Genomic DNA, 71,926 nt, shown 5'->3' on the forward strand with positions numbered 1-71,926 from the left:
TTATAGATGGTCCCCCTCTATGTGCGCTCCCAGTACCGGAAGTCAGGGCCCCAGGCGTACAGGGAGCTGTGTGATGCGCGCGCTGCCGGGGAGAGGACGGGACACCCCCGGCAGCCACGCATCAGCCGGAGACTCTTGTGACCGCAAGCGAAACAATGCTTGCGGTCACAAGAGTGCAGTGGCGAGGGGAAGGGGACCTCCCGGGCGGCATTATAATGTGGGCGGCGTGGCATGGGCCCCCGCCCAAACCGCCTACATTATAATCCGCCATTGGGGGGACCATAGGGATGTGGGACGGATGGAGGTTTATTACTATACAGGAAGGGGTGGATAGAGGTTTGACTATATGGGGGTTTATAGGGATAGGTGTGTATGACTATATGGGGGGCTTATAGAGATAGGGGGATAGGGGTGTATAACTATACGGGAGGGGGGGGGATTCTAGGGATAGGGGTGTATGACTATACAGGGGTGGGCACATAGGTATGGGGATGTATTACTATATGGGCCCAGCACACAGTATATGAGCACTCCAGCTCAGGCAGAGACCTGCGGCAGGCTGGGGGCACACAGCAGCTCCAGCACCTTAGCACTCAGAAGGAGAAGAGGATCTGCAGGCGCTGGCAGCTGCTTCCTTCCTCCAGCCTCCGGAGCAGGTACAGCAGCTCCTTCCTGCGAGGTAGTAACAGCTCCCGGTCACAGGGAGGGGGGGCTGGGCACTCTGACACGACGAATCGGGCACGGGAAGGCTGGGGGGGGCACTCTGACGTGACGGACCGGGCGCAAGGGTCTGGGGTCACTGTGACGGGCCGGACGCGGGGGGGCGCTCTGACAGGACGCGACTGGGACAGGTGTGGGTGGTTGTTGTGCTCTGCCGGGCTGTTCAGACAGGGAGTTACAAATATACCGCAGATAACCGTCCTGGCAAAGTTGAGGTTGGTTAACCGGCGCCAAAGACGGTATCAGTATTTTTGCGGTATATCGCCCAGCCCTATTAAGAGGTGAAAGCGAGTGGCAACGTGTTAGGTCAGTGCTCACTTCTCCCTTGTTCCCCGCTCGTTGTCTGTGTTATTACACGCACAGACAGTGAGCAGGAGAACCGCGGGCAGCTGCGGGAGGGGCAGCCCGGACTATTCTTACATTGCTCAGGCTGCCCATTTTAGACAGCAGCATTATCCTGATCTGGGTTTCTCAACCAGTTTGAAGACGACAATCAGCAATATCATGGATTATTACACCAAATGATTATCAGACGGAACGGCCAGGAATCATCAGAGTACAGCCAATAATCCTTTGGTGTAATAGGACCATTAGCTGTACCGGACTGGTGTGTGTGGGGGTCTGTATACAGGGAACAGGACTGGTGTGTGGGGTCTGTATACAGGGAGAGAGGACTGGTGTGTGGGGTCTGTATACAGGGGGAGAGGACTGGTGTGTGGGGTCTGTATACAGGGAACAGGACTGGTGTGTGTGGGGCTGTATACAGGGGGAGAGGACTGGTGTGTGGGGGGCTGTATACAGGGGGAGAGGACTGGTGTGTGGGGGGCTGTATACAGGGGGAGGGGACTGGTGTGTGGGGGGTCTGTATACAGGGGGAGAGGACTGGTGTGTATGGGGGTCTGTACGCAGGACACCAGGTGGACGCTTGGGTGTGTGGATCAGCCGGTGAGCTGAAGTGTACCGAGTATACTGCTAAAAATAAAACAGCAAATTGGATTGCAGCACCAGTGTATGGACTCTTTTCTACACGGGTATCCCGCTCAACTAGAGGTTCACTATCCTATGATACTCAGGTACCTTTGTTATATTTATATATTCTCACTAATTTTTTCTGACATTGATATTGGAGGGTCAGTGGAGACCCATTAGTGAGTGACTTAGCCTGAAGGCTTTCAGTGCAACTATCTCCCTTTTCGTATGGGGGTCTGTATACAGGAGGAGAAGACTGGTGTGGGGGGGGGAGAGGACTGGTGTGTGCGAGGTCTGTATACAGGGGGAGAGGACTGGTGTGTGTGGGGGGGTCTGTATACAGGGGGAGAGGACTGGTATGTGGGGTTTGTATACAGGGGGAGAGGACTGGTGTGTAGGGGGTCTGCAGGGCTCCAGACTAAAAAATTTACCTAGGAGCCATTGGCTCCTAACCTGAAAAATGTAGGCGCCAAATAGAATATTTGGTCGCCAACATTTTAAAACATGTAAAATGAATGTTATGTTAAATGGGACTTACTGTGTGCAGAGGCCACGGCAGCATCCTCCTTTAGATCCTTTCTTTTCTTAGTTTGAAAACGTTCAACATGGAAACTTGCAACTTGACAACCATATACCCCCCTGCTGCCGGTGTTTTCCCTCAGCCAGCTGCCATCTTACCGGCAATGATCTACTATATATATATATATATATATAGCCCCCGGCAGCCGATGACATATAGCCCCTGTGGCAATGTATATGGGAAGTGGTACTGTGCAGTGTATACAGGGCCGCTTTAACCAGAGGGCACATGGTGCACGTGCACCGGGCCCACTGGTTAAAGGGGCCCACCCTGAGCAGGGCCGGCCTTTGCTCTGTACGACCATTGCGGTCGCACAGGGCTCCGGCCACCAGCCTGCCAGGGGGGCGCCATCGGGATGGGTAAGTTACCCATCCATGGCGCCCCCTGCAGGGCCCCCCGCCTGCTGCTGCGCTCTGTACTGTAGCTATGAGCGCTCGTAACGAGCATTCATAGGTACAGGCAGCAGCAGCGGCACTGACAGGTCGGGAGCCATTGGCTCCCTCCCTGTCAGTTACCCCTGTGGCCGCAGGCAGTGCTTTGCCTGCGGTCACAGGAAGCCGCTCTTCCGTAGTGGTATCGGCGCTGAGTGACGTCACTCAGCGCCGACACCGCGAGAGGGGAGAGCGGCCTCTTGGGACCGCAGGCAATGCACTGCCTGTGGCCACAAGGGTGAAGTGATGAGAAGAGGAACGCGCAGACCCAGGTGAGTATAAAGTGTTTTTTTTTTATTTGCTATATGGGAGGGGGGGAGCACAAAGGGGGGCTATATAACGGGGGGCAGCACACAGCGGGGGTCTATACTACTAGTGGTGCCACAGGAGGGGCCTATACATTACTGGGGGGGGGGCACACAGGGGGTATAAATAACTGGGGGGGGGGCACACAGGGGGTATATATAACTGGGGGGGAGCGCACAGGGGGGTATATATAACGGGGAGCGCACAGGGGGGTATATATAACTCGGGGAGGGCACAGGGGGGCTATATACTACTGGGGGTGCATAGGGGGTATATATAACTTGGGGAGTGCACAGGGGGGCTATATACTACTGGGGGGTGCACAGTGGGGTATATATAACTGGGGGAGTGTACAGGGGGATATATATAACTGGGGGAGCGCACAGGGGGATATTTATAACTGGGGGAGCGCACAGGGGGTATATATATATATAACTGGGGGAGCACACGGGGGTATATATAACGGGGAGCGCACGGGGGGCATATATAACTGGGGGAGTGCACAGGGGGGTATATATAACGGAGCACAGAGGGGGGCTATATACTACTGGGGGGTGCACAGGGGGTATATATACTACTGGGAGCAGCACCTATTGGTCTATAGTATTGGGGGCAGCACACAGGTGTCTATATACTCCTGGGGGCAGCACACAGCTGTGGGGCAGCACAGAGGGGTGTAACTACTATATAGGGGTACATACGGGGGTAACTACTGTATAGGGGTACATAGGAGGGTAACTACTGTATAGGGGTACAGGGGACCTTACTACTGTATGTGTTGGAGCCTAAAATGTTTCTCTGGCAGATTCTGGAGAGAAGATTGACAGCCAGGAGAAGACTTCATGGTGGGCCATGCTGGATGGAGTGAAAGAAAAGGTGAAAGACTCTGATGAGCGAAGATGCCCCCTGTGAGTAAATGGATGTAACTGTTATAGGGCTTTAATGATAGTGGTCATGGTGTGGCGGTATTATATAATGGTATCATTGGTGATATCGTTATGAGGTAACTACCGTATGTATTGGGGCTCTTAATACAGTGTGGGGACATTTTCAGGGGATCATACTGTGTGTGGAGCTCCGATTCTGATAACGCTGGGTTGGGGGGGGGGGGGCACTCTTGAGGCCTGTGCACTGGGACCACCAATGTATTAAAACGGCCCTGAGTGTATACATACACACACACTAAGGGAAGTGGTACTGTGCAGTGTATATACATACAGACACTGAGGGAAGTGGTACTGTGCAGTCTATACATACACACTGAGGGAAGCGGTACTGTGCAGTCTATATATACAGACACTGAGGGAAGTGGTACTGTGCAGTCTATATATACAGACACTGAGGGAAGTGGTACTGTGCAGTCTATACATACACACTGAGGGAAATGGTACTGTGCAGTCTATACATACACACTGAGGGAAGTGGTACTGTGCAGTCTATACATACCCCCCCCCCCTGCACCCCACACGCACTGACTACCGCACCTGGCCGCCATCACAACAGACACACTACCAATCCCCTGCCCAGGCCGCGGTCCCCCCACACACATTACTGGCCGGCCGCCACCCCTGCCGTCCCTCCGGTTGTACTCACCCACTCACCCACAATCTAAGCTTGGTGCCGCTGGGGTGAACTTGAAGAACCGCCGGGTGAGGAGAGGCGGGAGAGAGGCGCTGGAGGAGTGTGGCGCCTCTGCGTCCGTCCGTCCAATGAATGACGGACGTGCTGGATGACGTCACTGGAGAAGCGTGTCCCCAGTGTGCGGGGACACGCTTCGGTGCAGCGTGCGGAAGGCGGTCATTGTCCTTAAAGAGACAGCGCGCCGCCGCCGAGGCCAGTCGCAAATGGCGCCCAGATTAATAAATCTGGGCGTCATTTGCAAGATGTCAGTCGCATTGGCGACCATTTTGGTCGCCATCTGGAGCCCTGGGTCTGTATACAGGGGGAGAGGACGTGTGTGTGGGGTCTGTATACAGGGGGAGAGGACTGGTGTGAGGTCTGTATACAGGGGGAGAGGACTGGTGTGTGAGGTCTGTATAAAGGGGGAGAGGACTGCTGTGTGTGAGGTCTGTATACAGGGGGAGAGGACTGGTGTGTGCGAGGTCTGTATACAGGGGGAGAGGACTGGTGTGTGTGTGTGTGTGGGGCTGTATACAGGGGAAGAGGACTGGTGTGTGTGGGGGGGTCTGTATACAGGGGAAAAGAATGGTGTGTGTGGGGGGTCTGTATACAGAGGGAGAGGACTGGTGTGTGGGGTCTGTATACAGGGGGAGAGGACTGGTGTGTGCGAGGTCTGTATACAGGGGGAGAGGACTGGTGTGTCTGTGGGGTCTGTATACAGGGGGAGAGGACTGGTGTGTGGGGCCTGTATACAGAGGGAGAGGACTGGTGTGTGGGGTCTGTATACAGGGGAGAGGACTGGTGTGTGGGGTCTGTATACAGGGGGAGAGGACTGGTGTGTGTGGGGTCTGTATACAGGGGGAGAGGACTGGTGTGTGTGGGGTCTGTATACAGGAGGAGAGGACTGGTGTGTGTAGGATCTGTATACAGGGGGAGAGGACTGGTGTGTGGGGGGACTGTATACAAGGGGAGAGGACTGGTGTGTGTGTGTGGGGTCTCTGTATACAGGGGGAAAGGACTGGTGTGTGTGTGGGGTCTCTGTATACAGGGGGAGAGGACTGGTGTGTGGGGGGTCTGTATACAGGGGGAGAGGACTGGTGTGTGGGGGGTCTGTATACAGGGGGAGAGAACTGGTGTGTGTGGGGGTCTGTATACAGGGGGAGAGGACTAGTGTGTGTGGGGGGGGTCTGTATACAAGGGGAGAGGACTGGTGTGTGTGGGGTCTCTGTATACAGGGGGAGAGGACTGGTGTGTGTGGGGGGTCTGTATACAGGGGGAGAGGACTGGTGTGTGGGGGGTCTGTATACAGGGGGAGAGGACTGGTGTGTGTGGGGTCTGTATACAGGGGGAGAGGACTGGTGTGTGTGTGTGGTCTGTATACAGGGGGAGAGGACTGGTGTGTGTGGGGGCTGTACACAGGGGAGAGGTCTTGTATGTGGGGGGCTTTATACAGGGGAGAGGACTGGTTTGTGGGGGGGGCTGTATACAGGGGAGAGGACTGGTTTGTGCGGGGGCTGTATACAGGGGAGAGAACTGGTATGTGGGGGGGCTGTATACAGGGGATAGGACTGGTATGTGGGGGGGGCTGTATACAGGGGGCGAGGACTGGTGTGTGCGGGGGCTGTATACAGGGGAGAGGACTGGTATGTGGGGGGGGGCTGTATAAAGGGCAGAGGACTGGTATGTGGGGTCCCACACTGGTCCCCTGTATACAGACCCCCCACACTGGTCCCCTCTCCCCCCGTATACAGACCCCACACACCAGTCCTCTCCCCCCGTATACAGACCCCACACACCAGTCCTCTCCCCCTGTATACAGACCCCACACACCAGTCCTCTCCCCCTGTATACAGACCCCACACACCAGTCCTCTCCCCCTGTATACAGACCCCACACACCAGTCCTCTCCCCCTGTATACAGACCCCACACACCAGTCCTCTCCCCCTGTATACAGACCCCACACACCAGTCCTCTCCCCCTGTATACAGACCCAACACACCAGTCCTCTCCCCCTGTATACAGACCCCCCACACCCCAGTCCTCTTCCCTGTATACAGACCCCACACACACCAGTCCTCTCCCCTTGTATACAGTCCCCTCACACCAGTCCTCTCCCCCCTGTATACAGACCCCCACATACACCAGTCCTCCCCCCCTGTATACAGACCCCACACACACCAGTCCTCTCCCCCTGTATACAGACCCCCCACACACCAGTCCTCTCCCCCTGTATACAGACCCCCCACACACCAGTCCTCTCCCCCTGTATACAGACCCCCCACACACCAGTCCTCTCCCCCTGTATACAGACCTTCCACACACCAGTCCTCTCTCCCTGTATACAGACCCCACACACCAGTCCTCTCCCCCTGTATACAGACCCCACACACACCAGTCCTCTCCCCTTGTATACAGTCCCCTCACACCAGTCCTCTCCCCTGTATACAGACCCCACACACCAGTCCTCTCCCCCTGTGCAATGAGAAAAGAAAACATTCTAGACCAGAGATGTCAGACTCAGGCCCTCCAGCAGTTGCAGAACTACAATTCCCACCATGTGTCTGGACAGGTAAGGCATGAAGGAAAATGTAGTTTGTAACAGCCGAGGGATGAAGTCTGACACCTGTGGTCTAGACCTTTCAAAACTGCACTTGCTAGAATGTATGCCTTTTCAGAGGAGAGGATACACCTGGTGGAGATGCCCTCTCAGAGGAGAGGATACACCTGGTGGAGATGCCCTCTCAGAGGAGAGCATACACCTGGTGGAGATGCCCTCTCAGAGGAGAGGATACACTCCAGACATTTCACTACTAAACATTCTAGAATGTATGCCCTCTCAGAGGAGAGGATACTCGATGGACTTTACATTACTAGGCTATGTTCACACAAAAAACACAGCACTCGGTTTTGCTTGAAGAAAGAATGACCGAAATACTATGTGTGAACATAGCCCTAAATATGCTAGGATATATACCCTGCAGTGAGAAACTCAGAGGAGAGGATACATTCTAGACACTTCAGTACTGAACATGCTAGAATGTATCCTCTCCTCTAAGTGTATCCTCTTTTCTGAGTTTCTCACTGCAGATGATACATTTAGCATGCTCAGTACTGAAATGGCTAGAATGTATCCTCTCCTCTGAGTGTATTCTCTTTTCTGAGTCTCTCACTGCAGGGGATACATTCTAGCATGTTCAGTAGTGAGAATGCTAGAATGTATCCTCTCCTCTGAGTATATCCTCTCCTCTGAGTCTCTCACTATAGGGGATTTATTCTAGCATGTTGAGTACTGAAATGCCTAGAATGTATCCTCTCCTCTGAGTATATCCTCTCCTCTGAGAAGGTATATATTCTAGACATTTCAATACTAAACATGCTAGAATGTATACCCTCAGAGGAGAGGATACATTCTAAATATTTCAATACTGAACATGCTATAATGTATACCCTATAGTGAGAGCCTCAAAGGAGAGGATAAACTCAGAGGAGAGGATACATTCTAGCCATTTCAGTACTGAACATGCTAGAATGTATACCCTATAGTGAGAGCCTCAAAGGAGAGGATACATTCTAGCGTTTTCACTACTGAAGATGCTAGAATGTATCCCCTACAGAGAGAAACTCAAAGGAGAGGATACATTCTAGGCTCTACCATGCTATTTCCAAGGGTAGTGTCTAAATCCCATACAGCAAAGGGACCTCACTGGGTGCGCGCACACAGCTCCCAGGCAAGCCCCGCCCCAGCCGGATTTCATTGGCTGCTCCACTCCGGGCTTCCTATCAGTTAAAATCAGACTCTGCCGGACCCCCGACTCTAATCCGAGCGTTTAGTATTAGGGTTAGGGTTGGGGGTCGGATTAGGGTTACGTCCCACTGATTCTCATGTCTAACCCTCCCCACAGCCCCAACCCTAACCCTAACCCAACCCTAACCCTAACCCGAGGGTTAGGGTTGTTGTGTGGGAAGGGGATAGTTAGATGATTTTAGTAACCCTAATCTGACCCACAACCATAACCCTAATACTAAACGCTCGGATTAGGGTCGGGGGTCCGGCAGGGTCTGATTTTAAAGAGTCACTGTTGTATTTTTTATTTTTTTTTGCAGAAATCAATAGTCCAGGCGATTTTAAGAAACTTTGTAATTGGGTTTATTAGCCAAATCTGCCATTATCTGCATGTAAAAAGCCTTTTCCCAGGTCCCCCCCTCCTTCCTCTTTTTCATCCACTCTGAAAAATCTGAAAATTGTGACTTGTTGCAGGAGTCGTCCCCTGTCTGCTCTAGGGAGAGGGGAGGGGGGAGGAGGAAGGAGGGAGTTAGCCGGCAGCAGAAAGCAGATAACAGAGGATTACAGGCACGGAGCTGGGTGACAGCTGTAATCCGAGCTCAGACAGGTCACTGGTGACTGTCACAGGAGATATCCCGTGAGGGATTTGTAGATTAACTCTTTGTTGTCCTGTTTTGGTCTTTTCTTTAGCTCTCTCCATAGGAGAACAATGAAGACAGGGGGGAGAGCTTCAAACTGCTTTTTCATGATAAAAATGCATTTTTCGGATAATAAACCCAATTACAAAGTTTCTTAAAATCGCCTGGACTATTGATTTCTGCAAAAAAAAAATTCACGACAGTGACACTTTAACTGATAGGAAGCCCGGAGTGGAGCAGCCAATGAAATCCGGCCGGGACGGGGCTTGCTTGGGAGCTATGTGCGCGCACCCAGTGAGGTCCCTTTGTGGTATGGGATTTAGTCACTACTCTAGCGGTAGTGAGGAAGCAGCCGGTCAGGGTCAGTCAGGACTGTGTTGCTGCAGGGTCTGTCTGTGTCCCGGGCTTTCTGTGAGGTAGAAGACGACAGTAATGGCCGTGTGAGGAGTTTCTGGACATTGGAATTGGTAAGCTTCTCTCTGGGGGACATTTTTTATGAAGTTTTGCAGGGTCAGGGGTCTGTAGTAACGTGTAATGCGATAGTCTGCAGCAGGGGCCTGTAGGAGTGATGGTCTGCAGGGCAGATGGGGGGCAGGGGCCTGTAGGAGTGATGGTCTGCAGGGCACATGGGGGGGCCTGTAGGAGTGATGGTCTGCAGGGCACATGGGGGGCCTGTAGAAGTGATGGTCTGCAGGGCACATGGGGGGCCTGTACGAGTGATGGTCTGCAGGGCACATGGGGGGGCCTGTAGGAGTGATGGTCTGCAGGGCACATGGGGGGGCCTGTAGGAGTGATGGTCAGCAGGGCACATGGGGGGGGGTCTGTAGGAGTGATGGTCTGCAGGGAACATGGGGGGATCTGTAGGAGTGATGGTCTGCAGGGCACATAGGGGGGTCTGTAGGAGTGATGGTCTGCAGGGCACGGGGGGGTGCCTGTAGGAGTGATGGTCTGCAGGGCACATGGGGAGGCCTGTAGGAGTGATGGTCTGCAGGGCACATGGGGGGGCCTGTAGGAGTGATGGTCTGCAGGGCACATGGGGGGCCTGTAGGAGTGATGGTCTGCAGGGCACATGGGGGGGCCTGTAGGAGTGATGGTCTGCAGGGCACATGGGGGGGCCTGTAGGAGTGATGGTCTGCAGGGCACATGGGGGGCCTGTAGGAGTGATGGTCTGCAGGGCACATGGGGGGCCTATAGGAGTGATGGTCTGCAGGGCACATGGGGGGCCTGTAGGAGTGGTGGTCTGCAGGGCACATCGGGGGGCCTGTAGGAGTGGTGGTCTGCAGGGCACATGGGGGGGCCTGTAGGAGTGGTGGTCTGCAGGGCACATGGGGGGGCCTGTAGGAGTGATGTGAGTCACCATCTGTGAGGGCCAGTGGCGTAGCTATAGGCCACAGCGGTCGCCAAGGCGACTAGGCCGGATGCCCCCTCACCACCTCCTATCACTCTCCAGTTCTCCTGAATCACCTGATGCTCTCTCCTCATTCTCCTCATCTTTCGGCGCAGGCCCTGTCCTTGTCCAACGCTGCCCGCACTGAAAGGAGAAGGAGGAGAGTGTGCAGAGGATGAAGGAGGTGCTGGGAGATGCGCAGAGGATGAAGTAGTTGCCGGGAGAGGAGAGCGCGTTGCCAGGGAGCAGGTGACAGGTGAGTTGAAGTTTTTTTGTTTTTTTTTAGAACAACTAATTGGGGACACAGAGGGACCAATAAAATATATCTGGCACAGAGGAGGGCATAAATCTGATTGGGGGGCACAGAGGGTTGGGCATAAAACAACTAATTGGGGGCATATATCTGGCACAAAGGAGGGCATAAATCTTGTTGGGGGGGGGGGCTAAAACTGATTGGGGGCGTCACAGAGGGTGTGTGTGCATAAAACAACTAATTGGGGGCACAAAGGAGGGCATAAATCTGATTGGGGGCACAGAGGGGGTGAGGCCATAAATCTGATTGGGGGGCACAGAGGAAGGCCTAAAACTGATTGGGGGCACGGGGGGGGGGGGGGTAAAATTGAGGGCATGTGGGGTCCTAAAACTGATTTGGTGCACAAAGGGGGGCCCTAAAATTGGGGGGGGGGCTAAAACTGATTGAGGGCATGGGGGGGTGGTGCTAAAACTGATGGGGGGGGGCTAAAACTGGGGCATGGGGGGCTAAAACTGATTGGGGTCACAGAGGGGGTGGGGGCTAAAACTGGGGGCATGGGGGGGCCTAAAACTGAGTGCACAAAGGGGGGCCCTAAAACAACTAATTGGGGGTACAGAGGGGCCAATAAATTATATCTGGCTTAAAGGAGGGCCTAAAACTGATTGGGGGCACAGAGGGGGAGGGCCTAAAACTGGGGGCACAGAGGGGGAGGGCCTAAAACAACTAATTGGGGGCACAGAGGGGCCAATAAAATATATATGGCACATAGGAGGGCATAAATCTGATTGGGGGCACAGAGGGGGAGGGCCTAAAACTGATTGGGGGCACAGAGGGGGAGGCCTAAAACTGATTGGGGGCACAGAGGGGGAGGGCCTAATACTGATTGGGGGCACAGAGGGGGAGGGCCTAAAACTGATTGGGGGCACAGAGGGGGAGGGCCTAAAACAACTAATTGGGGGCACAGAGGGGCCAATAAAATATATATGGCACAGAGGAGGGCATAAATCTGATTGGGGGGCACAGAGGGTTGGGCATAAAACAACTAATTGGGGGCATATATCTGGCACAGAGGAGGGCATAAATCTTGTTGGGGGGGGGGCTAAAACTGATTGGGGGCGTCACAGAGGGTGTGTGTGCATAAAACAACTAATTGGGGGCACAAAGGAGGGCATAAATCTGATTGGGGGCACAGAGGGGGTGAGGCCATAAATCTGATTGGGGGGCACAGAGGAAGGCCTAAAACTGATTGGGGGCACGGGGGGGGGGGGTAAAATTGGGGGCATGGGGGGTCCTAAAACTGATTTGGTGCACAAAGGGGGGGCCCTAAAATTGGGGGGGGGGCTAAAACTGATTGAGGGCATGGGGGGGTGGTGCTAAAACTGATGGGGGGGGCTAAAACTGGGGCATGGGGGGCTAAAACTGATTGGGGTCACAGAGGGGGTGGGGGCTAAAACTGGGGGCATGGGGGGGCCTAAAACTGAGTGCACAAAGGGGGGCCCTAAAACAACTAATTGGGGGTACAGAGGGGCCAATAAATTATATCTGGCTTAAAGGAGGGCCTAAAACTGATTGGGTGCACAGAGGGGGAGGGCCTAAAACTGATTGGGGGCACAGAGGGGGAGGGCCTAAAACAACTAATTAGGGGCACAGAGGGGCCAATAAAATATATATGGCACATAGGAGGGCATAAATCTGATTGGGGGCACAGAGGGGGAGGGCCTAAAACTGATTGGGGGCACAGAGGGGGAGGCCTAAAACTGATTGGGGGCACAGAGGGGGAGGGCTTATACTGATTGGGGGCACAGAGGGGGAGGGCCTAAAACTGATTGGGGGCACAGAGGGGGAGGGCCTAAAACAACTAATTGGGGGCACAGAGGGGCCAATAAAATATATATGGCACAGAGGAGGGCATAAATCTGATTGGGGCACAGAGGAAGACCTTAAACTTATTGGGGGTATGGGGGGGAGTAAAAGTGATTGGGGGCATGGAGGGGGGGGGGTAAAACTGGGGACACGGAGGGGGCAAATGAACAATATGGCGGGGCTACATGGCTCCGGGGGGGGGGGGGGTATATGGCTCCAAGGGGACTTGTAGATAACTAGACTAAAATATAAGGGGTGTAGTAGTTGTGATATCAGGAGTGGGAGGTAGTAGTAGCAGCAATGGCAGTGCAAGCAATAGAGCAGTATTGGGGGGAGTAGTAGACTAGTATTGGGGGGGGAGTAGTAGCCTAGTATTGGGGGGAGTAGTAGCCTAGTATTGGGGGGGAGTAGTAGTAGTAGTAGTAGTAGTAGACTAGTATTGGGGGGAATAGTATTGGGGGTAGCAGTAGAGCAGTATTGGGGGGAGTAGTAGACTAGTATTGGGTGAAATAGTATTGGGGGGAGTAGTAGAGCAGTATTGGGGGAAATAGTATTGGGGGTAGCAGTAGAGCAGTATTGGGGGGAGTAGTAGACTAGTATTGGGGGAATAGTAGAGCAGTATTAGGGGGGAGTAGTAGACTAGTATTGGGGGGAATAGTATTGGGGTAGCAGTAGAGCAGTATTGGGAGTAGTATGGGGGGTAGTAGACTAGTTTTGGGAGGAATAGTAGAGCAGTATTGGGGGGAATAGTATTGGGGGTAGCAGTAGAGCAGTATTGGGGGGAGTAGTAGAGCAGTATTGGGGGGGTAGTAGACTAGTATTGGGGGTAGCAGTAGAGCAGTATTGGGGGAGTAGTATGGGGAGTAGTAGACTAGTTTTGGGAGGAGTAGTAGAGCAGTATTGGGGGGAATAGTATTGGGGGTAGCAGTAGAGCAGTATTGGGGGGTAGTAGACTAGTATTGGGGGTAGTAGACTTGTATTGGGGGGAGTAGTAGAGCAGTATTGGGGGTAGCAGTAGAGCAGTATTGGGGGGAGTAGTAGACTAGTATTGGGGGGAATAGTATTGAGGGTAGCAGTAGAGCAGTATTGGGGGTAGCAGTAGAGCAGTATTGGGGGTAGCAGTAGACTAGTATTGGGGGGAGTAGTAGAGCAGTATTGGGGGGGTAGTAGACTAGTATTGGGGGGAATAGTATTGGGGGTAGCAGTAGAGCAGTATTGGGGGAGTAGTAAAGCAGTATTGGGGGAGTAGTAGACTAGTATTGGGGGTAGCAGTAGAGCAGTATTGGGGGGAGTAGTAGACTAGTATTGGGGGGAGTAATAGTATTGGGGGGAGTAGTAGACTAGTATTGGGGGGAGTAGTAGAGCAGTATTGGGGGGGTAGTAGACTAGTATTGGGGGGAATAGTATTGGGGGAGTAGTAGACTAGTATTGGGGGGGAGTAGTATTGGGGGTAGTAGCAGCAGCATGGGGGGGATCTGATCTGGGAATCCATAGCTGATGGAGCCTATGGCTCATTAAGGCAACTTTTTTTTATCAATTGCATCCTTGGGGGTACTCGGCTGGAGCATCTCATGAAATGGGGGTACATGACTTCAGTTGGGATGTAACGCATCCTCACTTAACCCCTTGCGTGCCTGTAAGCAGCTATCTGCACAGATGCTACATACTGTAAGGAGCAAAACACCTCTCAAAATGATGGGTGTTCTGCTTCTTTTTTCATATCTGTATATCCAGAGCATTCCGTATTCCGTGGACTAGATTAATGTTTTGGTTTAATAAAATGGTCAACCTGTTTTTATTTGAATAAAACATATTTTCACTTGTGTCTTGTCTTTTTGTGTTTACTTTACAGTAGGGCTGGGCGATAAACCAAATTCACCCAAAATTTGATAGATTTTTTTTTTTTTTAACTGATTTTCATGACTCCTAGTTACACCCCTGCCCCTCATCTATACCTGTACTATTACTACTACACCCCTCATCTTTTCCTGTACTACTACACCCCTCATCTGTTCCTGTACTATTACTACTACACCCCTCATCTGTTCCTGTACTATTACTACTACACCCCTCATCTGTTCCTGTATTATTGTTACTACACCCCTCATCTGTTCCTGTTTTACTACACCCCTCATCTGTTCCTGTACTATTGCTACTGCACCCCTCATCTGTTCCTGTACTATTGCTACTGCACCCCTCATCTGTTCCTGTACTACTACTCCCCTCATCTGTTCCTGTATTATTGTTACTACACCCCTCATCTGTTCCTGTATTATTACTACTGCACCCCTCATCTGTTCCTGTACTACTACACCCCTCATCCGTTCCTGTACTATTGCTTCTACATCCCTCATCCGTTCCTGTATTATTGTTACTACACCCCTCATCTGTTCCTGTATTACTACTACTACACCCCTCATCTGTTCCTGTACTATTACTACTACTGCACCCCTCATCTGTTCCTGTACTACTACACCCCTCATCCGTTCCTGTACTATTGCTACTGCACCCCTCATCTGTTCCTGTACTACTACACCCCTCATCCGTTCCTGTACTATTGCTACTACACACCTCATCTGTTCCTGTATTATTACTACTGCACCCCTCATCTGTTCCTGTACTACTACACCCCTCATCCGTTCCTGTACTATTGCTACTACATCCCTCATCCGTTCCTGTACTACTACACCCCTCATCTGTTCCTGTATTATTGTTACTACACCCCTCATCTGTTCCTGTATTATTACTACTACTACACCCCTCATCTGTTCCTGTATTATTACTACTACTGCACCCCTCATCTGTTCCTGTACTACTACACCCCTTATCCACTATACCTCCACTACTACACCCTACCTAGATGGAGGCACAAAGAAGATCTATATGATATGGGGCACAGAGGGGGCTTGTCTACTACATGGGGGCACAGGGCGAGCACTGTTACACTGAGAAGCAATACAGTTCTCACAAACGTCATTAAAATAGTATCTGCAAGGAGAAAAAGCGAGAATTTTCCCCAAAAAATTAAAAAATCGAGATTTTATTTTTTTGGTCCTACGTTTACAGGCTTAGAAGTGGAAGCCATCGCCCGTACCTGGTCCTGTGAAGAACCGGGTGCCAATAGTCCCAGAGAATAAAAAAAAAGGTGCTCCTGGACTGGCTGGTGCTATTAGGCTGGGAAGGGCCAAAACAGATGCACATTCCCACCCTGGTACAACTAGGCCGCTGCTTTTTTTTTTTTTTTTTTTTTTTTTTTAACCTGGCTGGTCATGGAAATGTGAGGGGGACCCTAAACTTTTCATTATAATAATTATAATAATAATAATTATAATAAAAAAGGTGTGTAGGGTCCCCCCATTTCCATAAGCAGCCAGTTAAAAAAAAAAAAACAGCAGCCACCTAACTACAGCATAGTGGTAGCTGAAAAAACATGGATGAACTATGGTAAATGCAAGGAACATTAGAAGACATGGGTCAGATAACATGCCCAAAATAAAATCTATACCAATCCTTACACACGGGCCCAGTCATTACACCCGCTATAGGGTGCTGTACAGGCCTAGTCATTACACCTGCTATAGGGTCCTGTACAGGCCCAGTCATTACACCCGCTATAGGGTCCTGTACAGGCCCAGTCATTACACCCGCCATAGGGTCCTGTACAGGCCCAGTCATTACACCCGCTATAGGGTCCTGTACAGGCCCAGTCATTACACCCGCTATAGGGTCCTGTACAGGCCCAGTCATTACACCCGCTATAAGGTCCTGTACAGGCCCAGTAACTACACCCGCTATAGGGTCCTGTACAGGCCCAGTCATTACACCCGCTATAGGGTCCTGTACAGGTCCAGTCATTACACCCGCTATAGGGTCCTGTACAGGCCCAGTCATTACACCCGCTATAGGGTCCTGTACAGGCCCTGTCATTACACCCACTATAGGGTCCTGTACAGGCTCAGTCATTACACCCGCTATAGGGTCCTGTACAGGCCCAGTCATCACACCCGCTATAGGGTCCTGTACAGGCCCAGTCATTACACCGCTATAAGGTGCTGTATTGGCCCAGTCATTACACCCACTATAAGGTGCTGTACAGGCCCAGTCATTACACCCGCTATAAGGTGCTGTACAGGCCCAGTCATTACACCTGCTATAGGGTGCTGTACAGGCCCAGTCATTATACCCGCTATAGGGTCCTGTACAGGACCAGTCATTTTACCCGCTATAGGGTCCTGTACAGGCCCAGTCATTACATTCACTGCAAGGTCCATTAACCCACTTGGATTTAGTATTATTTAAAGTGGGCTAATGTACTAGGTATATCTGCCCACTTTGGGCTTCATTAGCTAACTCAGATTTAGGGGGATGTATCAGTACTCCCAGGGAGGGAAACCGGGTAAGCTATTGGCTTGCCTTTATAAAAGGGAAAGATCCAAAGAGGATAGTAACAAAGATTAAAAATCAAGAAGGGATGATAGTGAGAGACCGTGATGGAATATTGGAAGTATTTGCTAAATTTTATGAGGGAGTGTATAGATCCAAATGGCAGAATGAAGTAGACTTGGATGAGTACTTTACCTCCCTGGAGATGCCAAGATTATTGGAAGATGTTGGTTAGATCACCCTATTGAAAGGGAAGAGTTGCTGCAGACCTTGAGAAGTATTATCACACTGAATAAGCTATTTCCAAGTTGATCTACGTACCTGGTGAATCTACGTACCCTGTCCATCCCCTCACTTGGAAATAGCTTATTCAGTGTGAATAGATGGACCAGGTACATAGATTCACTTGGATTTAGCACTCTCAGACTGAGTAAGCTATTTCCAAGAGAGCAGATGTACCAGGTACGTAGATTCACTTGGAAATAGCTTACTCAGTGTGAGGATGCTAAATCCAAGTGGATCTACGTACCTGGTACATCTGCTCTCTTGGAAAGTGGATCTATGTACCTTGTCCATCCCCTCCCTTGGAAATAGTGAGCAGATGTACCAGGTACGGAGATCCACTTTCCAAGAGAGCAGATGTACCGGGTATGTAGATCCACTTGGAAATAGCTTACTCAGTGTGAGGATGCTAAATCCAAGTGGATCTATGTACCTGGTACATAGATCCATTTTCCAAGAGAGAAGAAGTACCAGGTACGTAGATTCACTTGGAAATAGCTTACTCAGTGTGAGGATGCTAAATCCAAGTGGATCTATGTACCCGGTACATAGATCCATTTTCCAAGAGAGAAGAAGCACCAGGTACGTAGATTCACTTGGAAATAGCTTACTCAGTGTGAGGATGCTAAATCCAAGTGGATCTATGTACCCGGTACATAGATCCATTTTCCAAGAGAGAAGAAGTACCAGGTACGTAGATTCACTTGGAAATAGCTTACTCAGTGTGAGGATGCTAAATCCAAGTGGATCTACGTACCTGGTACATCTGCTCTCTTGGAAAGTGGATCTATGTACCTTGGCCATCCCCTCACTTGGAATTAGTGAGCAGATGTACCAGGTATGTAGATCCACTTTCCAAGAGAGCAGAAGTACCAGGTACGTAGATTCACTTGGAAATAGCTTACTCAGTGTGAGGATGCTAAATCCAAGTGAATCTATGTACCCGGTACATAGATCCACTTTCCAAGAGAGCAGAAGTACCGAGTACATAGATCCACTTAGATTTAGCATCCTCACACTGAGTAAGCTATTTCCAAGTGATTTAAAGGGGTTGTCCGGCGATAAAAAATTATTCACAGAATAACACACATTACAAAGTTATACAACTTTGTAATGTATGTTATGTCTGTGAATGGCCCCCTTCCCCGTGTCCCACCACCCCCACCCGTGTACCCGGAAGTGTGGTGCGCTATACATTACCTGTCGCGTGCCGACCACGGTCTCCGATCGTCAGCAGTGACGTCTTCTTCGGGAGCTTGGCGGATCTTCCCGAATGCCGGCCGCCCTCTGCAGCGTCATCCGAAGCTCAGCCGCGATTGGCTGAGCATAACTGTGCTCAGCCAATCGCGGCTGAGCAGCTGATGACGTGGCCGCGGCATCAGCCGCTCAGCCGCGATTGGCTGAGCACAGTTATGCTCAGCCAATCGCGGCTGAGCTTCGGATGACGCTGCAGAGGATGGCCGGCACTCGGGAAGATCCGCCAAGCTCCCGAAGAAGACGTCACTGCTGACGATCGGAGACCGTGGACGACACGATATGCGGTGAGTATAATGCACCACACTTCCGGGTCTAGCGTGGGTGGGGGGAAACACGGGGAAGGGGGCCATTCACAGACATAACATACATTACAAAGTTGTATAACTTTGTAATCTGTGTTATTCTGTGAATAATTTTTTATCGCCGGACAACCCCTTTAATGTACCAGGTACGTAGATTCACTTGGATTTAGCACACTCACACTGAATAGGCTATTTCCAAGTGATTTCATGTACCAGGTACGTAGATTCACTTGGATTTAGCACACTCACACTGAGTAAGCTATTTCCAAGTGAGGGAATGGACAGGGTACATAGATTCACTTGGATTTAGACGCGACCTGTATTCTGGTTTAGTCACTAAAGGACCTTTGATGATGTCATGATCATGTGATCAGTCACATGAGGGGTGGAGTAAAGCAGTGAAGTGTTTTCACTGTTCAGCACTTCCTATCATGTGACCTTATGGAAGGTCCTATAGTTGCTCATGTTTATAACATGTAAATGATCACATGACTGTGACATCACCAAAGGTCCTATAGGCACAAGGTTTTTACAGCTGCAGATCAGTTTATGGTCAGGTATGTGTGACTTGTCTTGTTTTCTCTTTTTGTATTTACACCCAGGCAGGGTTATTGGCTCGTCCTGGTTCAGTGAGTTTTAGGATTTTCGTTTATTATCATGTAGTATCTTGTTTCCAGAGCACAGTACATATGAAAAAGGTTTAACATACAGAATGTAACATAATATTGAGTATTAAAGACGCACAGGGTAAAGGGGCTACAGAGCTGCGACCCCAGGAGACCTAGAGCTTTACTGGGCAGGGGAAACATTGAAGGGGATATAGGAATACATTAAAGTGACTGTACCACCAGGCCCAGGCTGAAGCACTGGAGGCGGGCCGACCCACCCTTAGTGGGAAGAAACCCCAGCCCCCTCCATGACGTGAATCCATTAGAATTAATGGAACCCTTTCATAGAGGGGATAAGGTTTCCTCCCACTAAGGGTGGGTTGGCCGCCTCCAGTGCTTCAGCCTGGGCCTGGTGGTACAGTCACTTTAAAGGGAACCTGTCACCCCCTGTGTCGGGGTGACAGGCTCCCGGCCCCCCGTTAGAGCCCCCTATACTCACCAGATCCCGCCGGGTCCCGCTTCTGGATCCGGTCGGGTGACGGAGATCTCAGCCGCTGCAGCCCGGCGCGCGCGCTGACAGAGGAGTCCAACACCCATAGAGAATGACGGAGCGCTGGACTCTCCTGTCATTCTCTATGAGCGTTGGACTCCTCTCTCAGCGCGCGCGCCGGGCTGCAGCGGCTGAGATCTCCGTCACCCGACCGGATCCAGAAGCGGGACCCGGCGGGATCAGGTGAGTATAGGGGGCTCTAACGGGGGGTCGGGAGCCTGTCACCCCGGCACGGGGGGTGACAGGTTCCCTTTAAGAGCTTGTTCACATCATGTTCCAAAGTTTTCACCAGGGCTCTCGTCATGGTTAAATGTGTCTTATTTGTTTTCATCAGGTTTCCGACAGACAAATGGAAACTTCTTTATTTTTCTGACCGAAAAAAAATGGATTGAAAAAGATGGATCTGTTTATTGTACAATGCATGGTAATTCTGTTCAATCATCCTGCCAGAGTCACTGTCTAAGGGGCACTGAAAACTGGCTGCCATGGGGGACTCTATTTTTTTTCTTCTTTTCTAAAATCTAGCAAAGATTCTTTTCCCACATTCCCACTATGTGGTATTGAGGGCACAAGGCTGCAACATAACAAAATGTAAAAAAGGTGAAATGATCTGAAGACGTACAGAATGTATTGTATAGAATGTAATATATTGTGGTTTTGCTCTTAAAGTGTACCTGTCGTTATAACTTTCAATCTGTAAATCAACAGTAGATGTGATATAAAGCAAGTCTGCAATATACATTCATTATTTTTTTTAAATTATCATGCTGTAAAACACAGTTGAACTTACCAGAAATCCAGGTCCAGTCTCCTGAAGGCAGATTTTCTGACTTGTGCTAGTTAAAAAAACCAGACTAAATACAGGAATTCTGGCCAGTACAGAGAGTCACTGCTCAATGTGTCCATCAATCACATGACTGCTGTCTCTCTGTAAGCGCTCATATGGCCTGGGATACACAGGACTTCCTGTTTTCTGACTGTTTCCTGTTTTTTGAGGGGAAAAAAAAACAGTCAGAAACCAGGAAGTGCTGTGTTCTCCATGATAACTAAAAAAAAAAATAATGAATGTATATTGCGAACTTGCTTTATATCACATCTACTGTTGATTTAGATTTTGAAAGTTATAACAACAGTGACACTTTAAGCCAGTTTGTATTTCCTCTGGCTTCTTTAGGTCCAGGACTCTGAACTGAGTTTCCTTTTAAAGGACAATGGTCCTTTTCATTAGTGACCCACCAAGGATGGAAGAAGCCAAAAACCACATGGCTGCAAAAATATTAGACCTCACCATGGAGATAATCTACTGGATGACCGGAGAGGTGAGAGCTTCACATGATGTCACTCTTATCTCTATTAATAATACAGGGAAATGACTGGATGGATTCTTAGACTCTCCATAGTGATCAGTGTCTTACATACACAGGATTACACAGTTCTGAAAGAGTCATCTGGTGAGTGTGTGGCGCCCCGTGTGTCAGGAGAATGGAACAGCACCCAGAGCCCCATCACAGATCCTCCACCTCATTCACTGATACATGAGAAGAAAATACTAGAACTGACCTCCAGGATCACTGAGCTGCTGACTGGAGAGGTGAGTGCTGCTGGGACATTATACAGTAACACCAAGGGAGGTGTCTGGAGGATGACGCTATCATTGTGTGTTGTCAGGTTCATATAAGGTGTCAGGATGTTGCTATCTATTTCTCCATGGAGGAGAGGAAGTATATAGAAGGACACAAGGATCTCAAAGACACTTTAGACACATTAGACCTCATCCTGGAGATAATCAGTCTGATAACTGGAAAGGTGAGAACCTTAAATGACATCACTTATATCTTCTAATAGAACACATAAATGACTTGAAAGGTGATGGATTGTTAGACTCTCTGTAGTGATCAGTGTCTTACCATACACAGGTTTATAAAGTAATGAAAAAGTCATCTGGTGAGTGTGTGGCTCCCCGTGTGTCAGGAGGCTGGAACAGCACCCCAAGCTCCATTACAGATCCTCCACCTCATTCACTGATACATGAGAAGAAGATCCTAGAACTGACCTCTAGAATCACTGAGCTGCTGACTGGAGAGGTGAGCGTTGCTGGGGATGCTGGGACATCATACAATAACACCAAGGGAGGTGTCTGGAGGATGACGCTATCATTGTGTGTGTCAGGTTCCTATAAGGTGTCAGGATGTCACTGTCTATTTCTCCGTGGAGGAGTGGAAGTATATAGAAGGACACAGAGATTTGTACAAGGACGTCATGATGGAGGATCAGCATCCCTTCCCATCACCGGGTAAGAGGAGACTTTCCCTGATTGTAGAGGAGAGAAAAGATTAGCTGATCATCTGATATAGACAATGTATTCAGTCACTGTGTTTGCTTCCTATAGATGGATCCAGTCAAAGAAATCCACCAGAGAGATGTCCAAGTCCTCTGTATTCCCAGGATTGTCGAGAGGAGCAGCAGCATGTCCCCCTGGACCATCAGGTAGATGAAGCTGAGATTTTTGTAAATCCTCTTTAGATTGATAATATAAATATTTCTGCTAGAGATGAGTGCAACTGGAGCATGTTCGAGTCCGATTGTTCGGCAATACTGGTGGCTGAAGAAGTTGCATGCAGCCCTAGGGAGTCTGAGAAAACCAGGATATAGCCATGACCAGAGGATCAGACTCAAATATGGTCGAGTTGTGCTCATCTCTTCTTTCTACTAAATTAGCTGCTGAGTTTATCCATCAGCTTTATAACCACCTGCCTAATAGTGTGTAGGTTTCCCTTGTGCTACCAAAAAGCTCTGAACAAGGTCTGAACTCCACAAGCTCCCTATAGTTGTTCTATGGTATCTGACACCAAAACATTAGATCATGTGAGTAGACATGTGTGGCTTAGCGCAATGATTTACACAACAAGTGTAAAGTGACCTAGAGATCCTCAGTTATGAAGAAAGATTAAAAGTAACAGTTATCTGGTCATGAATAAGAGAAAAGTGGCTTCTCATAGTATTAGTCACCATTCTTTGGAGGATAGAAGTCTCCTTCTCCGGCAGTGGTGACAGGCTTCTTTTCTATAAAAGCTGTGTTGTTACTGAATAATCTAAGAGCTGGTTTTAGTGATGACATCATGTCATGTAGCGAGAGAACATTTCTGCTGACGGATGATGATCTTAGCTGGTCCTATTTTCTTGGCAAAGGTTTCTCTCACGCCTTAATTGTTGGATTATTGCAGGGAAATGATGGTGACACTATGAGTGGATTGGAAAGACCTGTATATGTGTCAGTGGATGGTAAGAGCTTTTAATAAATTTCTTTATCAATGTAATAAATGATAGAAAGTTAAATGCATGTTTGCGTTACAGCAGTCACATTGACATGGGAAACTGGATATGACTTTTATGAAAGAGAGTAGGGGGTTTGTTTACTCTGAAGGGAGGGTTAGTAAAGAGCTATAACCAATATTCATTGTCAGTGGACTGGTAAATGCTGTCCATGTATATAAGTAGACATGAGCTAATCGCTCACCTAAATGAAGTCAAGCAATTTGTTTAATCAGCGCTCCGCTCATCAAGTCTGCTGGCTATCAGCACTGCTCTTCTCGCTGCTGCTCCATCCTGGGTGCCGAGGAAAAGCTACATCTAATCCACGGAAACTGGGAGAAGTTACCATGATTGGATCCAGCTATTCCTGGCATCCTGAGAGGAGTGGCAGGGAGCAGTGCTGACAGCTAGCTGACTTGATGAGGGGAGCACAGATCAAACTAATCGCTTGACTTCGTCTAGATGAGCGATTTGCTAATCTCTATATATGATAGCTGTCAGCATGCATGTGTTCTTTATGGGGATAAAAATACAGCTGCCAGACTCTGGTGCAGCTTATCTCCTCAGGAACAAAAGGGTCAGACATGACCCATTCTTGTGTTTTGGCACCTAAAATTGTTTACTTATAAATATACTAACAAAAACTAAAAACTAAATAGACTTGCAGGTATGTGTTGCACTCTAGGGCCACTTTATGAGATATTTCCAAAAACTTTTAGCACCTTTTGTGTTACAGAAAAAAAATTATTAAAAATAAGTATGTAAAAACCTCTAGAACACCCTGTCACCGCATACACCTCCTGTGAAAAATTATAGTATGGTTGAATGTGAACATTTGATGATAAACTGGGTCACTGAGACATTACTTGTTAGTACAGATGACTGAACCTCAAGCACCTTTTTTCTTTAAACTGTGCATATAAACTTTGGGACATATACTATGTAGGCCGTATAGAATCACATGTTGCTATCTTTAAATTTTAAACCAATTATTGTGTTTAAAAAAACAACTCTGTTTTTGCCAGGTGAAGAAGACTCGATAAGCGACTCCCATGGACATCTCCTTTTACCGCCATATCATGAAGTAGAGGATAACAATACCACACAAACCAGTTCAATACCTTCTAATATACCTTTAGTACTTCACAGCAGCCATCTATCCGCTAGTCCTTTGTCCAATCCAATACTGATGGGCAAACAAAATCCCGAACATAGTCTGAAAAAAACACATTCATCTGGAAAACATCTTAAAAAGTATTCTAATCTTTCTTTGCAAGAAGGACCATTTATATGTTCAGAATGTGGGAAATCTTTCCCTATTGAATTTAATCTTAAGAGACATCTGAAAACTCACACAGGGGAGAAGCCATTTTCATGCTCGCAATGTGGGAGATGTTTTAGTAGAGCAGCAGGTCTTGCTGAACATCAGAGAACTCACACGGGAGAGAAACCGTTTTCATGTCCTGTATGTGGGAAGTTTATTAGCCATAAATCAGGTCTTAAAGAGCATCTAAGAACACATACAGGGGAGAAACCGTTTTCATGTTCAGACTGTGGAAAATGTTTTACCCATAAATCAGCTTTTGCTCGCCATATGAGAATTCACACAGGAGAGAAGCCGTTTTCTTGCTCAGAATGTGGGAAGAATTTTAACAAGAAAGCTTGTCTTATGGACCACCTAAGGAGTCACACGGGGGAGAAGCCATTTTCATGTTCAGATTGTGGGAAATGTTTTAGCGTGAAATCAAATCTTATGAAGCATCTAAGAATTCACACTGGAGAGAAGCCATATTCCTGCTCAGAATGTGGAGGTTGTTTTACCTATAAATCAGCCTTTGATTCTCATATGAGAACTCACACAAAGGAGAAGCCGTATTCATGTTCAGATTGTGGGAGATGTTTTAGCCAGACATCAACTCTTGCTAAACATCAAATAACTCATTCAGGGGAGAAGCCATTTTCTTGCTCAGAATGTGGGACATGCTTTACCCAGAGATCAAGTCTTGTGAAACATCAAAAAACTCATTTAAAGGATAAGCCATTTTGATATGGCAGGTGCAGCTTTATTGTAAAACCTTCTACCTGAAAATGCCTTTTTTTTTCTTCTATTGAACAATTATTTTTAGGAAAAAGGAATAAGATATTAGTCTAGACTGTGATAAACTTGCTATGTAGGCCATGACTGTAGTAGGGCTTGTCTATGTACCAAGAAAGGAAAAATGAATAAAACTGGACCCTGTATACTCTTTATACATTCTTGGTCTATATAAGGGATGTCAAACTCTGGCCGTGGGCATGGGTATATTTGGCCAGCTGAGGAAATATACTTATCCACTAGAGCTGGTCCACAGATACTACTAGGAGGGGGCATCAGATGGGTGTAATTTTTTTTCCGCCTTTTTTACACCCCCCCCCCCCCCCCCTTACAGCCTCTTTACCTATGTATGGGCTTATCTTCTATATATATATATATATATATATATATATATATGTATATTTTTTTTTTTATTTTTTTTTTTATCTTCCTCTCCCCTGCTTCTCTCACAAACAATATATACTCCTTCTCTATCTCCCCCTGTACTTATCCAGTTGTTTGACTATCTAATCTATGTGTTTTCCCTCTCTGCCTAACGTACACCTCCTTTCTCTCTGCTGTCTGGAAACACAATGAGGAACTGCAGCCAGGCTCAAACACTTCCTGTTCCTGGAGTGACGTCACACACCTTGATATTCACATAAAAACAGGATACAAAGGATTATAGGAGTAATAATCCATTGTATCCTGTTCTATTCTCTGATAAAAGTACAGTTTTGCGATGCCGTTGCAATTTTAACGAGGTTCGTAACAAACTTTCTCAAAGTTCGTAACGAATCTGGTTCGGTTTGCTCATCCCTAATTTCATGGAAAATAGCTATCCAAGGTGAAGCCGACATTAAGATGCTAGATTTCCTCCAGTTAGTTTGGAGTCTGGAGAAGTCTCTAAATTGTTTGTATATGTGGATAACCTGCTCCACTGAAAAAGAAACATCACCCCAAAAAAAGGATTATACCCTCTGCATATATGGATATCTGCATCATTCCCAAAAGTAAAAGCTCTTAGAGCCCCTTCACATGATGGCTGTTGCCTCTATGACATGTTAGAAGGTGTTTCCAACTTATCCATACACAGACAAGCATCAGCCCCAATAACTTTAGGGGCTCAAATGTAGTCAGCTAGTGTCTATGCTTCAGTCCTTTTCTAATTGTGATGAAAGCCCTACCTTAGCCTATGTTTACACCCAGTAAAATAATACCAAAATACGGTCATAAATATAAGTAAAAATCAAACAATGTGAGAACCATTAAAAAAAAAAAGTGTGAAATATAATGAGCAGGTTCATTGACTGCATATTTCCTTTGGCCAGTAATTTCATACACAGCGATATGGTACGTGTGAAGCAGTGTCGGACTGGGCCACCGGAGGATCCTCCGATAGGTCCCAGCCCCACACGCGCGCGGCACACTGTCTGTCGGGCTGCAGGGCGCCCAGACAGTGATGCACTGATGCCGCTCTATTAATGCTGTCATCTGACTGGGCCCTCACTTTCCCAGTCAGATGAGAGCAGCTCCCCTCAAGGACACAGGAACCTCTCCAGGATGTCGGCGCCCCCTAGCCCCTCCCTCCGCGCGTGCACACGCACACTCGCCGACCCCAGCGCACCATCCACCAATCAGGCACTCCCTGCGGCCTCCTCCTCCAGAGACCAGGGACATGTGCAGGGGCGTAGCTAAAGGCTGATGGGCCCTGGTGCAAAATTTCAGCTTGGGGCCCCCCCATCTCACCCGATCAGGCAAAGTCATATCTAACGTTATATCCAATTGCTCTAATGTGCCACCATGTTCTAATGAACTGCCACTGCCTCCACCTCATGTACTGCACTACTGCCCCCTATAATTAATGGACTGTACTGTGTCATTGTCTAATCATTGTATTCCAATCTTTGACTCTCCAGCTGAAAAACTACATCATGAACTGCCAGTTGGAAACGATGGGGGTTGTAGTGCTGCAACCTTAAGAGAGACATATGCTGCAAAACTACAACTTCCATAATAAACTGTCAGCAGGGCACGATGAAGTTTGAACTTCTGCAACCTGGATAAGTCACCTGATGTCACCTGCAGTCCTATGTAACACCACAGATAACACAGTGGTATCTCTGAGTACAGATAATGTAGATGTCACCTGCAGTCCTATGTAACAGCACAGATAACACAGTGATCTCTGAGTACAGATAATGCAGATGTCACCTGCAGTCCTATGTAACAGCACAGATAACAGTGGTATCTCTGAGTACAGATAATGTAGTAGTCACCTGCAGGCCTATGTAACAGCACAGATAACACAGTGATATCTCTGAGTACAGATAATGTAGTAGTCACCTGAAGTCCACTTCTCCTCTCCTCAGTGGTGTAAGTGGTTCCCGCAGGGTTGAGGCTCCTCCCCCACACCGGATCACAACAATGCTGTACTCTCTGATGTTACTTGCCGGCTGTACAGTGCAGTCATCTGACCTGGGGGAGGGGCCTCAACGCTGAGGAGAGGTGGATTACAGCACAAGCTGGAGCTCGACGCCGTAGAGGTACTGCCATAGGACACAGCTTGGGCCGCCAACGCAGATGTCTGGAGGAGGGGGCTCTGGTACTTGCGGTCATCTGATTAGGTAAGAGGCCCAATTAGATGAAAGCAAGCCTTCCAGATATGTTTCATCTCTTCAGAACCTGCAAGACAAACAATTTAGGCTCCGCACATTTCTAGCAACTTCCTTTCCTTTCTCCCTCCTGTAGGCTCCCATAGTAACTGCGTTGTTTGGTGTTATGTGCAGTAAAGCGAGTAGGAATGTGGGATGCCCCCTGTATGTAGGATCCCCTGCTGTGCCCCCATGAGCTAATACTACCCCAGAGGTGGCCCCAATGAGCTAATAATGCCCCCAGAGGTGCCCCCATGAGCTAATAATGCCCCCTGCTGTGCCCCCTTGAGCTAATAATGCACCCAGAGGTTCCCCCATGAACTAATAATGCCCCCAGAGGTTCCCCCATTAACTAATAATGCCCACAGAGGTTTCCCCATGAACTAATAATGCCCCCAGAGGTGCCCCCATGAGCTAATAATGCCCCGCAGAGGTGGCCCCCATGAACTAATAATGCCCCCAGAGGTGCCCCCATGAACTAATAATGCCCCCAGAGGTGCCCCCATGAGCTAATAAAGGCCCCAGAGGTTCCCTTATGAACTAATAATGCCCCCAGAGGTTCCCCCATGAACCAATAATGCCCCCAGAGGTGCCCCCATAAACTAATAAAGCCCCCAGAGGTTCCCCCCTATGAGCTAATAATGCCCCCAGAGGTGCCCCCATGAACTAATAAGGCCCTAGAGGTGGCCCCCATGAACTAATAATGCCCCCAGAGGTGCCCCCATGAGCTAATAATGCCCCCAGAGGTGCCCCCATGAACTAATAAAGCCCCCAGAGGTTCCCCCATGAACTAATAATGCCCCCATGAGCTAATAATGCCCCCAGAGGTTCCCTTATGAACTAATAATGCCCCCAGAGGTGCCCCCATGAACTAATAATGCCCCCAGAGGTGCCCCCATGAGCTAATAATGCCCCCAGAGGTGCCCCCATGAACTAATAAAGCCCCCAGAGGTGCCCCCATGAACTAATAATGCCCCCAGAGGTTTCCCCATGAACTAATAATGCCCCCAGAGGTGCCCACATAAGCTAATAATGCCCCCAGAGGTGCCCAAATGAGCTAATAATGCCCCCAGAGGTGCCCCCATGAACTAATAATGCCCCCAGAGGTTCCCCCATGAGCTAATAATGCCCCCAGAGGTGCCCCCATGAACTAATAAAGCCCCCAGAGGTTTCCCCATGAACTAATAATGCCCCCAGAGGTGCCCCCATGAGCTAATAATGCCCCCAGATGTTCCCTTATGAACTAATAAGGCCCCCAGAGGTGCCCCCATGAACTAATAATGCCCCCAGAGGTGCCCCCATGAGCTAATAATGCCCCCAGAGGTAGCCCCCATGAACTAATAATGCCCCCAGAGGAGCCTCATGAGCTAATAATGCCCCCAGAGGTGCCCCCATGAGCTAATAATGCCCCCAGAGGTGCCCCCATGAGCTAATAATGCCCCCAGAGGTGCCCCCATGAGCTAGCAATGCCCCCAGAGGTGCCCCTATGAACTAATAATGCCCCCAGAGGTTCCCCCATGAGCTAATAATGCCCCCAGAGGTGCCCCCATGAGCTAATAATGCCCCCAGAGGTGCCCCCATGAGCTAATAATGCCCCCAGAGGTGCCCCCATGAACTAATAATGCCCCCAGAGGTGCCCCCATGAGCTAATAATGCCCCAGAGGTACTCCCCATGAGCTAATAATGCCCCCAGAGGTGCCCCCATGAACTAATAATGCCCCCAGAAGTGCCCCTAAAAAAACAAACACATCCTACTCACCTAATCCACGCTGTGGCTGCAGGCAGAAGCTCTCCTCCTCTTCTGGCTCCATCTTACGAGCAGCAGGGATGGGACCTCCGGCAGGCGTGATGACGTCACATCATCACGCCTGCCGGAGAGGTCACGTCCCGGCCTCCCATAGGGTGCTGGTATGAAGTGCCGGCAGCCTATGGGAGGGAATGCAGGAGCAGGACACTGACAGGTCCTGCTTCTGCATTCTGCTCGCTTTAATGTTCCGCCCACTCACTGTGCGGGCGGAACATCAAAGCAATCTGTGCATCCCGAGAAACTGCGCGGCCGCAGCTTCTCAGGATGCTTAAAGAGACAAGTGGCAAAGGGGGCCGTGCGGGGGCCGACCCCTATAGCTACGCCACTGGACGTGTGCCAGAGCCTATGAGGGGGAGGGGTATCTGCTGAACCCTGCTCCAGCCACCCCAGCATCCCCAGTCATCACCAGCAGCCCCAGCAGCTTCAGTTATCACCCCCAGCTATCATCCCCAGCAGCCCCAGTTATCAACCCCAGCATCCCCAGCTATCACTCCCAGCATCCCCAGCTATCACTCCCAGCATCCCCAGCTATCACCCCCAGCATCCCCAGTCACCCCCAGTTATCACCCCCAGCATCCCCAGATATCACCCCCAGCATCACCAGCTATCACCCCCAGCAGCCCCAGTTATCACCCCCAGCAGCCCTAGTTATCACCCCCAGCATCCCCAACCACCCCAGCATCCCCAGCTATCACCCCCAGTATCCCCAGCTATCATCCTGAGCTATCATCCCCAGCTATCACCCCGAGCTATCACCCTCAGCTGTCATCCCCAGCTATCATCCCCAGTCACCCCCAACATCCCCAGCTATCACCCCAGCATCCCCAGCTATCAACCCAACCATCCCCAGTCACCCCCAGCATCCCCAGTCACCCCCTGCATCCCCAGCTATCACCCCTAGCCACCCCAGCAGCCCCAGTCATCCCCAGTCACCCACAGCATCCCCAGCTATCACCCCCAGCATCCCCAGTCACCCCCAGCCACCCACAGCAGCCCCAGCAGCCCAAGTCACCCACAGCAGCCCCAGTCACCCCCAGCTATCCCAAGCTGTCACCCCTAGCTATCCCCTGTGACCCCCAGCTGTCACCCCCAGCTATCCCCTGTTACCCCCAGCATCCCCAGTCACCCCCAGCTATCCCGTTACCCCAGCTGTCACCCCGAGCAGTCACAGTCACCCCCAGTTATCCCCTGTTACCCCCAGCTGTCACCCCCAGCAGCCCCAGTCATCCCCAGCATCCCCAGTCACCACCAGCAGTCCTGCTGTCACCCCCAGCTGCCCCAGTCATGCCCAGCTGTCCCCCTGTCACCCTCAGCTGCCCCCCTACCTCTTTCACCCCAAGTTGCCTCCCCTGCCCCAATCACCCGCAGCTTTTCCCATGCCCCAGCATCCCCAGCTGCCTCCCTTCCCCAGTAACCCCTGCAGACGAGTTGTGGTCAGAGAAGGCTTCATGATGGCTGCGCCAGATGGAGAAGAGAGCGAAAAGTGAGCGACGGCAATCGGAGAAGACATCTTTTGTGAGTCGTTAATAACTGCACTGTAATCACTTCTATAGTGTGCAGAGCCTGTGTACCATTGGTGTCTAAATGGGGCAGTGTATGGTTTGCCCTAGTGTACTGACACAGCCCCGCGGTTACTACAGTACACAAGCGCAAACTTTTAAACTGCCTAAGTGCTCCCGATATCATAATTAATCCTAATGATGGGAGTTCCCAGGTCTGGTCACCGAAACAACGGCCGTGTATGGACGGAATTCTACAGACGTGTGAATGACCCATTAGTCACTATGTGGTGTGATGGTCACGGTGAGGTGATAACGTTTTTTTCATATATACAGGTATTATTGGTAATTTTGGTTTTCTGGATTTGGTTACAGTGTAACGGTATAGTGATAAAATGGAAACATTGTGTATTGCTGGACCTTCAGGGCTGATGGTTGTCACCCACATATTGCAGCCACCAGGAGACTCTGCACACAGTGATTTATTAAAGTATTGTCCATTTAGAAACGGTTCAGGGAAGAAAAAGAGTGCTGCACCTCACGCCTATGGCTGATACTAGTACCTCTCGGCTGCATAAAAAACATCAGAATTCTGTATGTGAATTGATCAAGCCACACTGCCCCATGTACCGCGTGCAGGTATCTGATACACATGGGTCCCTACACTAAGCCCACACTGTGCCAGTCAGCGACCACCACCCCCACAGGCGTGCACAGTCAGGGAAGGGTGGCCATGGAACGGCCCTGCAACCCCCATGCCACAGGACCAGACTCAAAAATGCCACACCAAAACCCAGCCAGCACCACCGGCGGAGGAAGCTGCCCCCAAACAGCACAAGTCTGGATAAGGTATTGCACTCACCATAGCTATCAAAGATAGAATGGGACAGACAGGAGGGATAAAACCATGAGCACTCAGGTGTCTCCTGCTAATTGCGGTCATGTGGGTCTCACCAGGAGGAGTGCAAAACACAGAGAAAAGAGAGAAACAAAATACGGTTCAGGGAAGAAAAAGAGTGCTGCACCTCACACCTATGGCTGATACTAGTACCTCTCGGCTGCATAAAAAACATCAGAATTCTGTATGTGAATTGATCAAGCCACACTGCCCCATGTACCGCGTGCAGGTATCTGATACACATGGGTCCCTACACTAAGTCCACACTGTGCCAGTCAGCGACCACCACCCCCGCAGGCGTGCACAGTCAGGGAAGGGTGGCCATGTAACGGCCCTGCAACCCCCATGCCACAGGACCAGACCCAAAAATGCCACAGAAAAACCCAGCCAGCACCACCGGCGGAGGAAGCTGCCTCCAAACAGCACAAATCTGGATAAGGTATTGGACTCACCACTCAGAAACTACAACTCCCAGCATACCCTGAGAGCTGTATAAATGTAGGGGGATCTGAGATTCGTCACAGATACAGATGAATCCAGGAAAGAACGGGGTCAGCATGTTGTGTCTCGCTGGTTCTATTGGTGGGCCCCAGGTACCTCAGTCCGACACTTGTGTGAAGGCACCCTTATGCTGGGTTTACACTGAACGATTATAGTACGAATTTACACGATAACGATCAAATTCGAACGATAATCGTATGTGTAAACGCAGCGAACGATCGAACGACGAGCGAGAAATCGTTCATTTTGATCTTTTAACTTGTTCTTAAATCGTCGTTCGCAAAAAATTCGCCGATCGTTCCGTGTAAACAGTTGTTCACTGATTTTACCTATGTGCGAGATAGGCTTAAGCGATCGCAAAACGATCGGAAAACGAATTTTCTGTAAGATCTTTCGTTCCATCTAAATGCTGATCGTTATAAAAGAAAAATTGTTGCTTAGAAATCGTTAATCGTACGATTGGGCGAATTATCGCTCTGTGTAAACCCAGCATTAGGGTGCATTTACACAGACAGATTTATCTGACAGATTTTTGAGACTATAAACAGAGAACTGGTCATAAAGGAAAGACTGAGATTTTTTCCTCTTTTCAAATCCATTCCTGGCTTTGCCTTCAAAAATCTGTCACATAAATCTCTGTGTGTATTCTAAAACTGACCTACATCCATAAAAAATAGTCTGCTATTAGGAGACCCCCTGGTACCTGGTAAATTGTTGCAGTAGTTACTGAACTTAACAATGTGCAAAACAGATGTTGACCCTGAAATATATAATACCAGAAGGAAGACCATTACCTAGGCTGAATTAAAGGGGTAGTGTGGATAGATCCAAGTGTAGTGTAGCTGTATAATAGAAAATACAGGAATTCATTTGCTATAAAGGTAAAGCCCAGTTCTTCTATGTATTGAGCAGCAGTTGTTACTGGATGATGGAGCAATGGAAGAAAGGGACCTTTTCATCAGATGCATGACCAGGTGTGTATGCATCGCCCACCGAGGGATAGGATGGCAATAGAACTCACTGTGGAAGAAGGAAGCTGGTGGAGACAGTGGGATTCTTACAGCAATATTCTGTTTGCAAGTCTTGTTGGTTATATTGGCATGTATCACCTACCTAAGTATTGTACAGACCTGTTCACGGCAGAGGCCTCTTGCAACTGAATAAGACGCATGACTAGGAGATCGAGGTGCTGAACTGGCCGTGAAGAGAAGGGTCAGCGTGCTGGATCTTAGCCACTTAAAGAGGACCTGTCACCCCCCGTGCTGGGGCACGGCCCGGCTGACCCCCCGGTGGAGACCCTTATACTTACCCTGTGCACAAAATCCCACTTCTGGACCAGCTCCCGTTGCCGAGATATCGCCTTCGGCCCAGCGCACGTTCATCAGAGATGAGTCCGACACTCATATAGAATGAAGGCAACCATCATTCTCTATGGGAGCCGGACTCATCTCTGATGAGCGCACGCTGGGCTTCCGACGGCACGGAGGTGACAGGTGACAGGTTAAAGGGGTTATCCAGCAAAAAACTTTTTCTTTTTAAATCAACTGGTTTCAGAAAGTTATATAGATTTGTAATTTATTTCTATTTAACAATCTCAAGTCTTCCCATGCTTATCAGCTGCTGTATGTCCTGCAGGAAACAATTGTTTTTTTTCAGTCTGACAGTGCTCTCTGCTGACATCTCTATCCGAAACAGGAACTCTCCAGAGCAGAAAAGGATTTCTGAGGATTTACTGCTGCTCTGCACAGTTCCTGTCTGGGACAGAGATGTCAGCAGAGAGCACTGTTTCAGACACCACTTCTTACAGTACATACAGCAGTATGGTAAGACAGGAGAGGAACACACCACTTCTTACAGTACATACAGCAGTATGGTAAGACAGGAGATTTTTAAATAGAAGTACACATCTATACAACTTTCTGACACTGACACTTTGTCCTAATAGCGATAAGCTGCCTCCAGAGTGGCTGTGACTTACCCTTCCCTAGAGAGAACACGTGTAAGGTTGGGACAGATAGACGAGTGAACATTTTGCCGATAGTTATTGAAGGTATGAGCTCAGTTTTGGGCACTTTTAGTCTCTCATCCTTTAAAAACTTTTTTTCAGTATCCAAAATTGGAAGTGGAAATTGAAGTCTTATTATTTACCCCTGATGTTCCTCACTAGATCTGTTGGACCCTGCCTTAGGGTATGTTTACACTGAGTAAAAGCGGCGGAACTCCCGCCTGCCTCAGTGTCCCACAGTGTCTCTATGGGAGGGCTTGCGCCCCTCCGCTCCCCGTCCAAACAATTGACGTGTCAATTCTTTGAGCAGAGAGCGATGGAAGGGGAGGTGCATGAGCCCTCCCATAGAGACACTCAGGCAGGTGGGATTTCTGCTGCTTTTACTCAGTGTAAACATACACATAGGGCCACATGTATCATCCGGCGAACGGATGATTTTCGTCAGAAAGTGCCGATTTGCGTATTTTTTTATACGCAAATGGCCGATTTGCGAATAAAATATTTACAAATCGGCACTTTCCGCCGAGTACGCCAGGGGGCGGAAAGTGGGCGGAACGGAGGGCGTGGACTCAGAGTCCGCGCGATTTACCATCCGTTCCACCAAAATGTACGCCGAAAACCTACTCCAGTCCTCAGCTGGCGTAGGTTTTCGGCGGTGCGCAACGGCGCGCACAGGATTTATGTAGAGGCAGTCCGCCTCTACATAAATCTCCGTAGCGCCGGAGCTGCAGGGGCATTTTTACGTCCGGCGTAAAAAACGCCGGACTTAATAAATGCCTCCCTTAGGGTACATTCACACATACAGAATCCACAGCAGATTTGATAGCACAGATATCAATGTAACTAAATAACTGAACACAGCATCAAATCTGCAGCAGACCCTTAAAGGGTAACGCGTACCTGTTGTTTCAAGTGACTTGTTTTAGGATGCGCTGTCATGTGTGTACACCAGATGCATCACTACAGTATATCTGGCTATAATGTATCTTCTATGTGGCATTTTTCAGCAGATTTCTACTTTTAGGGTACAAACCCACTTGACGTATTTGCTGCGTGAATCAGTCTTAAAAATAAGCAGGCAAAACGCAGGTTGGCTTTATAAGATTGTTCTGCATTAAAATACGCAATTGCGTATTTTTGAAGCGTGAAGCTTGTTGTTAGCAAAGCATCAGTTGTTAACAACCTGTGCGAAAAACGCATGTAGCTTCACGCTTCAAAAATACGCAATTGCGTATTTTAATGCAGAACAATCGTATAAAGCCAACCTGCGTTTTGCCTGCTTATTTTTAAGACTGATTCACGCAGCAAATACGTCAAGTGGGTTTGTACCCTTAAAGTTGTTGTTTACCAGCAAACAAAAGTTTTTGCTAAACTGATTCTAAAGATTGGCATACACTTAAGATCAGGGTATATGCACACGGAGTAATTCTCGATGGAAACTCTGTGTGGAATCCGCCGCTGTTACCAGTTAAAGTGTCTCCTGCATAGAGTTAAGGCCCTATTCCATAATCGCCCTGTGGAATAGATGGCATCGATCAGCCGACATTATTCATGTCGGCTGATCGTTGCGTTGTTTGTCTTTCAAACGACTGGGATAGCAGCGATTTGCTGCCGTCGCTCCGTGGAATAAGACGCTATCCTCTAGGGGCTGCCCAGACGATCTAGCGATCACCCGGGCAGCCCCCCGCAGCTCCCCCCCGGACTCACCCGCTCACTGCTGCCACGTGTAATAGCTGACAGCGCTCATTTGATCCTCTGTTGGCCCGTGGAATAGGGCCTTAAAGGGGAACTCCAGGTAGAGGTTAAAAAAAAAGACACTTCTGCAGAAGCATAAAGCATTACTCACCTATCTATTCCATTTTTTAAACTACCAAAAATCCATTTGTTTTGGGGGGGGGGCTTGTTCTGTTTTGTGTTTCTGCACTTCCTGGTTTATCAGTTATACACAGTACTACAGGTTCCAGAATGCATTGCTTTCCCTCAGCTGTTCAGCTCAGTCCCCCACCCTGCCTATTCCCCGCCCAAATCTATTGCAGAACATCTAGACTGTGTTCACACATTGCAGTTTCATTGTGTTACTGAATTATTTGCAATAATTTATGATTTCATTGTGGTCCCACCCACACAGCACGCTGTATTCTCTACCTGTAACACCACACAGCATGTATTCTCTACCTGTAACAACACACACCACACTGTATTCTCTACCTGTAACACCACACAGCACGCTGTATTCTCTTCCTGTAACACCACACAGCACGCTGTATTCTCTACCTGTAACACCACACAGCACGCTGTATTCTCTACCTGTAACACCACACAGCACGCTGTATTCTCTACCTGTAACACCACACTGTATTCTCTACCTGTAACACCACACAGCACACTGTATTCTCTACCTGTAATGCCACACAGCCTGCTGTATTCTCTACCTGTAACACCACACAGCACTGTATTCTCTACCTTTAACACCACACAGCACACTGTATTCTCTACCTGTAACACCACACAGCACACTGTATTCTCTACCTGTAACACCACACAGCACACTGTATTCTCTACCTGTAACACCACACAGCACTGTATTCTCTACCTGTAACACCACACAGCACACTGTATTCTCTACCTGTAACACCACACAGCACACTGTATTCTCTACCTGTAACACCACACAGCACGCTGTATTCTCTTCCTGTAACACCACACAGCACGCTGTATTCTCTACCTGTAACACCACACAGCACGCTGTATTCTCTACCTGTAACACCACACAGCACGCTGTATTCTCTACCTGTAATGCTGATATTTGAATAAAGTAAAAAACTTTTTGAATTTTTTTTCTCTTTTCATTTCCACGCACATATTATGATCAAGCATCTGTTATCTTTGAAGTTGAGCCCCACAATAAGGCTCTGATCCTCTCTGCCGTTTAGCATCAATAACTTGTGTTACTGCATCATTTTTGTAAATACGCTGTAGTACTGCAATGACTCTCCAACATGTGTAAACACAGCCCTAATTTCACTGCACACTTCTGCACAATTAGAGAAATCAGTGCAACACCTGCTTCTGGCTGGTCAGAGATAGTGAATCCCTCAGAGGTTTGGGGAATCCAGCCAAGCCTCCTGGGACATCACGCTCTGCCCCCTGTCTGCATCATCAGCCTGATCTCAGCAAACACACACAATGTGAGACAGAGGCATGGAAGATTTGTCTCCTAAGGGGGGATAGCAGAAGGAGCAGGAGACAATGTGGATTTGCACAGGGGCCATTTTTTTTCACTTTCTGGATTTCTATCAGCTACCAGTGTGGCATAACTGTACAGATACGGTAATACATTGTATAGACGCATATATTTAACTTTTAATGTACTTTCAATAGAAAACAAGTTTTTCTTATCTGGAGTTCCCCTTTAGGGGGCGTTCACACCTACAGGATCTGCAGCAGATCTGCAGCAGATCTGATGCTGTGTTCAGTTATTTAAATGAAATCTGCTGCAGAAAATCAGCTGCAGATCCTGTAGGTGTGAACGCACCATTAAGGATTAAAAGGTGCTTTAGGTGTTCTTAAAGTTTCATGACCAAGATAGGCTGACCAGATGACCCCCTTGCCAGTAACCTATTTCGGTATAATTGCATTTTATTTGCTAGGTTTACAGTTCAGAGGTCTTTCTTACCCCCTTTCATAGGTGATAAAGGAGAACTTCTTTAGTCACAGTCACCTCATTATATACAACTATATAGAAAGTGGATGCAAACAAGTGAAATGTGCGGTCCAGCACTCCAAGGCGTGTAGAGAGATTAGTTGCTATAACATAACTTTTAATTCATTCAGTTAAAATGGTGCTCTAAAACCAACGCGTTTCACGCCATGGCGCTTAAAGGGGTAGTGCGGCGCTAAGAAATTATTCACAGAATAACACACATTACAAAGTTATACAACTTTGTAATGTATGTTATGTCTGTGAATCGCCCCCTTCCCGTGTCCCACCACCCCCGCCCGTGTACCCGGAAGTGTTGGTGCATTATACATTACCTGATCCGTGTCGGGCATGTCCTCCATCTCGTGCCAAACGTCATCTTCGGACGGACGGCCGAATCGCTGCCGCGTCATAACTGTGCTCAGCCGCGATTGGCTGAGCACAGTTATGCTCAGCCAATTGCGGCTGATGACGCGGCCGCGTCATCAGCTGCTCAGCCGCGATTGGCTGAGCATAACTGTGCTCAGCCAATCGCGGCTGAGCACAGTTATGACGCGGCAGAGGGGGGACGGAGGCAGCAATTCGTCTGTCCGTCCGAAGATGATGTTTGGCACAAGATGGAGGACATGCCCGACACGGATCAGGTAATGTATAATACACCAACACTTCCGGGTACACAGGCGGGGGTGGTGGGACACGGGAAGGGGGTGATTCACAGACATAACATACATTACAAAGTTGTATAACTTTGTAATGTGTGTTATTCTGTGAATAATTTATTAGCGCCGCACTACCCCTTTAATCATGGTCATGGTAACCATGATTAAGCGCCATGGCGCGAAACGCGTTGGTTTTAGAGCCCCATTTTAACTGAATGAATTAAAAGTTATGTTTTAGCAACTAATCTCTCTACACTCCTTGGAGTGCTGGACCGCACACTTCACTTCTTTGCATCCACTAGAGAACCCACGCCCGGCCGCGTCAGGGATCCGTGCACCCACCCATCCCCCCCAGAAATCAGGGAACCAGCTGTCCACTACCTCCAGGTGAGCTGATCCAACCCTATACTTCTCCACAGTATTGTATATAGAAAGTGGAACTATTGTACCTACATGAGGTTACAGTTTGATGAGCGACCCTTGAGATGATACTTTGTTATGGTTTTGTGAGAGAAAAAAAAAAGTCAAGAGTATTTCTTTGTTTATTTCCAGTTTATTTTGCAGGCCTTGCTGGTTATTAATACTGTAAACCAATAGTGCATTGTAACACCTGATTTATTGCCTTTAACTGGTGTTTTAAATGTAACATTTTTGAAACCTCAACAACAAATTGTAAAAAAAAAAAAAAAAAAAAAAAAAAAAAAAAAAAAAGAGAGAGAATTTTACCTACAACAAAACTTGAAGTCATTATATGTCTATTATAATATCTAAATTTCAAGTAGCATCTTATAAATCACCTCCAGTACAGGTCGTTGTGACGATCATGAGTTTAGTGCAAGGGCAGCTTAGGTCCACTGACATCTGCAGTCATCTGTCGCTGCAAAGGCCCGCTGGGACTTGTGGTACCTGCTTTGTCAATGTTAAAGCAGCTGGAGCAGACCACTGGCCTGGAACACTTTTCTGATACACACAGCAGTAGTAACAGGGGGGCTGCTCAGATATGTGGATGATAGTATCAATTCCCCTGAATAACACCCGAATACAGTGCCCAGCCGATGGTGTTGTGGAGTACATGATATGGGTGCAGGTCAGGATACCGAGAGAAAGGAAAACGAGGTAGAAGAGAAACAGAATATAGCAGGCAACTTTACTTTGTTCAACAGTGATTAAAGCGAATGTGTGTGTTGAAATCCCCTCCGCTCTGTGACGCAGCTCCATTAGAATCAATGAAGCTGCGTCATAGAGGGGCACGGATTTCCTCTCACTGGGGGCAGGTCGGCCCACCTCCAGTGCTTCAGCCCGGGACAGTACTTGATAATAGACCGGCGACATGCGCGGGAACCGTTCCACGGTTCCAAAAAGTTCTATTTGTGTGCAACACTTGAAGCAAATGTACCTGATGGTACATTCGCTATAATGTACACATAGAATCACACCCGTTTAGAAAAAAGTAACATTCTAACTTTATCTCCCCCTCTCACCTTCCTTTAGCTTTTTAGCAACACCAGTTTAGTTTTCTGTGCTGTGATGATGCTTTTTTTTTTTCCTGCTCACATAGCACCTTGCAAACCCGGTGCATCTGTAACCACTTCTCCCTCTACAGTTATGTACTGAGTAAATCATTCTCCAGCTCAGTTCCAGCCTGTTCTGTGCACCAGAACTATGCCATAACACAGAAGAGAGAAGGATGCGCTGTGCTGTGAGTAGCCAAAGGTAAAGGAAAGAAAATCTTGCTTGAGTACTACTGGCAAACAGCATACCCCTGCTCCCAAACCCTTGCATAAAGAGTAAAAAAAAAAAGCTACAACAGCCTCTCACCAGTGTGCTTTCTCTGATGTTTTCTTAAACCTGATTGTGTGGCAAAGCATTTTCCACAGTCTGAACATGAAAAAAGCTTCTCCCCTGTGTGAGTTCTTAGATGTTGCAAAAGATTTGATTTCCTGCAAAAACACTTCCCACATTCTGAGCATGCAAATGGCTTCTCCCCTGTGTGAATTCTTTGGTGGTCAGCAAGACCCGATTTTGTCGTAAGACATTTGCCACATTCTGTACATACAAACTTCTTTGCTCTTGTGTGACTTCTTAGATGATCAAGAAGATTTGTTTTCTTCCCAAAGCGTTTTCCACAATCAGAACATGAAAATGGTGTCTCCCCTGTGTGAATTTTTAGATGTTCCTTAAGGCTTGATTTGTGACTATAATGGTTCCCACATTCAGGACAAAGAAAAGGTTTTGCCCCTGTGTGACTTTTTAAATGTACCCCAAGACTTGATTTCAGAGTAAAACACTTCCCACATTCAGGACATAAATATGGATTTCTCACTGTGTGAGTTTTCTGATGAGTAAGGAGACGTGATTTACTGCTGAAACATTTTCTACATTTTAAACACGAAAACACCTTCTCCCCTGTGTGACTTCTTAGATGTACCTTAAGTTTTGATTTCCAAATAAAACATTTCCTGCATTTAGGACAGGAGAAAGGTTTCTTATGAGCATGAGTTCTTTGATGAATAATAAAGACTCTTTTAGAGAAAAAATGTTTCCCACAGTCTAAACATGAAAAGCGCTTTTCTTCTTTGTGAGTTCTTAAATGAGCTTCAAAAACTGATTTAAGACTAAAACTTTTCCCACATTCTGAACATAAAAATGGCTTCTCACTTGTGTGAATTCTTAGATGTTTCACAAGATTAAATTTATGGTTAAAACTTTTGTCACATTTAAGACATGTAAATCGATTCTCCCCTTTGTGACTTTTTAGATGTTCCTTAAGTTGTGATTTACGAGAAAAACGCACTCTACATTTAGGACACGAATATGGCTTCTCACGTGTGTGAATTCTTTGATGTGAAACAAGAACTCCTTTCAGGCGAAAACCTTTCCCACACTCAGAACATGAGAAAGGCTTCTCTCCCGTGTGAATTCTCTGATGTGAAACAAGATGAACTCTCAGACGAAAACATTTCCTACATTCAGGACATGAATATGGCTTCTCGTCTGTGTGGGTTCTTTGATGTGAAACCAACGTTCCTTTCAGGCGAAAACATTTCCCACATTCAGGACATAAGTAAGGCTTCTCTCCAGTGTGAACTCTCTGATGTGAAACAAGATGAACTTTCAGACGAAAACATTTCCCACATTCAGGACAAGAATATGGCTTCTCACCTGTGTGAATTCTTTGATGTGAAAGAAGTGCTCCTTTCAGGCGAAAACATTTCCCACATTCAGGGCACGAGAAAGGCTTCTCTCCCGTGTGAACTCTCTGATGTGAGACAAGTCGTCCTTTTTGGCGAAAACATTTTCCGCAGTCAGGACATGAATTCTCTCCTGTGTGAATTCTCTGATGATTAACAAGAGTTTTTGCCTGGGTAAAAGATTCTCCACATTCTGAACATGAAAATGGCTTGTCGTGATGGTATAGTCTAATATCGCGCAAAGAAAGTCTCTGTTCATTTCTTTGTTCACTGTTCTGTGATTGGTTAGATAAAGGATTCTTATTACCTGTGGTATCAGTGGATAGATAACTGCTGTGCAGGACTAAGGGACCATTAGGAGTTGTTGGCTTAGCTTTTGTGGCATAGCTATGTTCTATTATATAATACGGATTTACATGGTGTTGTCCATGGGGGTCTTTCATGCAGTCTTCACCTGAAAAAAAAAAACCAACATTTTCATATATTTCCAACCAAAATAACATTTTCTTATTAAAGGGGTACTCTGGCAGGGGGGCATTTTTTGTCCTGGGACCAGGGATGAGGTGGCTGAGGGAAACGACGTCCACTCACCTCCCTGGTTCCAGAGGTGGGTCCTGTATCGCGGCCCTCCGGTCTCCGGCCGCTACCTGGTGTCTGACGCGGGCCCGAGATGATACGTCTCAGGTCCACTCAGCCAGTCAGTGACAGAGGCGAGATCTGAGCGTCGTTTCCCTCAGCCACCTCATCCCCGGTCCCAGGAAAAAAATGCCCCCCCCCCCGCCGGAGTACCCCTTTAAAGGTGATTTCAAGCTAAAATATTGATGGTCTATAACACAGGTGTCAAACTCAGGCCCTCTAGCTGATATAAAACTCTCCTGCCATGCCATGATGGTGTCCCTCATCATAACCAAGCTCTTAAAGGGGTACTCCAGCGGGGGGGGACTATTTTGGGATCTGGCCGGGGAGGAGGTGACTGAGGGAAACGACGTCCACTCACCTCCCCGGTTCCAGTGGCGGGTCCCGTATCACGGCGCTCTGGTCCCCTGCCGCTTCCTGGTGTCTGACGCGGGCTCGAGACGTGACGTCTCAAGTCCGATCAGCCAGTCAGTGACAGAGGCGGGATCCGTTTCGAGTCCGCTCAGATCCCGCCTCTGTCACTGACTGGCTAAGCGTACTTGAGACGTCACGTCTCGAGCCTGCGTCAGACACCAGGAAGCGGCAGGGGACCAGAGCGCCGCGATACGGGACCCGCCGCTGGAACCGGGGAGGTGAGTGGATGTCGTTTCCCTCAGCCACCTCCTCCCCGGCCAGATCCTAAAAATATCCCCCGAGGTTCGATCGCAAGGTCGAAAAGTAGGGGTGAGAGAAGGCACCCTTGACAAGTGCCCCTAAAGAGATGGATCGGGTCGGATAACAACCCTGGAGTATGAACTCTCGCTATGGGATCAGTGTAAAGGCCCCACAAAAAGATCTGAACTACCCAGGATTCCAAGTTTGTTTAGCACTACCCACAGCAAGTCCCACCGAACATTATCAAAAGCCTTCTTGGCATCGAGGGTGAGTAGTGCCTCTCCTGGCTGCGGGCAGTGCCGAACCCTATCTAGAACTGTTAACACCTTCCGGATGTTAGTTACAGCTGCCCTATTACGTTCAAAACCCACTTGGTTATCTTTTACAATATCTGTCAAGAAAGCAGAAAGTCTGTCAACCAGGATTTCTGTATACATTTTAATGTCCTGGTTGATCAAGGAAATAGGGCAGTATGAGCCCAGGTTTAGGGGTTCATTTTAAGGTTTGGATATAACTTTTATATATGCCAACTTGCCACCCACTGAAATAATCCCTGTGGCAAACTTATTATTAAAATGGGCAACTAAATGGGGCGATTTGATCTATGAGAGATTTATAGAATTCCCCGTCCGGTCTGGTCGCCTTACCATTGTGTGCAGATTTAATGACCGAACGCACCACAGCTTCAGTGATATCTGCATTTAAAATTTCCTGCTGTTCTTCCGCTAGCATTGGCAGATGAAGATCATGGAGGAAATTAGATAAGGGACACAGATCTGAAGGGGGTGGGGGAGAGTAGAGAGATTCATAATAACTAACAAGAATTCTAATAATTTCCACTGGGTTAGTAAGTAAGACATCATAGGAATCTTTTAGCGCCAAGACATGGGAGGGAGGGCATTTGGTCCTTACCAACCTTGCCAACAGCCTACCAGCGTCAGCAATCCAAAACAATGAAAGTCCATGTGAGGCACTCAGTCCCAATAAAATGTTATACCTTTATTGAATGCACACAAGTACTAGTGGATTTTTATACTTGTGTGCATTCAATAAAGGTATGAGATTTTATAGGGACTTTCATTGCATTGGATTGCTGACGCAGGCCTAGCAAGCACCTAGGTAAAGAGTGCACCTCCCTACATACCAGAGGAACACTACCAGAACAGGTTTGCATGTGAATAATTTTACAGCATATTTTTTAGTTGATGCGATGAACATTTATATTTTGTACAACAGCCTACCAGCCTTGTTGCCAAAACGGAAATATTCAGCATTCAATATCCCTCCTGTCCAACCATAGCTCATAATTCTCCCTAGCCTGCCTCCATTTATTCCCATTGGTCTCAGAGGGGTCTTGTAGAAGAGTCGTGTAAGCTAACCTAAGGGCTTCACTGGAGGTTTTGAAATAATCGGCTGTCCTTTTTTAAAACTAGACACGTGGGCTAACACCCTGCCCCTTAGGACTGTTTTAACCGTCTCCCAGAAGAGCTGCGGGTTCTCTGTATGTCCACTAATAATAATCATACTCCACCCACCAAGCTTGGAGAAGCTCTCGAAAAGATTCATCTTGGGTTAGGTAAGAAGGGAATATCGAGATATATTCATTACCCTTTGGGTTAGTGGAAAATAAAGTGGGCAGAACTGGAGTGTGATCAGAGATAACAAGATCCTTATGTTCCACCAAGGACACCCTCCTACTCACTAGTGGGCTGGTAAGGATATAGTCAGTTCTGGACCAGGACTGGTGGAATTGGCAGAAGTGCGTGAACTCCCGTTCCGCCGGATGAAATAAGCCCCATACATCTTCCAGACCCACCGGTTCCAGAAAACCTGGAAGAACTCTACCTCTAGACTGGGGAGCAAGAAGAGCTGAAGCTAAACTCTTTCTGTCCTCAATCGGGTTAGCCACTGTATCGAAAACGTCCCTTAATAACTTCCACAGGTTTGGGTCCCCCCCAAGTCTAGCGGCCAGGTCTGCAAAGAAAGGACGGTTTTCCCCATTCGGGGCATAGATATTGTAAATGCTGAAGGTTTCCCCCTGGTGGTCTAAGAGAACATGGGAAAGTTGTCCCTCTGCATCATGAGTATGAGCAGAGAGAATGGGAAAGATTTGTCAATCAATGTAATCACCCCCGCTTTGCCCTCAATTGCGAGAGAAGCGAACACCATGCCCACCCACATCCGCTGCATTCTTATCAAGTCATTAGCTGCCAGATTGGTTTCCTGCAGCAGAACAATGTCCGGGTGGAAACGCTTGAGAAAGCGAAGAATTTGTACACGTTTATGAGGGGACCGCAGTCCCTTTACATTCCATGTAATAATCAAGGCCTTACTAGTTTTAAGAAAGTGGTCGGACTATATGGGCTAAAAAGCATAATGAAATACCTGAAATGTTGGTTGAACCACCAGAGTCTCTGTGAGCAGATGAGGTCGCAGGGCGTCCTGGTCCCCAACCCTGTAAGCTTACCGTAGAGGCATACCAGAGGCGGATGTCTGAAGTAACATAATAAAGCCGGTTAAAACCATGTATATGAAGGACAAACAAATAACACGAACAGAAAAACCAACATCTAACCAAAATACTCTTAAGGATTAGACAGATCTCAGTATCTAACCCCAAATATAGAGTGAGAGACCTCGCTTTTTTCAGCCATCGGTGAGCTTCTCGGAGGCACCTCTAACTATACAAAAACACACCTATAATGACCCAGGGAGGAAGAGGATCTAGCTGTAGGACAAATAAGATAACAAGGGGCGGGAAAACAAAACAAAGAATGTCCCCAAAAAGACCACTCTGAGCATCAGCAAAAAGAAAAAGAAAAAATGCAAATCAGTTAGGTGACATACTGTAGATCTGGAACCTCCTCGGCCCGTCAGGGACTGTCGTCTGCGGCACTGTTCTCGCGGTGAGGGATCTCTGAGCCATTGCGATGAGGGAAGAGCCACATCCCCCCTTTGTGAAGATCGCTGGGAATTCCTCTCTGGAGACTGCAAGGGACATCTAGCCACTCTCTCTGCCTGCGGTGAAGGTGAACATAGGTTCTGCATAGCATCCTCGGCTTTGTGGGGTGAAGTGTAGGTAGACATAGATCCATCAGAGTGAAACACCCTAAGAACAGCAGGGTACTGTATTTGGAACTTTTTCTATGCTGTATACAAGGCCGAACACACCGAGCTGAAGGCGCGTCGTCGCTTAGTTACCTCTGCGAAAAAGTCCTCGAAGATCAGCAGGGGCATGCCTTTCACTTCCAAAGGTTGTCTCCTTGTTCTATAGGCCCGCAGAATTGCTGTTTTGTCATTAAAGTCTAGGAGAGTCAAAATCACCTGTTGGGGCCGTGGGCTGACGTTGTCACGCTGGTCTCCGCGGAAATCGGGGTTGGGGCCCAGACGATGAACAAGCTCCACTCTGCAGGCATGTGGCAGGCCAAGGGCTTTGGGAAATCTCTCTCTCACAGAGAGGCTGCAGATCTGCCGCCAACACACTTTCTTTCACCCCCACAATTCTCAGGTTGTTACGTCTGGACCGATTTTCCAGATCGTCCAATTTATCAGCAAATAGGTCAAAATCTCCCGCCATCTGGTGAATTTTGGAGTGCAAAAAATTATTTTCATCTTCCAGTGCAGCTATACGTTGCTCTGCTGTATCTAATCTGACTTAGTGAGCAGAAATGTCCTCCAGCAGTCTCTGAAAATCTGGTACAATAAGCTTAGTCACCTCTGCAGCCATGTGTTTAAAATCTATAGGGGAGGGAGTGCCAGCTACAGTCTCCTGTGACTGCAGAACTGTTTCAGGGACATCTGGTACCTCTGCAGTATGTGCCTCCTGCTCCCGTTGCGAGCCCTGCTGTTGCGGAGGGCCGTCCTCCAGCGCCATCTTGGCGGTCCCCGAGCCTGTGGCTCTCTCAGCTGGTAGCGGTTTCACTGCACTACGGAGGACGTAGCGGTCCATGGAACGGCTCCCTGGTGTCTCCATGCGGTGCCCCTTCTTCCCCGCTGGTTAGTTGCCAGCTTTGTCTATCAGCTTTGTCTGTCTCCCGGGAGCTCAGCCGCAAAGCTCCTCACATGGCCGCGCCGAGACCGGAAGTTCACCACTGACAGATTTTTAAAGCCAAGGCCAGGAATGGATTTGAAAAGAGGTGAAATCTCAGTTTTTCGTTTATAACCTGTTCCCTGTTTATAGCCTGTTCCCAGCTTTGGCTTAAAAAATCTGTCAGATAAAACTCTCTGTGTTAAGGCACCACTACAGTTTAAATGCCTATCATTGGTGGCCCAGTGGCAGGATCATCTTGTAGCCTATCCATTGTAAAGGCAGCTCGATGCCTCCGATAGGTTTTGGTTTCGGCCATGGCTTAGCGAATGCTACAGCCTGCTGAGATTATGGATCAATGCAGTACTAGGACTAGTTTTTAGTGTCAAAATGTTCAGGCTAGACAACGTTAGCCAAACCTGAAGATCAGCTTTTGATTCCCCGTGGCTGCAAAAGTTGGATGTAGCACTAGGGCTGCTCGGAAAACATGGGATACAGCCAGCCATAGGCTGTATCCATGTTTTACAGGACTCCCTAGGGTGGCATCCAACCTGTGCAGCTGCGGGGAATTAAACGCTGATCATTCGGGTTTGGATAACATTGCCCAACCTGAACATTTTGACAGGTTTACTCAACACTGATTGTTTTTTTTTTTTTTTTTTTTTCAGGGCCAAATGCCCTGTAATGTAATGACCATAAAATGTACAGCAAGACCAAAAAACAGCAACAAGCTGAGGAATTTGGGAGGAATGGCACCCCGCAAACATGGTGCAATCCTGGCCAACCCCTTTAATTAATATATTTACCAGATATATACAAGGCTCTTACCATTCACTGTCAGCTTTTTCATTTTTGTAGGTTGACTCTCCATTCCATCACCACTTTCCTGTAAGGATCACACAATAAACATGAAGACAACAAGAAAAGTTTATTTTATATTCATGCAAACCTCAACAACCCAGTGAGGCCTGACCCAAATTGCCCTAAAAGGAGAACGATCTCCACAAATCTTCATTAGAAAGCAACAACATTTAACCAAACCCCCCAAAATTTCTACAATTTTGCTGCATGAAATGATCTGACATTGAGCTGTTCCTTGGGTAAAGATTTACATCTACTCCACTGAACTTTGCATGTATCCGCACTAAGTATTGATTTATATACAGATATCTAAACGGGAGGAAGTATAAAGCTTAGTATAAAACTTTTTATAAAACCAGAAACCATCTCTACTCACGACCTAACAAGATGACATAGAGCGTACAGTATACTACCCTGCTGCTGAAGGAGTCTAGTATACAGCTTCACTACATTTGTGTATGGAGGATTTACAGGAATCTCAGCTTCATCTACCTGATGGTCCAGGGGGACATGTTGCTGCTCCTCTTTACAATCCTGGGAATATACAGGACTGGGACACCTCTCTGGTGGATTTCTCTGACTGGATTCATCTATAGGAAGTAAACACAGTGACTGAATACATTGTCTATGTGTGATGATTAGCTGATCTGTTCTCTCCTCTACAATCAAGGAAGGTCTCCTCTTACCCAGTGATGTGAGAGGCTGCTGTTCCTCCATCATGACATCTTTGTACAGATCCTTGTGTCCTTCTATATACTCCCACTCCTCCATGGAGAAATAGACAGTGACGTCCTGACATCTTACAGGCACCTGACAAACACAATCATAGCGTCATCCTCCAGACACCTCCCTTGATGTTACTGTATAATGTCCCAGCATTCCCAGCAGTGCTCACCTCTCCTGTCAGCAGCTCAGTGATCCTGGAGGTCAGTTCTAGAATCTTCTTCTCATGTATCAGTGAATGAGGTGGAGGATCTGTGATGGGGCTCTGGGTGCTGTTCCCGCCTCCTGTCACATGGGGAGCCACACACTCACCAGATGTCTTATTCACTACTTTGTAGTCCTGTGTATGGTGAGACACTGATCACTACAGAGAGTCTTATTAATAGAGGTAAGAGTGAAGTCATGTGAAGCTCTCACCTCTCCAGTTATCCAGTAGATTATCTCTATGGTGAGGTCTAATATCCTGGCAGCCATGTGGTTTCTGTCTTCGTCCATCCTTGGCGGGTCATTGATAGGGAGGACCATTGTGCTTCAAAGCAATTCAACTGTGAGAGTCCTGGACCTAAGGAACCTGAGGGTAAAAAAGGAAGATAAAGAGCAAAATCACACTTGGAATAACATCCAACATCTTACATGATCTCATAAATTGGGAATTATAATGAAATTGGAATCAAACAAGAAGAGTGAGAGTCCAGCTCACAAGACCTCACAATCTCTGAGGAAATAGGAGACAAGAAGTGAGGACACTGATCAGAAGAGCTTACAGTCTATGGCCATGTTCACACATTGTGTGAACATCGTCTGTTGTTTGACCTGGCAGAGTCAAACAACGTCCGAGATGCTCACCCGGCCGATATTAAAGTATTGACCAGATAAACACAACTTTATTTAAATTAAAATGCTGGCACATTCGGTTTGTCCGTGCTCCAATTAGCCAAAGCGCACAATGTAAAGTACGGCCGGGAGCTGTACTTTACATTGTGAGAACGGGATGTTCTGTATGGCCGCTGTTCACTGAATAGCGGCCACATAAAATAGAACTGTCAATTATTTTGTGCAGCTGCATAGAACACCGTTCGTAGTGTATACAGTGTGTATATACTACCATACCTCCCAAGTGTTCCTCTTTTGGAGAGACAGTCCCTACTTTTGACCCACGTCCCTCTGTGTCAATTAAAAATGTTGCTCTAGAAAGTGTCTGGTTTATTACTGTATAATAGACCCAAACTTGCATAGTATTCCATCATGTGGTCCACGTTGGATTCTATAAATTAGATTCAGATTAATCATGTGACATTATGGCCCCTTTCACACATCATTTCACACATGAAGTTCATATGGCCTCATACACACATCTGTAGGTGTTACGGATCCATTTTGGAGACATAATCTGTGCCGCAAAGAATGATTAAGCCTTTGTGCGTCCCTGCAAATGGGGACAGTTACTGAAACACATTAGTAATCCTGTCCACAGTTGCGGGTCCGTAATTACAGACAGGGTTATTGATGTGTAAATAGGACCTAAGGATGCAGTCACACATACAAGGATAAGGGAAGAGGGGCCTCTTGTGACCGCTGCAGTGCAGCCACAAGAGGGGAATAGAAGAGGAGATGCCCGACCCGGGTGAGTGTAAGTGTTTTTTTATTTTATATGCTATATGGGAGGGGGAGCACAGGGGGGAGCACACAGCAGGGGTGCTATATACTACTGGGGGAGCACAGGGGGATTATATACTACTGGGGAGCACAAAGAGGGAGTCTATATACTACTGGGGGAGCACACAGCGGGGGGGCTATATACTACTGGGGAGCACACCGCGGGGGGGCTATATACTACTGGGTGAGCGCACAGGGGGGCTATATGGGAAGGGGAGCACACAGGGGGTCTATATACTACTGGGGAGCACAAAGCAGGGGTCCATATACTACTGGGGGAGCGCACAGGGGAGCTATATACTACTGGAGAGTGCACAGGGGGGCTATATACTACTGGGGGAGCGCACAGAGGGGCTATATACTACTGGGGGAGAGCACAGGGGGCTATATACTACTGGGGGAGCGCACAGGGGGGCTATATACTACTGAGGGAGCGCACAGGGGGGCTATATACTACTGAGGGAGCGCACAGGGGGGCTATATACACTTCTGGGGGAGAGCACAGGAGGACTATATATTACTGGGGGAGCGCACAGGGGGACTATATACTACTGGGGCCATGCATGACTTGCCTGGGACCTGTGGAATGAATTCCCCCTGCAGAGGAATGAATAGCAAGTGTATGAGCAGCACTGTGGGGGCTATATCTGGCTGCAGGAACATCAGAAAGGCGCCAAATTTAAAAGAAAGACTGTCCAGAGGGAGCTCTGCCAGGTGGAAAATTATAATTTTTAACTTGTGCCATGAGAGTGACTCTTTAAAATTGCTATCCCGTAATGTATGATGGTAATCCCTTCCCTCGGTTTTGTTTTTACACAGCTTACTTGGCAGTGAAACTTCTGTTATCTTTATTCAGCAGATCAGTGAAATTACAGTGATGTCCAATTCATATAACTTAAAGTAACAAAAAAAAACAAACATGCATATACTGAACAGCATATTCTGACCTCTATCATATTTTCAGTCTATGGACCAGTACAATGGCTCCTTTTTTTACACTGTAAACTGTTTTATTTTATCTGATATCTGACATGACCAAAAAAACCACAGCTACATCCTTGTAATAACAGCACCACCCCCATTCTCAGGTTGTGTGTGGTATTACAATCCAGTTCCATTTATTTCAGCGGAACTGAGCTGCAAAACTGTCTGCACTCTAATTTAAAAACATACTGGCCCAGATGTATCAAATGGTGTAAAATATCACAGCTCAGCTTTCATTTGAGCTGAAAACTGAGCTGCAACTCCCACTTGGACTACTGTAACATCCTCCTCTCTGGCCTTCCATCTAAGGGTGCAATTACATTGAGTAAAATTGGCAGAATTCCCACCTGCCTCAGTGTCCCCCAATATCTCTATGGGAGGGCTTGTACGCTTCTACCTGCTTTTCTCCAGTCTATCCATAACTCTGCCTGACTAACCCACCTCTCCCCTCTTCCAACCTTTTCACTGGCTCCCCATTGCCCAACTAATTCATTTTAAATAGCCTCCGAAATTTTGCCCAAGCCTGCCCCATACTTGGGAACTCACTTCCCCGATACATCAGGCTCTTATCCACCATCAAGCAACCCGAAAACCCATCTCTTCCAACTAGGCTACAACCTACAATAACCCTGCACCACACTGACTAGCTGCCCTTTACCTTCTGTCTCCTTGCCTTACCTTGTAGAGGGTAAGCCCTCGCGGGCAAGTTCATCTATCCCTACATACCAGGGGGCACAGAGGGGGGGAGGGGGGTTAAAACTGATTGGGGGAACAGAGGGGAGGGGTTAAAACTGGGGGCACAGAGGGGAGAGGGGTTAAAACTGATTGGGGGCACAGAGAGGGGAGCATAAAACAACTAAATTGGCGGCACAGAGGGGTCAATAAAAGATTTCTGGCACAGAGGTGGACATAAATCTGATTGGGGCATAGAGGGCGGGGTTAAAACTGATTGGGGACACAGAGGGGGCATAAAACAACTAATTGGGGGTACAAAGTTGCCAATAAAATGTGTCAGAGGAGGGCATAAAACTGATTGGGGGCACAGAGGGGGGGCATAAAACTAAGTGTGGGGAACAGATCTGGCGTAAAACTAATTGGGGTACAGAGGGGGCATAAAGCTATATGGGGGGGTTTATATGGCTCCAGGGGGACATGTATCTCCGTACAGGGGCAGCTATCTGGCAGCAAGGGGACGTGTATTTGGCAATGGGGGAGTGGGCATATCTGACTTGTTTTAGGCCCACCCCCTCTGTGCCCCCAATCAGTTTTAGGCCCACCCCCTCTGTGCCCCTAATCAGTTTTAGCCCCACCCCCTCTGTGCCAGATATATTTTATTGGTTCCTCTTTGCCTCCAATTTTTATAATTTTTTTTGTCTCCTCTTTGTTTTTCAGATCTCTATATCCAGAGCTTCCATATTCCGTGGACTAGATCGATGTTTTGGTTTAATACAACGGTCAATGAGAAGTGTGGGGGTGTTTTTATTTGAATAAAAAATATTTTGCAGTTGTTTTGTCTTGTAGGACAGGGCCATTAAAAGAATTAATTTGATTAATCTGCCCAGAATTTGCTAATCGATTAGATTTTTTTTTTTTATCGATTTTCTTAATCGATCATTGAATGTTGGCAGCAGGCAGGTGTGTTGTTGGAGGCCTCCAGCTGCTGAAGCAGAGTTTGGGGAGGGAGAGCCCCCAGCAGTGTCCTCTGTCCTGCTGTTGACCCGCCCCATAGCTGGATGAGTACACGCATTCCTCTCCTAGCCACACACGCCCCTGGTCTCTGGAGGAGGAGGCCGCAGGGACTGCAGGATAGGGTGACTAAGGCAGAGATGGTAGCATCACTGTGGTTACTGGAGCTATACAGCGGGATTGGGGGGTCTGCACTGTGCTCCACCCATCCCGCTGTACACTTCCAGTAACCGCAGCGATGCTACCATCTCTCTGTCCCAGTCACTCTATCCTGCAGTCCCTGCAGCGGCCTCCTCCAGCGACCAGGGGCGTGTGTGGCTAGGAGGTATGTGCCCTCCTGCCCCATTTCCAGTCACCAAGGTTTTATGAGGCCCCATGCAGTTTTTTTTGCTATGGGACCCCATGACACCTAACTACACCCCTGCCCCTCACCTGTACCTGTACTACTATTACACCCCTCATCTATACCTGTATTACCACTACACCCCTCATCTGTACCTGTACTATTACTACACCTCTCATCTGTACCTGTACTACTATTACACCCCTTATCTGCTCCTGTAGTACTACACCCCTCATCTATACCTGTAGTACTACACCCCTCATCTGTACCTGTAGTACTACTACACCCCTTATCTGCTCCTGTACTATTACTACACCCCTCATCTGTACCTGTACTACTATTACTCCCCTTATCTGCTCCTGTAGTACTACACCCCTCATCTATACCTGTATTACTACACCCCTCATCTGTACCTGTAGTACTACTACACCCCTTATCTGCTCCTGTACTATTACTACACCCCTCATCTGTACCTGTACTACTATTACACCCCTTATCTGCTCATGTACTATTACTACACCCCTCATCTGTACCTGTACTACTATCACTCCCCTTATCTGCTCCTGTAGTACTACACCCCTCATCTATACCTGTATTACTACACACCTCATCTGTACCTGTAGTACTACTACACCCCTTATCTGCTCCTGTACTATTACTACACCCCTCATCTGTACCTGTACTACTATTACACCCCTTATCTGCTCATGTACTATTACTACACCCCTCATCTGTTCCAGTACTACTACACCCCTCATCTATACCAGTACTACTACACCCCTCATCTATACCAGTACTACTACACCCCTCATCTGTACCTGTACTACTACTACACCCCTCATCTATACCTGTACTACTACACCCCTTATCCACTATACCTCTACTACTACACCCCTCATCTATACCTGTAGTACTACTACACCCCTCATCTATACCTGTAGTACTACTACACTCCTTATCCACTATACCTCTACTACTACTACACTCTACCTAGATGCAGGCACAAAAAAGATGTATCCTATATGGGGTACAGAGTTGCCCATATTTAGCAGAACTACTTATATGGGGCTCAGAGGAGGCTTGTCCACTACATGGGGGCACAGAGAGCACTGTTATAGTGAGAAGCAAAATAGAATCTGATGCTGCAAGGAGAAAAATAGAGAATTGTCTAAAATATTTTAGAAATCGTGATTTTATTTTTTGGCCATATCGCATAGCCCTACTTTACAGGCTTTGGAAGCTGTCCCCAGTACCTGGTACTGTGAAGAGCCGGGCACTTACAGATGCCCCTTACCACCCTGGTGTGTAGGGTCTCCCCATTTCCCTAACCAGCCATGTAAATAAAAGTGTCAGCCACCTAACTGCAGCATATTAGCTGAAAACCAAGGAATGGATGAATTATGGTAGGAACGTTGGAAAAGATGGATTGGATAACATGCCCAAAATAAAATCTATACACTAACTTACATACAGGCCCAGTCATTACACCTGCTATAGAGTGCTGTACAGGCCCAGTCATTACACCCGCTATAGGGTCCTGTACAGGCCCAGTCATTACACCTGCTATAGGGTGCTGTGCAGGCCCAGTCATTACACCCGCTATAGGGTCCTGTACAGGCCCAGTCATTACACCTGCTATAGGGTGCTGTGCAGGCCCAGTCATTACACCCGCTATAGGGTCCTGTACAGGCCCAGTCATTACACCCGCTATAAGGTGCTGTACAGGCCCAGTCATTACACCAGCTATAAGGTGCTGTACAGGCCCAGTCATTACACCAGCTATAAGGTGCTGTACAGGCCCAGTCATTACACCCACTATAAGGTCCTGTACAGGCCCAGTCATTACACCCGCTATAAGGTGCTGTACAGGCCCAGCCATTACACCAGCTATAAGGTGCTGTACAGGCCCAGTCATTACACCTGCTATAGGGTGCTGTGCAGGCCCAGTCATTACACCCACTATAAGGTCCTGTACAGGCCCAGTCATTACACCCGCTATAAGGTGCTGTACAGGCCCAGTCATTACACCCGCTATAGGGTCCTGTACAGGCCCAGTCATTACACCCGCTATAAGGTGCTTTACAGGCCCAGTCATTACACCCGCTATAAGGTTCTGTACTGGCCCAGTCATTACACCTGCTATAGGGTCCTGTACAGGCCCAGTCATTACACCCGCTATAGGGTGCTGTACAGGCCCAGTCATTACACCCGCTATAGAGTGCTGTACAGGCCCAGTCATTACACCTGCTATAGGGTCCTGTACAGGCCCAGTCATTACACCCGCTATAAGGTGCTGTACAGGCCCAGTCATTACACACACTGCAAGGTATATTAGCCCACTTGGATTTAGTATTATTTCAAGTGGGCTAATGTACTAGATATATCTGCCCATTTTGGAGTCCATTAGCCGACAATAGCTTACTTAGGCCAGTTTTGCACGTACCGTATCACAGTGGATCTTATGCTGTGGGCCCGCATCAGAACTCTGTGGCGCCAAAGATTATCTTGCCGGTACTGCAGTACTGGCCGGGATGATCTGTTAAGTAACCGTCCGCTCTGTGACCCGGCCGGGTCACGGAATGGCCGGTCTCTTACGCCATGTGAACATGGCCTTAGAGTGAATAAGCTATTTCCAAGTGGATCTATGTACCTGGTACTTCTGCTCACTTGGAAATGGCTCATTCAGTGTGAGCAGGTGTACCAGGTACATAGATCCACGTTATAAAAGAGCAGATGTACTGAGTACATGGATTCACTTGGATTTAGCATCCTCATACTTGTTATTTCCAAGTGGATCTATGTACCTGGTATATCTACTCACCGTGAATAAGCTATTTCCAAGAGGGCAGATGTACCAGGTACATTGATCCACTTTCCAGCTAAATCCCAAGAGTGATAAGGACCTGAGCAGTATGACACCCTTAAATTGTATAGGAGATGGAAAAGATCCTTATCAGGCATGGAGAATAGCCAACTGTATGTGATGCGGCTAAATCCTATGAGTGATAAGGACCTCAGCAGTATGAACCCTCTCAGTATATAGGAGATGGAAAAGGTCCTTATCAGGCATGGAGAATAGCCAACTGTACGTGAGGAAGCTAAATCCTATGAGTGATAAGGACCTCAGCAGTAGGAACCCTTGATGCACAATCAGTATAGATAGGAGTATATTTATTGCACGATATTACGCCAGTCATGCGCGATGTGGTGCAGTAATTATCCATGATTATATAATCATGAACAGCTGGTTCAGGACGTTTGGACCCTGATGCTGCCGCCATTTGCACTGTTTCTGCACTATTGACTTATTAACATTGATTTTTAACAATTTCAGAAAATAACAAATTAGTGTTGTTTATTTTTTTTTTAAAAGAAAAAAAGTATACTGCAGTTTTGATAGAATGCTGAGCTCCTTCCTGAGAATGGACGTTATCCCTCACTGTGAAACAGCTTATTACTATGTTAGATCAGGACCTAAATGATAGGGAACAAACTGGTCCTTACAGATGATAGAATATAGACAACTCCTACTGAGCCGGCTATTCTCCTATTCTGCTGAGGACCTGGTCCTTATGGCTAATGGACTTTAGCCACATCAGTGTGAGCAGGCTAAGTTCTATGATTGTTCAGGACATGACCACTAGGGGGCAAAAAGGTCCTTACCACTCATGGGAAATAGCCAGCTCACACTGAAGGGGCTATTTTCCATGCTTCATAAGGACCAGGTCCTTATGGCTCATGGACTTTAGACACAACCAATCTATAATAAGAATTGGTTGCTATGGGCAGTTTACACCCCTTGATAAATCTCCCCTCTATGCTTTCCCTGTCAGGGTTTAGAAACTCACCTCTTTTTTTTTTTTTATAAGAAAGTGACACCAGCTACTCACCTGATACTACGATGCATGTGGTTACATTGAGACTTTTCTGTAGACATGAGATCCTAGTAACTACAGGACCTTTGATGATGTCATCATCATGTGACCAGTCACATGACGAGAACAGTGTAGAACTCTTCCTGTCATGTGACCTCATTGAAGGTCCTTTAACCACCAACATTTACAGCATGTCAAACCTATTAGTCAGCTGCGTGTTACCTGTATTGTCATTTGTTTTGTTAGTTTCATCCTTATTCCGGGAGTTTTAGGTCCTAGAGACGATTTTGTACAGATTACATCGCTGATATTTCCTCATAGATTTTTTTTTGTCAAATTGTTTTATAAAAGTTTTCAAAACGAGTATGATACAAACAAGCGCCACAAAGACGCTGAGATGGTACAAACAAGTACAAAGAGGATAATGATTACGGTACCATATAACTGGGGGGGGGGGGAAAGGGGGGAAGTGTGGGAAAACGGGGGGGGGGGGGGGGGGAGCATACTCCTAAAAACAATAGTAATAGCAGGTATTGCACAAGGCATATGGTAATGAAAGCCCTAAAGCGGAGAAGGGATATCACAAGTCCAGGGTCCTTAATCCAATGGACACGCAGTCCGGCCAACATGACAGATTCACATATCGGGCCATATTCCTTGGAAGGCGAAGACTGAGCTCTTGGAGGTGTTAGTGTCGACAGGGTTCCCCTCTAGCAGTCCGAAGAGGGTGATCTTGTAGGGCTGGGCGGACCATTGCATGGCACACCACCACTCTTGGTGTCCCGGAAGGCCAACCAAGGAGACCAAACTTTTAGGGTATAAACACACACACCGTATATGCGGCGTATTTACTGCTGCGATACGCAGCAAATATGCAGCAGATACGCAGCAAATACGCAGCAGATTACATCGAAATAACTGAACACAGCATCAAGTCTTCACCATCAAATCTGCTGCAGATCTGCTGCGTATCTGCTGCATATACGCATAAACATGTGTGTGTTTATACCCTTAGGTAGGATTTGTGTTAACCGTCAACCCAACTTGTCACCTCTTCCAGCCTACAGATGTGATTGAGCTTATCATACCAGCTGGATGCCTTAGGGCCCTATTCCACCGGACGATTATCGTTCAGATTATCGTTAAATCGTTCGAATCTAAACGATAATCGTTCGGTTGAAATGCAGTTAACAATTAACGACCAAACGAGAAATCGTTGATCACTTTATAAGACCTGGATCTATTTTTATCGTTGCTCGTTCGCAAAACGTTCGCAAATCGTTCGAATTGAATAAGACGTCGTTCGCAATAGATGCAAACGCAATAGCGAATAAATAGCGAAGAAAAAACTATCGCAATTACGATCATAAGTAACGATTATCGTTCCATGGAAATGAGTGAAGGTTTTTAGGTCTTTTGCAATAGGGGTAGTTTGAGATCGTTAATCGTTAACGATTATGCAAACAATAATCGTCCGGTGGAATAGGGCCCTTAGGAGGATCTGGGCTGAGCCAAGAGAGCGGTATCAGATATTTCCTCATAGATTTTAAGCTGTTGTGAGCAGAGTCCTCACTCCTCTTGTGTCCTCCCTATTTCCTAATAGATTTCGTAAGCACTTGTGAGCAGGGTCCATAGTCCTCTAGTCTGACATCTAAGACCCAGGTCATGCTATAGATGTATAGGGCAGATATGTATTGGTAACTACTGCTACTGAACATATATATATATATATAATGACAATAATTTGAGGGTACAGGTGTGACGGGGCGATTATCAGAGAACATACGGGGATGGAGCAACTTATAAAAAGGAGTAAAATTTATTGAATCAAGCAGGAGAGAACGTCCAAGGGCGCTACCCGGTAGTCCAACGCCTGTAGAGTCCTCCCATACGGATTTAGCAAGAGTCCACAAAGTCCATCAGTCCTCTCCTTAGCAATGGCTTCCCCTGGATTCCACAGAGGTGCTGTGTTCACCTCAGCTCCTCTCTCTCAGATCCTCATAGATCTTCTCCCTTCCTGAGACCCCAGAGTCTGACTGCAGCAGCAGCTCCTGGCTCCTTCGTCACATCACAGCCAACTGCCCCCAGGGTTCTGGGTTCTTTGTCTTCTGGTCAGGATGCTGGGGGTGGGGGTCTGCATAACCTACAGCCCCCTGCTTCACACCTAGTGTCCTATATAAATTCCCCAGCAGAAGGTGATAGGACCCAATGCTGCCCTGTCCCCTGATAAGGCCAGGTGATGTGATTTTACCTACTTGCACCATACCTATATGACCACACCTATATATATTGCCCTCTGAAGAGACAGGAGATGATCAGAGCATGATCAGAGGGTGACAGAGAGATGTTCTGGATGAAGAAAAGGAATGCTGGAAGCATGTCAATGAGAACAGCTCAAGGAAAATTATCATTTGTAGTCACAATACCCAAGGAGAAGAGAGCCAGTAATCTATAAACAATTTATGGAGAATAACACATTGTGCTAGCTTGACTAGGAAACTGTTGCCATTTATGGACTGGCCTATCAGAGTGTGACATGTATGTGTCTTGTGACTTGGAACCCTTCCTGTAGTAAATGTTTACATTTCATATGAATACACTACACATGTGTAGTACCGCCCCATATTCTGTCTATAAAATGTGATTACCATAATAAAAGTTGGGCCATTTATCCAGGCTTATAATCATGATACATTGTCTTATCTGTGTCTGTGATTTATAAGTGACGAGTTGTTAATACTGTAGGTTACAGCTCTAGATATATTTACAAACCATCCATCCTGGGAGGACCTGGCTCCATAGAGTCAGGTCAACATCTAAATTTAGAATTATCAGTCTTAGACTTAGTCGAAGCAAGAACCGCTGCGGATCCAGTATCAATTCACCCCTATGATAGCACATATTTGCAGCGGGATGTGAATATGTGCTTTAACTCCCTGGTGCCCGCAGCCCCGCCCTCGCATCCCTCATCCCCGGCGGCGGCACATCCCCCCCATCCCGGCCACATCCCCCCATCAGCCCATCTTCGGCCCGCCACCGCGAGCATACATTACCTGCTCGGCGGCACGGCTGCAGTGAGGCTCCCGGCTTTGGTCCCGCTCAGCTGATCTGAGCGGGACCGGAGCCGGCAGCCTCACTGCAGCCGAGCAGGTACTGTATGCTGGGGGTAGGCTGATGGGGGGATGTGGCCGGGATGGGGGGATGCGCCGGGGATGTGACGGCGGGGCTGCGGGCACCAGGGAGTTAAAGCACATATTCACAGCGGGATGTCAATCCCGCTGCGAATATGTGCTATCATAGGGGTGAATTGATACTGGATCCGCAGCAGTACTCGCTTCAAATCCGCAGAAGTGAGATCCGCTGTGGATCCGGTAGGTGTGAAGGCACCCTGAAGCAACTTAAACTAAAACATAAAAAGAGACTGTGTACAGCAATAAAATACAAAATCTAGGAAAGAGATCATGATAAACCAATGGGAGCTCATGCAAAAATGGATAAAAAAAAAACGGATAAAAAAAACGGATTGCAAAAACGCAGTGTGAACCCAAGTCTTAGTTTTGCAACATTTCCTTGTAATCTTTGTCACTGATACAATGTTATACAGTATGGTGATATCAATAAAAAGAAATGCTATAGTTTATAATTGTATAGGGCCATTAATTCCATAGCACCGTGCTTGGGTGCTATGGAATTTAAAGCGAATGTACACCCGGTCACCATCACTTTTGTGATTATCACATGGATAGAACGTTGCCGGTGCAGGGATGCCGTTTCCACGTACGGCGCTGGTTTATTACTGAGCACCAGCCGGGGATGAAGCACTGGAGGCAGGCCACCCACCTTCAGTGTGACGAAACCCCCTCTCTTCTTGACGCGGTTTGATTAGAATGAATGGAGCCGCGTTGCAGAGGGGAGGGCCGATCATCACACTAGCCACCACCTTCAGTGCTTCACCCCGGCCAGTGCTCGGTAATAGACTGTTCTATACATGTGAAAAACAGTTTAGCTTGAGCTTTGCTCAGGGGTTTGGAAAAGTACATTACCCTTTCTCCCGCTGGCTCCTTCTCTGGCTGCAGAACTGCTGGAAAGCAGAAGCTATTTAGAAGCAGCCACCTCTCCCCACACAAATCTGACAGCTTAGACTGACTAGAGATAGATACCTTCATTCTGTTCTGTGGTCAGGTTGCTCAACTGATAAGGTTAAATTTTGATGTTGACCTGACTCTATGGAGACAGGTCACTACCCAGGTATAGGTTTTCAGATTAAAGTTAGCAGCTGCAGTTCTGCTTACAACCTAAAATCACAGACAACTCATGTACGTATCAGTAACGTAAGTTTGGGAAGCACCCCCTTTATTAATTTGAGTTAACTTTTATAGACAGAATATGGGGCGGTACTACTCATGTGTAGTAATAATAATAATAATAATTATAATAATAATAATAATGCTTTTATTTGTATAGCGCACACAGATTCCGCAGCACTTTACATAGTTATGCCAATTATTGCGTAGTGTATTCACATAAAATACATAAACATTCAATAGAGGCGGGGGTCTCAAGTCACAAAACACATACATGTCACACTCTATCAGTGTTTCTTTTGCTTCAATATTGTTACTGCAATTATAAGTTCCAGGAGCTGTGCTCATTGACCTGCTGCCAGCATTCCTTTCCTTCTTCCAGACCATCTTTCTGTTACCCTCTGATCACGCTCTGATCATCTTTTTTTTTTTCCTTTTTCAAAACATGTTTTATTGTTTTTTGGATATAAAAGCATACAAAAAGTGGCATAGGCACAACAATGTACATACAAAAGTTCAAGAAAATAAGAATATTAAATACAATGCATGCCATATAATCCAAATCTAAGCATTTACAAATTATGCCATGTTGTCAGCTTTATAATAAACTAGTGGGTAAGGTAAGGGGAGGAAAGTACGCCAGCTAATTTAGGAGCAATACGAGATAAAGGTATCCAGGTATCCAAGAAGTTGGCGAGGTTGAGGGGAGGAGGAGAAAAGGGGGGGGGATATAACAATTAGGAAACAGATTTGCGGCCGGGGGGTTGCAGGGGCCGGGGCTGCAGGCGGCAGGGGGTTGGGGGGGCGGGCCCCAACACGCAGCAGATCCGCTGTGTGTGAGGCCCATTCGCCTTTGCAGTGCAGGCCTGCGGGAGGTCCCGCTGCGGGTTTCCCAGTGGGGGATCCGCTGCGGATCCGGTGCTTGTGAACGTGCCCTTATACCTTTTCCTTATTCACTCAAAAGTCGCCCCAGGATCATGTGGGACATTAGGAAGAAGCTGCTGAGACAGATGTTCTTTACACCAGTGTGATAAATAATGAGGTACAAAAGGTGACACTATTAGGCTAGGAGTTCACAGGGACTCTGCTGGTGACACAAGTTGAGCAGCCAAAAAGTTGTTCAGGTGAGCTCCCTTATTTGTTCTGCATCTCAGGTAATGTAGGTAAATGGTGTCACATTGCAAACCAAAAATTGCCACAATCAGAACTCCATCCTAGATGGACTTATTGCATTTGTCAGATCTTGGTTGCAGACCCCTGCAGTTTGTAACATAACCCTACTCCCATTAGCTGAAATGGGGTGCAACATGGCAATTTCTAGCTGTGCAATCTGTGGGCCCCATTTTTTATTTTGTTCAGGATCATAAATAGTCTAAAACCAGCCCTAGCTCTAGCAGTGGAATGCAATAAAATGGAATATTCCACAAAACATGTTTTGATTGTGGAAAAGTATACATATTTGGTATCACTGTATTTGCACTGATCCACAGGGAAACAGATAACATGTTATTTGTATTGCATGATATAAAGCATAAATAAATGCTAAAAACTAAATTAGGGAACAAAACATATACAACTGGTCCATTGGTCGAGGAGGTTTGGTATAGCGTCGTCCTCAATAGCATATGAGGAGAAAAGAAAATAAGAGCAGATATGGCATCCTTAATTATCAATTATTATCAATGGGTTAGACCCGATAAGAGAGCCATGGTTGCCAAATTCAGAGGTATTGCTCGAGGGTGCCCCGTTCCCAGCTGACCAATTCCTCCAACCGTGCCAATTGGTTGCATCTTGTCTCCCATTCAGATTGTGTCGGTGGGTCTTGGGAATTCCAACGTGATGGAACTAATAATTTGGCTACTGTAAGAAGGAGCGTAGTCAAATCTTTGGTTTTGGGGCTAAATGTTGGTGTCGGAAGCCAAAGTAGGACCAGTGCCGGTGTAAGTTCCAATTTGTCCGTAGTGACTCTTGTTATAGCCTCACAAATTGTTTTCCAAAAGAGTTGTATAGGGTGACATTCCCACCAAAAATGCTTTTATGTACCAGCGGCTTGAGAGCACCGCCAGCACAGGTCTGACGGGGAGAGGCCTGCTCTGAACAAAAAAAATGGAGTTTTATACCACCTAGTATATAGCTTGTAAGCACTCTCCTGCGTTTTCACGCAGCATGAGAACCCATGTGAGTGTGAGGCTAGTGTTGCCACATCTTTAGTTGAAAAGGTGACCCCTAGTTCCTTTTCTCATGCATATATATAAGATAGTTTGTATGATAAGGGATGTGTCAACAATTTGCTGTAGATCCCTGATAACAGTTTAGGTGGGAACTCAGGTGCTGATATTAAGTCGTCTATCCAAGAGGAGGTGTATGGAGGTGTAAATTTGGAGCAAAACTTGTGACATACATTTGAAAGTCTGGCAAGGCTATCACATTATACAGTTGTTTATTGGTAGCTACTGTTAATAGTGAGGAGAAGTCTTGGTTTTTCAACCCGTCTAGGTTTTTAATCGGGATATGGGAAACCATGTTCCAGATAGGAGGGGGAGGTATAGACTTGTCTGCTAAGTAGGCAGGTACTAATGACAGAGGCATAAACGGGGAGGGCGTGGAAGGGGAAGGCGAGGGCTGTAGAAATGAGTGATAGGTTTTGACAGTGGCATGAATAAGCGGGTATTGAGAGGAGAGTAAAGGTGGGATGGGGGAGTACTTCCACAGACTGATTAGATGTTGGGTAGATAATAAAGAGAGCTCCAAGTCCACTCACGGAGGTATTCCTTGTGGATATTTACGCACCAGAGCGCACCGCCTACCAAGCAAAGAGGCCTGATGGTAAGTCTGAAAGTCCGGTAGGCCGAAGCCTCAGTCTTTCTGTTTCAAATTGAGATGCCTATGGGCTAAACGTGGGGCTCTCTTTGCCCAGAGAAAGTGAGATAGTGTCCTTTTTACCGATAGAAGAAAAGTGCGTGGCAATAACAATAGCAAGGCTTGGGAGAGATAGAAAAATCTTGGGAGTATATAAGTTTTTATATAATTGTTCCTGCCCATCCATGATAAAAAGGGTATCCTGAGAGAGGCAAGTTGGTGTTTTACTATTTGGAGAAGGGGGCTATAGTTCGCAGAGAAAAGGTTTTTCGGGTCAGGAGTAATCTGAATTCCTAAATAAGTGATAGATGTGGGGAACCAGGCAAAGGGAAAGGTGTTTTTCAGTTTGGTGACTACATTTAGGGGGGCTGTAATATTTAACGCTACCAATTTACTATAATTTATTTTTAAATCTGACACTTCGCTAAAGGAGTCTAAAAGTTGTATAATCTCGGGGAGTGATTTTGCTGGTTGAGTAATAAACAAAAGGAGGTCTTCCGCAAACGCTGCTGTCTTATGAGTGTAATTAGCTATTTTAAGGCCAGGGATGTCAGGGGATTGTCTAATTTTTTGGATGAGAGTCTCCATGGTAAGGACGAATAGGGACGGGGATAAGGGGCATCCTTGCCTGATCCCGTTGGTGATGTGGAAGGTGGGGGGAAGGGTGCCGTTTATCTTGATCCTAGAATAAGGTAAGGAATAAAGGGGGGTGGAAAATTAAATTTTTTAAGAGAGGCCACCATGTGCCGAGAAGGACTAATGATAGTATGGACATTTTGGCATAGCTAATGGCATTTAATACACAAGCTGTATTGTGTTTCCCCTCCCTCCCTGGTACGAAACCAACCTGCTCAGGACCTATGAGATCTGACAGGTATTTAATAATTCTGGGGGCCAGGAGCTTCGCCGACCATTTTACATCTACGTTCAATAATGAAATTGGGCGGTAGCTACCGCATTGATCTTTAGCTTTACTTTCCTTATGTAGAACTGTGATGAAAGCCTCCAGGGCCTGGTGAGGAAGACTCCCACCCTCCAGAATAGCATTGCATAATTTGGTGAAGTGCGACAACAAGGTCGTCTTGAATTTTTTGTAGTATAAGGTCGGGAGGCCATCGGGTCCCGGCAAGAATATCAGCTGCCTCTTTCTCAGTGATTGGAGTGATCTTGTCCCGAGCCTGTTGGTCCATGAGTTTAGGGAGGTTGAGAGATGCCAGAAAGGATTCAATTAGTTGGGGATGTAGGGTGGGTGCGGTATTAGTATCATTAGGGAGGGCGTAAATTATAAAGATTATGATAAAAGAAGCTAAATTCTTTTGCAATATAAGCTGTGGAAGTGAGTTTGTGGCTAGAGGCAGAGGTAATAGTGTTGATAAAGGAGTGCTCTGCGCAAGTTTTTACTAAAGCCGACATGATCTTGGAGCCTTTATCTCCGTGCAGGTAATTAAAAAATTTTGCATAGAGATATGCCTTAGCAGACTTCTAACTTAATAGAGAAGCTAGCTGAGACCTCAAGTCAGTAAGTTCCTTAAGCGTCTGTTATACTTTGATCTTTTTGTGGATGGACTCTAGTGCAGAGATTTGGGTGTACAATGCGTTCATTTTGCCAGATATCTTCTTCTTATGTGCTGCTCCAATGGCTATAAATTCCCCTCTGACCACTGTTTTATGGGCTTCCCAAATCATAGGTGTCGCCACATCAGGAGTGACATTATGTTTAAAGTAGTCAGCTAGTTTGGTCTTGATTTGCAACACATAAGAAGTACCCAAAAGGGTCGTATTGAGTTTCCATAACCATTTCCCTTTTCGGAGGGAGCGAATGAAAACTTTACATTGTACCGGGGCATTATCCGTGTCCGATATGTTCCCAACTCAGGCATCAGAGACAAGGCCAATATGTGATTTAGATACATAAATGTAATCTATCCTGTGATAGGAGGAATGGGGGTGTGAGAAAAAGGTGTAGTCCTTCATTGTGGGATGGGACAGTCTCCATATATCTACTACTTGGCAGTCTATTAGTTTCCTTTTTAATTTGCCCAAAGCACGGTAAGTATGTACCTTGGTGTTGTTGGAGGAATCCAGAGCTGGTTCCATTGCTACATTGAAGTTCCCGCCAACTATTCGAATCCTTTTTACATTTGGGGTATGCAAGAGGATTTAAAGTGAGTCTCTTGTCAGAGCACTATGTCTGCCTTAAGCCTCCTAAATTCGGTCATGATTCTTGAACTTTTTTGAGGGGTGCTCATCCCTTGTACATTGAGAGAAGTGATAGTTAAAGGGGTACTCCAGCGTGGGGGCTATTTTTAGAAGTAGCCGAGGAGGAGGTGGCTGAAAAAAAAGAAGTCCACTCACCTCCCCGGTACCAGCGGCGGGTCCCGCATCGCTGCGCTCCGGTGCCCGGTTCCCGGCCGCTTCCAGGTGTCTGACGCAGGCCCAAGACGTGACGTCTCAGGTCTGCTCAGCCACTCAGTGAAGGAGGCGGGATCCCGGGGCACCAGGGAGGTGAGTGGACGTCTTTTTTTTCAGCCACCTCCTCCCCGGCCACATCTAAAAATAGCCCCCACGCTGGAGTACCCCTTTAAGGCTGTGGGGCTATTGCCCTGAGGATCACCTACTAAACTGGTAATTTTCAAGGTATATTATGGGGTATCATGGGCTACACTGAAAGTAACAATAAGAGATAGACCATTGACCAATGGACAGTACAATAAACTGAAAAACAATGTGATGGAACATATCACAAAACATTATGAATTTAGCGTTAACCAGAAAAAGAGAATCACCAAATGCAAGAACAGATAGTGATTAGAGATGAGCAAATAGTGAAATATTCGATTCGATTGAATTCGATTGAATAGCTCTCGATATTCGACTATTCGATCGAATATTGAATGCCATTATAGTCTATGGGAGGAAAATCCTTGGGACCTGGAAAAATCAAGATTCGACGAATTGGAGGACACCAAGTCCAACACATCTTTAGAAAGTGATGCAAACACCTCTGGAATGCATCTGGGAAAGCAGGGAAGCAGTATTACAGGGCACGGTATTACTGGGGTTAGTGATTCCCGGAAAAAAAGCCGAATTATGTAATAGTTAATATTTAATTAGTAAAACAAAGTTTCGTTCTAAAAAAGTTATTTTCGTTGTTCAATAGCTTAATTAAAACGAATCCATGCTTTTGCAATTAACCCTTTGAGGACCAGGCCCAAAATGACCCAGTGGACCGCGCAAATTTTGATCTTAGTGTTTCCGTTTTTCCCTCCTCCCCTTCTAAGAGCTCCAGCACTTTCAGTTTTTTATCTACAGGCCATGTAAGGGCTTATTTGTTACAGGAATAGTTGTACTGTGTAATGGCGTCATTCATTTTACCATAACATGTATGATGGAATTCCAAATATATTATTTATGAAGATATAAATTGGTGAAATCGCAAAAAAGAATGCAATATGGTAACGTTTGGGGGGTTCCTGTGTCTACGTAATACATTATATGGTAAAAGCGACATGATACCATTACTCTATAGGTCAGTACGAACACAACCATATGCAGGTTACACAGATTCTCTAATGTTATATATTTTTTTTAAATGAAATCCTTTTTTTTGGCAATTAATTATAAATAAAATGGGACTATTGTGACGCTTATAACGGTTTTATTTTTTCACCTACGGGGCTGTATGGGGTGTCATTTTTTCCGCCATGATCTCTAGTTTTTATTAATACCATATTTGTGAAGATCGGACGTTTTGATCACTTTTTATTAATTTTTTTATATATATAATGTAACATAAAATCGGTAATCCGCGCACTTTTTTCCCTCTTTTCGTGTACGCCGTTTACCGTTCGCAATGACGCTTGTTATATTTTAATAGATCGGACAATTACGGTATATTATATGTTTATCTATTTATTTATTTTTATATGTTTTATTTATATAATGGGAAAGGGGGGTGATTTCAACTTTTATTGGGGGAGGGGTTTTGGGGTAGTGTGTTAGTGTTTTTAACTTTTTTTTTTTTACACATTTGAAGTCCCTTTGGGGGACTTTTACATTCACTACTTGGATTTTTACACTGCTGAATGCTATGCCATAGGCATAGCATTGATCAGTGTTATCGGCGCTCTGCTCATTGAGCCTGCCTGTGCAGGCTCAGTGACCAGAGCGCCGATCGGACCGCACGGAGGCAGGTGAGAGACCTCCGGCGGCCCGTTTTACCGATCGGGACCCCCGCAGTCACACTGCGGGGGTCCCGATCGGTAAGTGACAGGGGACTCCCCCTGTCACATACACTTAAACGCCGTGGTCGCGCCGCGATCGCGGCGTTTAAGGAGTTAATGACACGCGGCAGCGCGATCGCTGCAGCGTGTCATTACCGGTGAGGTCCCGGCTGCTGATTGCAGCCGGCCCCCACCTGCTATGAAGCGCGCTCCGCTCCGGAGCACGCTTCATAGCGTGAGAAACACCCAGGGCGTACAGTTACGCCCTAGGTCGTCTGGGGACAGACTTCCATGGCGTAACTATACGCCCTGGGTCGTCTAAGGGTTAAATATACTGTTAGTAAAAAAATAAATAAATACGTATATTTATTTTTTTTATTTACAGTATATTTAATTGCAAAAGTATGTATTCGTTTTAATTAAGCTAACTTTATAAGAACGAAAATTTGTTTTATTAGGGTAGTTTCACACGTACCGTATTTTCTGCTGCGGATCCGCAGCAGATCCACAGCAGATTTGACTAAATGAATGAACACAGCATTAAATCCGCACTGTTAAATCCGCTGCGGATCTGCTGCGGATCCGCTGCGGATTTTACAGTGTGAATTTAATGCTGTGTTCATTTATTTAGTCACATCTGCTGTGATACGGTACATGTGAAGCTACCCTTAATTAAATATCAACTACTACAGGAAGCTCTTTTGCCTGCAATACATATTGCTGATAATAAAGCTCAATGTACTAATTAATACTTTACTTTAATTGAAACAGCAAATGTTTCTTCTAATGATGCTATTTTTTTTATCACAATAGCAACATTAGAAGAAACATTTAGATTTATATGTCCGCTCAGCTGATTGGCTGAGTGGACATATAAAGAGTCGGTCCTGTCACACTAAGCTCAGTGTGCCACGGACTGGCGAAGATGGAAGATAGGAGAAAGATGAGAGAAGATAGAAGCAAGAAGATAGAAGACATCAGAGGGTGAGAAGAAAGCTCCCCCCCCCTGCACTACACCCATCCCAGCAAAGGAGGGGGGGGGGGTCACTTAACCCCTTCCTTGCTGGTATAGGTGCAGTCTGACATCAGTCTGGCCCCCAAGGGGTTAATCGGGGACCCGTGCTTAACCCCTTGGGGGCTGGATTGTTCAGTATGGCACGGGCTGGATTGTTCAGTATGGCACCCAAAGGGTTAAGGGGGATGCAATACATCCTCCCTTAGCCCCTTGGGTGCCACACTGTAAGCAGCGATCTGTAAAGATCCTGCATACTGTAAGGTGCACAACACCGCTCACAATGATGGGTGTTGTGCTCCTGTTTGTGTGTTTTTTTGTGTGTTTCTCCCTTTTTGTTTTTCAGATATCGGTATCCTGTGGATTAAGTCGGATTTGCTGGACTACGTCGATGACCAGCAGTTGTTGGGATCTTTTTTTTAATAAAAACTGGTCAACAAGGGGTGTGGGGGTGTTTTTATTTGATTAAAAAATATTTTTAACTTGTGTCATGTCTTTATTTCATTACTATATAGACTTGGTAGTGCTTAACCCCTTGGGGGTTGGATTGTTCAGTATGGCACCCAAAGGGTTAAGGGGGATGCAATACATCCTCCCTTAGCCCCTTGGGTGCCACACTGTAAGCAGCGATCTGTAAAGATCCTGCATACTGTAAGGTGCACAACACCGCTAACAATGATGGGTGTTGTGCTCCTGTTTGTGTGTTTTTTTTGTGTGTTTCTCCCTTTTTGTTTTTCAGATATCGGTATCCTGTGGATTACGTCGAATTTGCTGGACTACGTCGATGACCAGCGGTTGTTGGGATCTTTTTTTTTTAATAAAAACTGGTCAACAAGGGGTGTGGGGGTGTTTTTATTTGATTAAAAAATATTTTTCACTTGTGTCTTGTCTTTATTTCATTACTATATAGACTTAGTAGTGGAAGCTGTCTAATAGACGGAATCCATTAATAAGTCAGGGCTTAGTGTTAGCCGGTATAAAATGGCTAACACTAACCCCCCCATTATTACCCCAGTACCCAATGCCATCAGTGGTCCTGGAGTGTCAAAATTGGCGATCCAGGACTGGGTAGCAGCAGGCTGGTAATATTAAGGCTGGCGAGGGCCAAAAACAATGGCCCTTCCCACCCTGATGTTACCAGGCTGCTGTTGCTTGGTTTTTAACCCGGCTGGTTTTGAAAATAGGGGGAACCCGACACTTTTTTTTTTAATTATTTATTTATCTAAAAAATAAAATTCCCCCTATTTTCATAACATTTATCAGACTAATCTGTACAGGACACAGACGACATAAGTAATGGCGGTCATGGAGATCTGTAAGAATAAAAATTGCCATCGCCAAGACACGGCCATATAACACTACAGGTTTCAGGCTGCTGCCATTGAGATCATACATAGCTCTGTAATCTGGACCATAGAGTAATATGGGGTTGTCTGCAGCCTCCTCAGTGGCAGATTGTGCTGCTCTGTACAGACAGGATATTAGAACCTATAGTGGTAGATTTATCAAGCAGTTCCTACAGTAGTAATGTTCTCCGATGCCCATAGCAACCAATCACAGCTTAGCTTTAACGTTTTCATGAGCGCTAGTAAAAAAAGAAAGCTGAGCTGTGATTGGTTGCTGTGGGTGACAGGGGTCCGAATTAGGAGGCTGGGGCAGGCCTGGGCTTGCAAGGGTGCCGGGAGGGTCCACGTTAAGAGGCTGGGGCGTTCCTGGGATGGGAAGGGCACCGGGATGGTCTGTGTTAAGGTGCTGGGGAGTTCCTCGCCTAGGAAGGGCAACGGGATGGTCCGTGTTAGCAAAGGACAGGTAAATTAAGGGTTGGGATAGGCAATCGGGCTAGGGTGGA

General features: G+C 47.0%; 2 protein-coding genes across 6 annotated transcripts; one reads left to right on the plus strand and one right to left on the minus strand.

Moving 5' to 3' along the window:
• The first annotated feature begins 19,268 nt into the window (after positions 1–19,268).
• On the plus strand, positions 19,269–25,487 carry LOC138774487 (zinc finger protein 154-like). Of its 4 annotated transcripts, none has more exons than XM_069955400.1 (10): positions 19,273–19,333; positions 20,269–20,534; positions 21,109–21,253; positions 21,358–21,525; positions 21,603–21,740; positions 21,851–22,018; positions 22,104–22,227; positions 22,324–22,421; positions 23,159–23,216; positions 24,272–25,487. In XM_069955400.1, the coding sequence occupies exons 3-10, from the start codon at positions 21,146–21,148 to the stop codon at positions 25,291–25,293; spliced, it is 1,884 nt and encodes a 627-aa protein (XP_069811501.1). In that variant the 5' UTR covers positions 19,273–19,333; positions 20,269–20,534; positions 21,109–21,145; the 3' UTR covers positions 25,294–25,487. The 4 variants fall into 4 exon arrangements, with proteins under 4 accessions (XP_069811503.1, XP_069811501.1, XP_069811502.1 ...); XM_069955401.1 differs by having other exon boundaries at positions 20,269–20,525; XM_069955399.1 differs by having other exon boundaries at positions 20,269–20,358.
• A 14,286-nt stretch (positions 25,488–39,773) lies between these two features.
• On the minus strand, positions 39,774–57,776 carry LOC138774486 (oocyte zinc finger protein XlCOF7.1-like). 2 transcript variants are annotated; one of them, XM_069955397.1, is made up of 8 exons: positions 57,695–57,776; positions 49,553–49,706; positions 49,308–49,475; positions 49,099–49,222; positions 48,905–49,002; positions 48,380–48,437; positions 45,910–46,017; positions 39,774–42,688 (listed from the first exon to the last, which is right to left on the minus strand). In XM_069955397.1, exons 2-8 carry the CDS (start codon positions 49,658–49,660, stop codon positions 40,845–40,847), a joined length of 2,508 nt encoding a protein of 835 aa, XP_069811498.1. In that variant the 5' UTR covers positions 49,661–49,706; positions 57,695–57,776; the 3' UTR covers positions 39,774–40,844. The 2 variants fall into 2 exon arrangements, with proteins under 2 accessions (XP_069811498.1, XP_069811499.1); XM_069955398.1 differs by lacking the exons at positions 48,380–48,437; positions 48,905–49,002; positions 49,099–49,222; ... (1 more) ...; positions 49,553–49,706; positions 57,695–57,776 and adding an exon at positions 46,372–46,522.
• Positions 57,777–71,926: the final 14,150 nt, after the last annotated feature.

This window comes from Dendropsophus ebraccatus, chromosome 15, assembly GCF_027789765.1.
Source record: "Dendropsophus ebraccatus isolate aDenEbr1 chromosome 15, aDenEbr1.pat, whole genome shotgun sequence".
In the NCBI taxonomy this organism is placed as follows: Eukaryota; Metazoa; Chordata; class Amphibia; order Anura; family Hylidae; genus Dendropsophus; species Dendropsophus ebraccatus.

What these genes read in the sequence shown, in the direction of transcription:
- LOC138774487 (XM_069955402.1), top strand. Translation starts at nt 21,146, where the DNA reads ATGGTCCTTTTCATTAGTGACCCACCAAGGATGGAAGAAGCCAAAAAC. An exon ending in TCAGTCTGATAACTGGAAAG is followed by an intron (nt 21,741 to 21,850) that starts GTGAGAACCTTA and finishes TACCATACACAG; the next exon opens with GTTTATAAAGTAATGAAAAA. An exon ending in GCATCCCTTCCCATCACCGG is followed by an intron (nt 22,228 to 22,323) that starts GTAAGAGGAGAC and finishes TGCTTCCTATAG; the next exon opens with ATGGATCCAGTCAAAGAAAT.
- LOC138774486 (XM_069955397.1), bottom strand. Translation starts at nt 49,660, where the DNA reads ATGGTCCTCCCTATCAATGACCCGCCAAGGATGGACGAAGACAGAAAC. An exon ending in CTGAGCTGCTGACAGGAGAG is followed by an intron (nt 49,223 to 49,307) that starts GTGAGCACTGCT and finishes TGTGTTTGTCAG; the next exon opens with GTGCCTGTAAGATGTCAGGA. An exon ending in GCAGCCTCTCACATCACTGG is followed by an intron (nt 49,003 to 49,098) that starts GTAAGAGGAGAC and finishes TACTTCCTATAG; the next exon opens with ATGAATCCAGTCAGAGAAAT.